This window comes from Solanum verrucosum, unplaced genomic scaffold (assembly GCF_900185275.1).
Source record: "Solanum verrucosum unplaced genomic scaffold, falcon-dt-bn FXZP01000208.1, whole genome shotgun sequence".
Lineage (NCBI taxonomy): Eukaryota > Viridiplantae > Streptophyta > Magnoliopsida > Solanales > Solanaceae > Solanum > Solanum verrucosum.
The window spans coordinates 2,337,229-2,398,695 of NW_026020329.1; the positions used below are offsets into that span (position 1 = coordinate 2,337,229).

Below are 61,467 nucleotides of genomic sequence, written 5' to 3' on the forward strand. Positions count from 1 at the left end.
GTCAGTTTGGTTATTATCTTGGTTTGGTTTGGTTCATTTTTCTGATTTTTTCGGTTGAAAGTAATAAAATTTTTGAGGACATACGTATCTCGATAGATACAAACACCTAGTACATGAACAATCTACCTGACTATTGTTGGTTTAATTAAGTAATTAAGCAATACTAGATTTATTATTACACAAACAAAGTGATTCAATTAAGAGAAAATGTGACTATCTTATGTGAGGTATGAGAATGTAAAGACTAAAGTAAAGGATTTTGATGGACTTGGACTTAGGATTGTAATAGTTGGGCTAAAATTTAAGTGTTGGACTTGAGAAAATTGTAAAGTTAAAGCCTTAAGTTAGTTAAAATTTAACAAAATATTAATATTTTATTTATGAATAATATATAAATAATTATAAAATTTATATAACTAATTTATCGATTCGGTTTGGTTATTTTTGCGGTTGTTTTTTCGTAAAATCAAAACCAAACCAAATAGTATCGATTTTCAAATTTTAAAACCAAACCAAACCAAATATCTGTTTTTTAAATCGATTTGGTTCAAATTGCAATTCAATTTGATTTTTTAACCATAACCATGAACCGTCCTAACTACACCTTATCCTAAGTATAAGCTACATCAATTATTGTTAGGGGTAGATTCAGTATGTTGATGATGAGTTCAGTCGAATAGAATTTTGATTCAAACTCTGAATTTATAGTGAGAAACTCATTGAATATGTATACATTATTAATTTAGAATCCAATAAATTAAAAAAATTAAAATTTCAAACTTATAAACTTTAAATAATGACTCCGTCTTTGTTACTATCTCTGTCCATTTTTAATTGTCATATTTTTCCTTTTTAGAGTCAAACTATTAAAACTTTGATTAACATTTTACGATGTATTTTTTCATCATATTGTTATACAAAAATTTGCAATTTATAGTACTTTTCGTATAGTTTTTTTAATATCTAAATTTTTTGTTTAAAATATTGAATTAATGTACTTTAATTTAACTTTGAACATTAGTCAAATTGACTTTCGAAAAGCGTAACACGATAAATAAAAGTGGGCGGAGGGAGTAGTTGTTTAGTGTGAACATAAGAAAACACGGTTGCATTTGTGAAAACCAACAAATTAGAATAGAGTAACATTGTCTAAATTATATTACATGATTTACAATGTGAATATATTCTTCTGAATAATTTATACAATAGTCAACCTTTTTGTTTTCTCCACTCTCTTTTGCTTTATTTTTTTAAAATTCCAAGTATACAATAAAATTGTATATTTTTCTTTTACTGAATAAGATAATATCTAGTGAGTATATGGTGGAGTATCATAAGAAAATGACAAAAATGATTTCTTTATGTTTTGGGGGTATGTATAAAATAATTCGAAAGTGTTCTTCGAGGGGGGTGGGGGGTGGGGGGCCGGGGCGGATTAAGTGTGAAATCACATTCTAGAGGTATAGTTTTTGTTATTTTTACTGTATTTCTAATGTTTGGTATATGTTTTCTTTTTATGTTCAATTTTTGTTATATTTGGTCCAATATAATTTTTTTGTTGTAAATTGTAATTTTTAAAATTTGATGAGACTTTATTAATATTTATGATTTGATATTTCTTTTCACAATTTTCACCAAATTTAGCATATATAATATATTAAACATTTGACTCTCATTTTTACTAATGTAAAAGATCAAACCATATAGAACACATTTTTCTCTAAAAATAACCTTTTTAAGTTTTATACATAATCAAACGATATCACATAAATTAAACGATATCACATAAATTAGGACGTAAAAAATATTTGTGCCAACGGACTTTGAAGGTATCAAATCACTTCTTGCAAGCTGTCATGAGACAAACAAGCATTGAAGATTTCCACATGATGATATTTAATTCTACATCAATTACTCCGTCTCGTTTTACTTGTCAAATTTTGACTTAATATACATATTAAGAAAATATTTATTGGTATAGTGAATTTATCATTTTACATCTATTAATTGTTACTGTCTCAAATATATTTATTCATTTTCTTCAAAGACATTAACTCAATATTAATAAATTGAGGATATAATAGAAAGACAAAAATTGTACTTCCTTGATTTGTCACAATAATCATCAAACTAATAAGGAAGGTTTACCTGGGAAGAGACTTTGGCTAATTTGACTCTTTTTTATTTACTTTTTGGAAGACTTGACTTTGCCATACTAACCCTCTTGACTATGAGGATTATCCTCCTTTTTTTTAAAAAACAATATTTTAGTTTATTTGAAAATTAGCGTTTGATTATAAAAATTTTAAATTCAATTTGGAAATTAAAAAAATCTTTAAAATTTAATGGTCTACAATAAGATGTAAATTTTTCTTGTTATAAATCATTTTATAAATAGAATGAAAAGTTTTAAAAATTATTTTCAAATATAGAAAAACAACATTTTTTAAAAATTAACTAAAAAGAAAAGAATGTCATGTGAATTAGGACTTATAGAATAATTAATTTGTTGCCAACTATTTAAATTCCCACTCTCTCTAGAATTTATTAGGCAGTTTCCATTTATTGGTAAAACAGATTTGTTAAATTGTTTTATGTTAAAACTTCAAATTTGTCAACTTGAGGGAAATAATTCTTGTCATATGCGTGTGGACAACAGAGAAGTTAAAGTTTTTGTTAATTTCTTTTTATTTTTCATCTGGTGTCTGATATTGTAGTTTAGAATCCAACAAAGTTTATATTTGTACCGCAAAGTCCCATATTAAGGGGTAAAATATGTTCTAATAAAAGCGACTTTCAACCTAAAAGAAATTGAGCCCAAAACCTTTAACTAAGACGAAGAAATATTTATCGTTCCACCACAACTCCGTCGATAGAAGTCAACTAACTAAATGCATAGGAAGTCAAGAACATGGGGGGACCCAAGAAAGAATTCTTCTTCTGACCATTTCATTCTTCTGAGAAAATGAAAAAAAAGTAGTCCTTCATATTTTGTTGTATGTTCAAAATAGCACTTTAATTATTGATTGAGTAATTTTAATCTCTTTCAAATATTTATCAAACTATGATTATTAGATTTAATTGGAACAAGAACAACAAATAAAAAACAAAAACAACAGAAATTTCATTCAACATTTCAAAAACCGCAATATAAAAAAAGTAACAGAAAAAGGTAAAAAATATTCTTAAACTATGTGAATAGAATAAAAATGCACCCAGTTAAATGTTAATAGTTTTAAAAATATCTTTGTTGTCAATGATTTTGACCCTTTACCCTAAAAACAATATCATACAAGAAAATAAATCAATATAATAGAAACTGCACATCAAAAAGTTGCATCAAACTATTGAAATATACTTTAAAATAACATAAATAATAAAAATTGTACTTTCAAATGTGAGATTCACTAAATTTGACAATTAGAATTTGATAAATATCTGTCAAAACAAAAAGTGCTCATTTTTGACAAACTTAAAGAATCAAAATTGATTAAGTAATACTTAAGGGACTATTTTGAACCAACTACCAAACATAAGGGACAATATTTGTCATTTTCTCCCCTCTTCTTTCTGTGTAACTTCCAATCAACAAACATAGTACGATTAACATAGTTTTTTTCATCTTAATTCATTCATAATCTTATATATTTAAGTTTTCTTGGATATTCATTTGTAGTAAAAAGATGGCAGGAGGTGGAGGAGATCAAGAAACAAATTTAGAATTTACACCAACATGGATTGTTGCCTTAGTCTGCACTGTCATAGTTGCTATATCTCTTCTTGTTGAAAGAATTATTCACTATGGTGGCAAGGTAACTCTTAGTTGTATGCATCACAAAATTTTCTTGATTTTTGTTATATGTTGGTTCATTATAGTAATTTACCATTAGTACTTCTGATATGTGTCATGTCTCTTTTCTTGATCATCCAAGTTTAAGAACTAAGACTATCATAAATTGACTAGTTTTACGCTTATTGTCAGATAGCTACACAACTAATAGTTATTATATCATAAAGTTACCTTCTTTGTTGAAGAAAATTTGAATCAAGAATGAAAAGTGATTTTTTGAGATAATAACTATTAGTGGAGAGATCATCTGAGAAATCAAGCTTCTATGTTGCTTAGACTCATCAAAAATGTTGCAGCACCTATTTTTTGGATGATTCGACATGCACCCTTCCATATTTTTGAAGAGTCCGAGCAACATAGATGATATGTATCATGTTTCTTTTCTTGATCAACCAATTCCCCTTAGACAAAGAGTTATTATTATCTGTTGTGGAGTATAACATTTCTAAAGTTCTGCTAAAAGAGCAATCTTTGATGATATGAATAACAATTGTGATTTTTATGACAGTATTTGCTCAAGAAAAACCAAAAGCCACTCTATGAAGCCTTACAAAAGATCAAAGAAGGTAAAAATTCTAACATCTTATTGTGTAATTCTGTTTTTACTTTAAAGATGCCTGATTAGTCCATATTCTGAAAAACATGATGAATTATGCAGAGTTGATGTTGTTGGGATTCATATCACTGTTATTGACAGTGTTGCAAGAGAGAATTCTTAAAATATGTATCCCAAAACACTTGACTAATCACTGGCTCCCTTGTAAAAAGGATGATGATGTCAATGAAACTGTCCACTTTCAGACTAATTTCTTCTCTTTAATTCCGGGAGGAAGGCGCCTTCTTGCTGAATCTGCTAATTCTGGTTATTGTGAGGCGAAGGTATGTCTAAATAAAAGGCAGTCCGGTGGACTAAAGCTCCTGTTGTTCACTTGTTAGACGAAAATTGGATTGTTTTGTGTGAAAGGGATGGGCCACATTGGGATATATTGCATGGGCCATTTAGTTTTACGTTGTATTTCTGCAAGAGGATGTTTTGATCACATAACGACAACTCTCACCGTTGTGCCAAGACTCTCTTCAACTAAGACCATTTTACTTTTCTCTCCGTCACCCGAATTGTCAAAATAGCAAACAAAAGGGGAATATAATTGCCAATCAAGATTCATAAACACAGTTTTAGTCCATATGCTGATGAAACTGTGATGTTTTATTTATCATATGCCCTTGATTGATGTGTCATTTCTATATACTTTCTCTTGTTGGACCTTAACAGGACAAGGCACCATTGTTATCTCTCACAGCATTGCATCATCTCCATACCTTTATCTTTGTGCTGGCTGTTTCACATGTTACTTTCTCAGCTCTTACAATTCTATTTGGAGGTATAAAGGTAAGGCTTTCAGTCATCTTGCTTTAGGTTTCTGAATTCATTATACATCTTAGTTACATCCCCTGTCCCCCCTTCGTTTTTCACTTATACACGATGACCTTGTGTTATCTGTGCAGATACGTCAGTGGAAATCTTGGGAGGATTCTATCCAGAAAGAGGAATATAATCCAGAAGAAGGTATATTGCCTAATGACTGTTGTGTCTCATTAGTATACTTCCCTTTGAACTAAATTGGACACAAAAAGTTTGCATAAGTACAGAGTACTCACAAGTCACGAGTTTAAGTTCTGTGCACCGACAGTAAGTTAAGTTGACCTGAAAAATATAGTAGAACTGATAGTGTATTCATCAGAATGTAATACTTTCAACATAGAGTGATCTCTCTTGTTGTCATCCTAATGAGGATATATTGTATCTGCAGTACTTCGATCGAAAGTAACACATGTTCATGATCATGATTTTATCAAGGGCCGGTTTCTAGGATTTGGTAAAAGATCAACTTTATTAAGTTGGCTGGTAAGCGCGGAGATTCTTCCATCTTAATCATCCTTTAAAGCATATTTTCATTTCTATATACATGTGTTGATGTGTATGTGCCTGTATATATATCCAACGGGTTAAGTTACACAAATAATGAGAGAAGTATTTACATCGTTAGTGTAATATAAGTTAAATTCTTTAGTATATTACCACTTTGGAACATGATCAAATGTGTATTTCTGCAAGTTGCTTATTACACATTTTGCTTCTATACATTGTCAATATTTTAGGCGCGTCTAACATTTTTCTATTTTGCTCGTGATTGTCAGCATTCCTTCGTCAAGCAATTCTTTGGATCTGTCACAAAATTGGACTACACAACCTTGAGGCTTGGCTTCATTATGGTACATTTACATTAATATACTGGTTTTATCTTTTTTATTTCTCCATGAAGCTCAACTCTTGCTGATTTTTCCGCCTTAGACTCATTGCAAGGGGAATCCAAAGTTCAATTTTCACAAGTATATGACACGCGTGCTTGAAGCTGATTTCAAGAAAGTTGTTGGGATTAGGTGAGTTACACAATGGTCACCAAGTGAACAAAATGGAAAGAAAACAATGAAGCATGATGTTACTGTTCAAAGTTTTGAAATATTATCTGTATAACATGATATCCCTTTCTCCTCTTAGAGGTTACTCGTGTGTTTACCTCAACGACCAACATCTCATTTTCTTAATGTAACTTATCGTCAGGTTCAACATTTCTATCCAAGCACGTAACTAGTTCTCTATATAATCAACTTCAGCACTTGAAAAAAAAGACTCTACTTGATGCTTATCAATTATTTTTAGTCGGAGTCAAACGTGCTCTTAGTTCCTTTTGATTTTCAACTTGCTGAACTTTTACTATTGTTTATGCAGCTGGTATCTTTGGGTATTTGTGGTCTTGTTCCTATTGCTTAATGTTCATGGTGAGCTATATCATTTACTGTTTCATCCCCTTTTCTTGATTTAGCATAACTTCATTTGGTTTTGAGCCTAGTTTAAGAGCTTATGTTTCAATTATGACCCCCTCTTTCATTTTCTCCTTCTATCTGTGTTTTGAAGGGGAGCCTTGGAGCAACGTTTAAGTTGTCTCCGTGTGACCTATAAGTCACGGGATAGAGCCGTAGATTGTCTTGTATCACACCCCTTGGGGTGTAGCCCTTCCTCGGACTCTGCTAATATGGAATGCTTTGTGCACCAGGCTGTCCTTTTATACCTGTTTTTTTAATTTCTCACTCACTTTCTATTTGCAGGCTGGCACGCATACTTTTGGATAGCATTCGTTCCCTTTGGTGTAAGTAATCAGTACAATCAAGAACTACTAATCTTTGTCAGTACACCTTTGAGCTATCGAAAATCCTGAAAAAATGGTTATATTATTGTGATTATGCAGCTTTTGCTTGCTGTGGGGACTAAACTAGAGCATGTAATAACTCAACTTGCTGGAGAGGTTGCTGCAAAACACATCGCGGTAGAAGGAGATTTAGTTGTGAAGCCATCAGATGATCATTTCTGGTTTCATAGACCGCGACTAGTCCTTTTCCTCATTCATATCATCCTTTTCCAGAACTCCTTTGAGATTGCATTTTTCTTCTGGATTTGGGTAATCTTTAAAAACATAACATTAAACGCTCAATGTAACAGTTGGTATAAGCTTTTCGATTCACATTTCATTCCATTGCTAATTGAGATTATTGCGTTCTGTTCATTGACAGGCTCAATATCGTTTCAACTCCTGCATCATGGGACAAGTTGGTTATATCATCCCTCGACTTGTCATAGGGTAAGTTCCCCGTCCTTTCTCTTCTAGACGAGGAAAATGCTTACTTGCATCTGGTATTTACACCAAACCAAACAATGTACGTAACCATGAGGGTCACAAACACGTCTTGTGCTCACTTTTCACAGCTATCTAAGTCCAACATGTCTTACCATAAACGCGTCCAGGCCCAATTATGCTGTAGTTGAAAAGAGGTTTAGATTTCACATTTATGTGAATACTAAACATGCTATTACATAATCTAATTGAGTTTTTTTGCAGGGTGTTTGTTCAATTCCTTTGCAGTTATAGTACTCTACCACTATATGCAATTGTCACACAGGTGCATCTTTCTTGTACCAACAAAATACTTATCATTTTGGTTTTATAGATTCATTTACTTATAACTTTCTTTCATTTGATGCATGATGAATGCAGATGGGAAGTTCCTTCAAGAAAGAAATATTCGACGAGTATATACAAGATGGGCTTGTTGTTTGGGCTAAGAAGGCTAGAAGGAGAGCTGTCAATGGCTCCAACCAAGTAGGACATAAAGAGTCCACTTCTCCTATGGCTGTGCAGCTAGCACAAGTAGAAACACAAGTATCTGCTATGGAAGAGGGCAATGGGGGAGAAATTAGGCACGCGACCGACCAACTCAACTCCAAAGTAAATTAAGCCAACAACCAACATTCCTCAGATATCTCAAAGCTGTTAAGACTGTAGAGAAACTTGTAAAAAGTGAGTTATGCAGTACATAACTCAGCAAGAAAAAGAATGGTATAAAATTTTTTTTGGAGCAAACTCAGTTTGTACTAATGTACTAGATATATGTTGATTACTTTTTTGTTTTAATTAATGTGATACAAGTGTAATTTGGAGCCATTCAAAAATTTATATTTTTTAAAAAGATTTTTAAGTTATTAATTATTGTAACTTGTGTACTTTCTACGTAATTTTTACATAATATATATTACTCTTTTTTTCACAATTTATGCTGCACAAGCGGAATTTTCAGAGTCACCAAAAAATAAAATAAAATATTTCTTCTAGATATTTTGTGATTTATAATATTTCTTATGCATTATTCACATAATATATGTTACTCCCTTTATCTTAATTTACGTGGCACAAATAAAAAATCGAGAGTCAACCAAGAAAAAAAATTATTTTATATCTTAAATTGTAATTATTTTGATATATAGTCATTTTCATGTAATTATCAAATATATAACAAATTAAAAAATGAAGTAAGACAAATAAATTAACATAGAGTAATTTTCAAAAGTATTGCTTCTACCACTTATTGATATTTAATACTCAATAATAATTAATTTATCATTCCTAAAATTTTGTTGAAATTTTATGAACAAATTATTTTAATTTTAATATTGTGATTTATTGTCCTTTTTATGTAATTATAAAATATATAACAAATTAAAAAATAAAGTAAGACAAATAAATTAACACAATTTTTTTTCCGAAAGTATTGCTTTTAGCCACTTATTAATATTAAAAATAATAATACTAAAAATTATAATAATAAATTTATCATTTCTAAAATTTTGTTGAAATTTTATGATCAAATTTATTTTTATTTTAATCTTGATAAAAGACGATGTTAAATTCTAAATACATATAAGGAAGAAATAGTGGGGGATGATCGGGGACGTGACACATGAGAGAATTAACTTGGTTGGATTATTGTGTGGTAAAGAGATGACATATGCAAGGGACACTTCGTCCACACTAAAAAAATATACATAGTTGCTATAGTAAGGTCTTCATTCGAATTGAAATTGACTAAAATAGTGTTACCAAAGGTGTGTGCTTATTCCCATTTATAAGATAGTAGTACAAGTAGATGTTACAATGTTTTTTCCCTCTTTTTTTAAAATTCAGTACTATGATTGAATATGGACCAATGTTGTCATAACTTACTGATATCTTTAGTTCCCATATTTTAGAAAAGACTCCTCATCAACTCTCTATCTTTCGAGCCCAGCTCACTGAGCTTAACTCCCTGAAGTAAGAATGTGTTACTGTAACATTGAACAAAAACATAGAGATTAAACCAGAAAACCAATTGTGTATTGTGTGTGTGCATACTGTCTCAGACAATCCTCAAAAAAATAAAAAAAGCCAAAGGTCAAACACAATTTTAAACCTTTAAGCTCCTACTTCCAGACAAATCTGAAATTGGATGAAAAATTAATAAAACCAAATTTAGCTTCAGCATCGACGACATCTGAATCTCACATCTAGGTCCAGCCTCAGCCATAATAGCAAGGGGAGAGGGAGACCGGTGTGCATGCTTCTCCAAGTTCAAGAAAAGTGATTGTATTTTTAAACATTACATAAATTTGTTGAAGGAAGAAAAAAACAACATTTGAACTATAGTATAACAGAAAATCCATCATAAATTAATCCCAGTTCTACAGCAACGCCATCAGAATCCCATCGACACATATAGGAATCCAGCAGCAAAATATGTGGAAGTACAGAAGTAAAGGAATTTATCATTCTTCAGCGGCACTCGCAGCACTTAAGTCCACATTGAGGTCAAGAACCTGAACAAGATAAACAATTGAGTCAACTGAGATAGTTCCTTCAAAGCTCAATATAGTTATTACAAATAATGCCACCTTTTAAATGAAATCTTGCGACCGAAAAGTAGAATAAGCTACAAGTCTTGTTTTCTTTGGCCTCCATTACCACCCAACTTCCCCCCTTTACTCCTGGCAGCAGGAAGAGAGTAGCGGAGGAAACAGCAATTGCCTAGGAAAAGTACCTTTTGATGCAATAACGGTACATCTAGAAAAGTACCTTAGATTCACATGCTAGTAACTATGCTTCATATTATCTATGTGGGCACCGGTACAAGCAACGTATACCTACACCTTTACCACACGAATTGGAGAAGGGCGCAAGAAGACAAACAAAAATATAGAGCTATGACAAATTAATAGCATCAAATATACCTTTGTGAACTAACCCAAGAAAGCACACGTAGATCATGATTGAAAAAAAGAAAAAGAAAGAAATCAACATTTTAGTGCGATTTAACTAATTAAGTTATGTTCTCAAGCCCTTTATTTGTGGAATAAAGGCCCGCAATCATCAAGAAGGGGGATTTAATGTCAATGTTCATCAAGATTTTTGAAGGACACAGATATTCTGCTGAACTTTCCTAACTCAACTAATTCAACTTTAGTCTCTTTCCTTGATTAAAAGAGTACTACAAGCAGAGACTAGAGTTTTTTTTTTTTGATAACCCAAAGGTAAAGGAGTTTTCTGGACAGGACAATATGTCCCTTTTCTGAATTTTCAAAATTAGTGTCCACTTCATGAAAATAGACTTCTATTCTTCATCCCATATACTCCTTCCACAAAGGTTATCCTTTTCAGAGAAATATACAGCAAAACACAGAAAACTAAAATGTATACATCAGAAAAAATGGTTAACCCAAGTTAAATTTTGCAAATAACATTTAAATGTTAGCAAGACATGCTTCTGAGACAGCACATTGCGAAAAGAAAGTTCAGGCAGTAAACGGCAAAATGTCTAAGCCACTTTTCACAAGTAGAATATTTTGGAATTTCGAAGTTTTCGAAGTGTGTTGGCAAAAGAGAAGCTATCTGCAATGACAATTAGATCTGTCCCAGTATTCTCTAAAGTACGTAATGGAAAGACCAAAGTCAGGTAAATAATAACTCAATACCTTTCCAGTTATTTTGGTGTACAAATTGAGCACATCATCTACAGTCGACTCAAAGTGAGTTGTGGCATCATAGCTCTGTTCAAAATAGAGAATACAATAAATTTATGTTAGGTTATCTTTCTGAAGTATGATTTTCAAAGTAAAACTTAAGAGAGACTCACAGTTGAAACAAAACAATTGTCCAAGGTGCACTCATTGACAGGTTCAGATCGGTCATAAGTTTCATAGACGATCTCATCCACTGGTCCTAGAAGACTGACGCCCGGCTTCAGTTCATTCTCTGGGTTATCAGTTTCTGCCTCTGTTGAGACAAATGCAATGAATTTCCCCTTTGGAGCAACATTATGAGTGTAAGAACAGCAGAACAGGTACCTGAAGAACCAAATGTTAGGCATAAGGTATGTAAGAAGACTCTAGTTCTTAATTGTTATGAGTTTTTAAAAAGAACTACTCTGAACTGAGTGATAGTGCTGGATCAAGCCTTTTAAGGAAAACACTCAGTCTTCAGGACCCACTCAAAAATTAATCAACGAGGTTAAAATCTCCAAATAATATATCAGTCCAATTGGCATATACTCCATAAAAAAGTTTACCGACCACCCATTTAAATGACCGAAACACAGCTTGACCTGTCCAAAAACAAATTTTAAGTGCCATAACAACACCCACCAGCCCACAAACAGAAGCAGAGAATAGTGTAAAGAGCTACAAAAAAAAAGGTCCCCATGGCCTTTTCTGCCTACAAGTGAATCTTGATGATAGGGTGCGTATTGAGAAGCATGTACAATACAACCAAAAAACCCAATATAATCCACAGGTGGGAGTGTACAATAACATGAACAAACCAGAAAGACATGAGAGGAAGGGGAAATATTTGAAAATGCGAGACTGCAAAAATTAACTAATTAATGAAATATGAAAAGGCAGTCCACATCCATTTCTTAGGGGGCAAAGGAGATCTGTATATTTTAGCAAATTGTGGAACTAACGATCTTTTACTAATGAATGTAACCACATTGAACCAGGCTTTCACATGAAATATTTTTCAGTACTCAAGTAAAAATCAAGTTTGACTAATATGCCTGTTTAGTAAATGAATGAGCATGTATTGAAGTAAACTTTATTTGCGAATAGTTTGTTATATTTCCAGCTCAGCCCAGAGAATATAAGTAAAGTTTTTCTAAGATACTACAATACTTACATATCTGATTTGCGACCCAACTGCTTCTGAGGTAGGATAATCTGCACAGAGTGAGACTCGCTGGTATTTGGTATTGGGTGGCTCATAATTGCGATAGCTCTTGCAACTTTGCCAACCTTCCTCACCTGCAAATAGCTTATTTTGTGTTTAGTAACTCATCCAGCCACTTATAAACAGGTCAAGTATCCTCATAACAAGTAGTTTGACTACTTCCACTTATAAACAAGTGAAATCTAGATTGCTAGGAAACAGGTATATCATGTATCCATGATCTACCCTTACTTATACTCGAAGATCATGCCGGGTATTATAGATCCAGAAGCCTATTCAAATTATTGGCAACAGAGCAGTTATCTCAACAGGTAGAAAAACATTACCTTGGAGGGCAAGTAGGAAGGATCACATACAACTTTCTTGCACTTTGCAGTTTCCCCTTCTGAAGTAACACCACAGACCTTTCCTTCTTCATCAAACTCTACCTGGGATTTGAAGATAGCATCTTCAGAGGACTTAAAATTACATAAATATTTCCTTTTGCAAAAAGGTACAGAGCGGAAATACCACCTTGCATTCAGGTTTATTCAACATGTAGGTCCCACCATACACAGCACTCAATCGAGCAAATGCCTAAATTAGCAAACAGATGTTAACAGTGACAATTATATTGAATAAAAAGAAGTTGGAAAGTACAAAACATTAGCATGAGGGTAAACAAGAAAATGTAGTGAGGAACTAAAGGCAGTACCTGGGGGAGCTCTCCTAATCCATACAAAGGATAAATATATGGCGATCCTCCTTGGAAACGAGCAAGAGACTCAGCATAGAGCTGTCATATTATAGAGAACAAAAACTTCACATATCCACACAAACCTTAAATAACATTAGCAGGAAATTCAAAAGAAAAATATTGAATTTCACCTTCATTCTCTTCACAGTATCCACTGCTGGTTCATCTAAGTAGCGGTCATCTCTATGCAGTGCCAATGCATGACCAATGAAGTCCACAGTGTTGTCATCAAGACCATATTTTCTGTAAAAATATCACATAACCATTAGCAAGAATATAGAGCATATGAATTAATAATGAATTATCAAATAAAAAAAACTATCTAATAATCCCCACAAGTCGTGTAAAGCAATCACAAACCAACTGTTACCGAACCACAAATTCGCACTTCATAATATAACCTTCCCTGAAAAGCTTAACAGTAGGGATCATCTTCATTGTCCTAATGGGAGACTGATCATGCTGAAAAGTTTATATTTACATACTCAGTGGAAACATTACCCTTCACAAGTTTGTGATCCTTTAAGAAAATTGATTCTCTTTGCTACAAAGAGGGGTAAGAAGTACAAACACAAGTTTATATTTTCTAATACAAAAATCATTTGAGGCAAGCATAGTGCTCAGCAAAGAAGAGAGATTAACTTTGGAGTAAAGAAATGTAACACGACAACAAGCAACATTTCTAGTGCATTTCAATAAATTACTGATGTATTCTTTTCAAGATGCTCTATGACATAGGCACACAAGAAAACTAGACCGGGACTATCTTACATGAAAATGTATTCAAATTATCCTATAGAAACTGAACACTGAATCAAAAGCAAGAGAATCAAGAGCGTACGCAATAAGCTCTCTTGTGGTAACTTTTGTTAGATCCATCCCTTCATGTGTTTTAGGATCACTTTCTTTATAATCTTGAACATAAATAAAGAACTTTCGAGCACGCCGCTTCTCAAAAATGCCCATCAGAGGAGATTTAAGTGCCTCCATGTCAGTTGCTGGCACCTTGTGCACCTATTTCATCAGGTGTCAATATTCCAGGTTAGAACAAAGTTATCCAAAAACCAATTTAACATTCAAAACGACGTAATTGTACCAAACATGTAAAGACCACATACATGAAAAACAACTATACCTTTCCTTTGTTATACACAAAGCTGCCATCAACCGCTTTAAAGGATAAATATTTCGTAACATCAGTATGAATTAGCACCCGCACAAGAGCACCATTTGCCATAATAAACTGCTCCCAAAAAGAAAAGATTTAGAACAACACAAACAATGGAAGATTTGTTTCTGTGAAGCAGATATACAAAGTAAAAGGGGAAAACCTTAGGAATCATGTCAACATTGTAATCTCTACTAGAACCCAGTTCAGCTGGAGGTTTATCACTTCCTTTAAACCTCTTCCAAAGCTGAAACATAATAACTCTATCAGACAAATAGGAGAAACAAATAGCACAAATGAATCATGTCCAAGATTTAAGGAAAATTACCTGGACAAGATTGAGGGAAGTTGATTCTCCTCCATAGTAGTCATTTCTGTCCATGTGCAGAACCTATTTCACATGAAATAAGCATTAAGCAATCACCATACAACTAAAATACATATAAAAAAATAATGTTAAGCTATTTCAAATGATATTTGCTTCCCTTATACCCCCAAAATATTCTTTCCCTTTTTGTTTTTTATTCTAAAATTGAATCGATACATAAACTCAAAGCATTAAAGCCCATAATGACCCAATTTAGTTATATGTCATTGGTTTTACACCGGAAAGCTCGTGCAGATAATCACATCCAAATAAGTATACCTCCAAGTTACACTAGCCTGATAACTCAACTTTAGTACTCATGAACTAGCAAAGCCAAGGTATCTTTTAGAATGATGATGTTATCAAATGTACTCAAATAAATCACTGGTAAATGAAGACAACTAATATACCTTGACAATGAAGATCGATCATTGAAAAAAGGGGTCAAATCAGATGTATATCAATCAAAATTTGCATCAAAATTCTAACATCCAATCCCCATGTAAAGTTGATTATTCTCTTGCATTTTGCTTTTGTAGGTACATAAACTCAAAGCATTAAATCTCATAATGACCCAAGTTAGTTAATACACCATAGGTTCTACGACGAAAAGCTCGTGGACATAATCACATCCAAATAAGTATATCTCCAAGTTACACTCGCCTGATAACTCAAATTTAGTAATGAACTAACTAAGCCAAGGTAGCTTCTTTAGAATGATGGAGTTATCCAATGTACGCAAAGAAATCACCGGCAAATGAAGATCCGTCATTGAAAAAAAGAGAGGGTCAAATCAGATGTATATCAATCAAATTTTGCATCAAAATTCTATCATACCAATTCCCATGTAAAGTTGATTACTCTCTTGCATTTTGGTTTTGCAGATAAATAAACTCAAAGCATTAAATCCATAGTGACCCAATTTAGTTAATACAGCATAGGTTCTCAAACAAAAAACCCGTGCACATAATCACATCCAAATAAGCATATACCTCCAAGTTACACTCCCCTGATAACTCAAATTTAGTAACTCATCAACTAAGTTACGCAAGGTAGCTTTTTTACAATAATGGTGTCATCAAATGTACTCAAAACAAATCACCGGCAAATGAAGATCGATCATTCCAAAAAAAGGGTCATATCAATCAAATTTTGCATCAAAATTTTCAGCGTTATTAGATCAGATCCAATTGAGAAGAAAACAAAATGAAATAAGATCGAACAAAAACAATTACCGATCTGGTGAAAAATTGAATACCTTAAGACCATCAACAGATAGAAGACCGCTAAGAATGCATTCCTTGAGACCTGTGCCAAGCACAATCACATCATATTCTTCATCCATTTTTGGATCAAATCAGAGGAATTGGAAAAAAAAGAAGGTAGAATTGGATGATTAGGGTTCTGTATTGGTCAAGCTAAATATTAGAGAAGTGGGTAAGAGCTTATTATATTATATTCAAAAAGTTTAATAAAGAAAAAGAATGCATGATGATAGATCAAGGAAAATGACTATTTCTCAATTTTTATTTTTATTTTTTGGAGTATTAAACTTTTTTATTTTATTTTAGGGAAAATGCATAAATTCTCCCTTGAACTTGTTCCGAAAAGTCAGTTACACGCTTAAACTATCATAGTGACCTATTACACACATATACTATTCAAAAGTGAATTTTCTTACCCCTAAAACTGACATGGCAAAAAAATAAAACAAAAATAAAAAATAGGCCTGCCAAGTAAAAAAAAAAGTTAGAATCCTCTTTTCCACCCCTACCCCCACCCCCACCCCCACACCTCTTCTTCTTCAAATCCCACCCATTGTCCTCTTCTTTTTCATTCTTTATCTTCATCACACTTCTTTATTTTTTATCACAATCTTAAAGCACAATCTTTTTTTTTTTTCGCAATTAGGTTAATTCCCATAAATTTGTTAGTGAATAATTGTATTTTATCTAGAAAAAAATTGATTGGTTGTTTCTATCTTTTTCATTTTTTTTGACTTTGTTAAAGAATATTTGGTTGTTGGTTGTTAATCAATTTTCCGTTTTGATGGTAATAACAACTTTATGGGTTTGGTGGTGATGGGTGGCGGGTGACAAACATTAAAAGAGGTAATTGAAGGCGGTGAAGAAGAAAAATTCGATATTGATAATGGTGGTGGTGATATTTGGCGTTGGGTGACAAAGAAGAAGAAGAATTGAAGGTGTTGTAGTGGTGGTGAAGTACAAAATCAATAGTGAAGGTGGGGCATGATATGATTTTCCGATGAAATGAGAACTGAAAATGGGTGGGATTAGTGATGAAGATGATATAATTATTAGAGAATTAAAACAATTAATTAGGAATTAGTTTGAGTAAAATATAGTTAACAAAAGAAAAGAAAACAAAAAATTATCATTTATGACATGACACTGACGTAGCGCTGATGTGGCAGTGAGTGTAATAAACCACATAATGTGAGAGTGGTGTTACATGTCTCAGGGTGGTAATAAATTCACTTTTGAGTAGTTAAGGTGTGTAATAGGTCACCATGATAATTTAAGTGTGTAACTGACTTTTCAGGACAAGTTTAGGGGGAATCTATGCCTTTTCCCTTTATTTTACTTTATAATTTTATATAATATGTGAAACTCTTTTGGTATGATCACTATTATATTTATCATTGATTTAGGTTAATTTATTTTGAATTCTGTCTTTCTAATTTCATTTTTCTTGATTTTCATATGTATGTTCTTATCGGTTGTTTTTCTTCTAATCTCTCGCATGTGTTATCTATTGATGAGTTCTCATTCATTTCTTTAATTTTATTCTATCAGTTTTTTTGTGGAGAAAATAGCCAAATGACCCCAACCTAGTATCAAATTCTCAATTACACACTTCCTATTACCCTCTTGAACTATTTTTCAATGAAATAAATAACACCCTAAAATTGAACATCCACATTCATAACTTGCGATGGTGGACACACACATCCAACTGTCAAGTATATATATTGATTTTTTTATATATATTCTTAGTTCCTTCTTTCATCTTTATTTTATTTTATTTTTCTTTTTCTTTTATAACTTGTAAATGATATATATACACAAATTGATCCATCAAATTTTAGATTGCTATAATACTTGCCTCAAATCATTCAATTGTTTTCTTGGCTTTATTAATTTTTGAAAATTTCAAGAAAAAAACTTATTGTTCTCCATCGTGTTCATCAGATTTATGTGAATCTGTGAGTGTGATCAAGTTTGGTGTATGAAATCTACACATACTTGTTAATTGATTTTGAATTTGGTGTGTAGATTTGAGCCAAAAACTAGAAAACTCCATTGACGTACAAAGCTGTCCAAATCAAAAAAGAAATGTGGGTTTCTGGGTTTGAATCTAATCTGAAAATCTTCATTTGCAATTACTAATTTGTAGAGACTAAATTGAATCCTTTATGAGAATCCCATTGTTGAGTTCTTGAGTTTGAAAACATCTAAATCAATTGATTTGAACTAAAAAATTGACGAATGAAAGGCGAAATACAAATCCATGGACAACCATTGTTAAAGAGCTTCGAAGCTCAAGTATGAATTTTTGAATTTGTCGGCGAATTCATCTTTTTCCAGTGATTATTTCCTCGACATTGCCGGCTTGTTCGATGAGTTTCTCTAACAAATATAAATTTTATCATCCATCAAAGATGGGGTTGGCACTGCTGATTCTTCTTCTCCAAAGTGAAAGGGAAAGTAATATCCACCATTAAAACGGTGTCATTTTACTTATAAAAATAAATAAATAATATATAATACTATTTAATTATAACAAAAATATAATAAAAATATTCTTTTTACTTGTTTTTTGCTTCTCACTCTCTCAAAGAGAGTGAATGCACTCTCTATGCCAACTCAATATTTAAGGAATCATTTATTTCATTTTTAAATAGTCCTGGTGAGTGATAGGACACCCGTGAAGTTGGAGTGTGTAGTTGAGATTTCAGTTATAGATTGGAGGGGTTTTAGACCCTTTTTTTTTGTGTGTAAAAGCTTAGTTTGTCTACACCGAAGTTTTGATTATGAATGATCCGAACTCAGCACGAATAATTTGAATATTATAGTAGTGATTTTTTTTCCTTGTGACTTCTTCTTCTTCGTGCGTATGTTCTCTTTTTTTTAAAAGTTAACTTTTTAGATTTTTTCCAGCCAGTCTAGCTAAATTTGTTTTTTCTCCTTCTTTTATTATTATGTGCTAATGGTTCATTTGTTATTATGTGAATATTTAGTAATGTAATCTCGCCAAAGATCTTTCGTATGGCATTTTAATAATTTTAATAAAATGGATTCATTTTCATTAGAGTTTGAAATTGAAAATCTTAAAAGTGTACTCTATTTTTATTTGAAGTTGGTTCTTTATCCTTATTAATTTTTTTTCTTTGATATTATATGTTATTTTCAATATGGTGATGAAATTCATTTTTATAACTTAAGCCTATAACATTTTTTTTAATTTAAAGTTCATCAAAAAAATCATGAGTACTGCAAATATCAACAAAGTAGGAAAATAAATCAGATTTGACATCAATGATTTCAAATTGTAATCTAAATAGTAATATTTTTTCTTGAGTGAATTTTAATTTGTTTTGTCTGTAATCTAGATTTTAGAAAAAAATTTAATTATCTTCTATGAATGTCGTTTATTTCTTTTAATTTTATTTCAAGTGTTTATTTTTTTGCATTTTTCGAATTGATTTGTTCAATGATAAAATTATTTTCTTTCCGTATTTATGATTGTCTACTTCACTTTATTTTTGTCCATTAATACCTATGCTCCTGAACATTGGACAAGTTATGTCATGCAAGACCTTTGAATAAATATGATATTGTAGAAGTGTTTGGATTTGAAAGTTGTCATTAATGCCCTGAGAGATGCACCTATAATTTATTCAAAAGAAATTTGGGTTTTTCAAGAAAATCGAAACATATGAAACTTGCATTTGTTTTAGAGTTTTCACTATTCCATGTAATCCATCTTACTTGTCATGTTTTCTTTGTTTGTTCCTTAAGAAAACATTGACTAAAAGAATGAATTGACTAAATTATTCTTATTTACTCTTTGATTTCAAAATAAACATATGAGTTTGGAAAGTTGTCGGCTACTACGCCGTATAAATTATGTACTAATAGAAAGTATGGCTTGAACATTTTAATGTCTTGAAATTATGTTGCGTTTATTCATAAAAAAAAATCAATATGAAAAATTAGGTTCAAGAGGAAGAAAGTTTCCTTTATACGATACTTTAAACAATCTAAGGATTATGTGTTCATAGGTGAATAAGATAGTGGCATTGTAGCTAAAGTTGAACTACATGATGTTATATTCATAAAGACTAATTTCCTAAGCAGGGTAGATAGGTCGAGACTTATTTCTTTATGAGACTACGTTCCGATAACTTATACTGCAAACGTTCGAATGAATTTGAGTGAGAGTCATTTTAATAATAAATGAATCAATTTTCATTTCCATGTATACACCATTTAAAATGAATCGTGTTGATATTATAGGTTCAATTGTGCGCAACTTATCAACTGATAAATTAGTTATCAATCTCAACCGCAACGAACAAGTCATCCATAAATTCTCCATCGTCAATTTGATATCGAAGAAAAAATGTTTATAGATATTCCACAAGATGATGAAGAGTCAAGAAAAAATAAGGTGTGTTTTGGTTCTCCTCTTTGGACTGGGAAGAAATCTCTATAATTAGGAATTCTTCTAACCCTATAAAGATAAAAGGTTTCTATTCATGCTTGCCCACCCAAGTATTGAGAGAGTTCGGATGTGAATTTGGGATCATTGTCGGAGACCGCATAATTGTTGTCTATCTTGTGGATTCGCTTGAAGGTCTGTCTAACTTGGGGATTCGCTTGAAGGTATCTGCTCATGCTTCAAGAGGTAATTCTTGAATTAAATTTCAACAACTTTATGTGTTCTAGCATAATTGTATATGTTCTAGCATAAACGATTTGGTTATCTATTATTCATGTAAGCAGTATGATTCTGAGTATGCTTCCGCTGTGCATAGAGTTTCCAACAATAACCTATAGATTTTGTGAAGAAAGGCAAAGAGCATAAATATACTTAGCTTTATTGTGTTTATTTCTTTGAGAAGCAGAGGGTCCGTCCTTCTTGATTTTATAATTCTCACTTTTGACCAATATAAATTACTGTTCAATTAAAAAAAATTAGTCATAGCGCTCCCTTTCCTCATCAATTCACTAATAAAATAACTATAATTGAAGTTTTAATAAATATCAGTTAGTAGACACTAAATTACTAATCAATTTATCATCATAGGTTTAAAATACAAATAATATATATTAAATATTTCAATTTAGATTCAGAAATTATATAATAAGGACATATGAATAGTGATTAAGATAATATACCATCCTTGAGTGAAACACGTGGAATTATGACTTCATGATCCCACATTTCATTCACTAATTTAATGCTTGATAAATTGATATTTTAAATAATCAAATAAACTTAGGTCACTTAACTAATTGCAAACTTGTTACTTGTCTTTTTTTAGGATAGATATCATGTTGCTTATTCTCATTTTCTGACTATTAATTCAAGATTTATTATAGGTAAATAGTTACACAAACTTTTCAAGTATTTTGTTACAATAAAATGTCATGATTCAAAATGGGTCATGAGTGACACCCACACTTAATCTTCTAGGTGGGTGAACCAACAAATCCAAACCCCAACTTATATTAGTTATTCAACCTACGAAATACGACAATAATGCGAATACTCAAATCTTATTAAAGTGAGAAATAGGAATCTACTAGAGTTTATTACATATCATTCTCAAAACCTGAAAGTCATCACATCAAGGACACATAATCCCCAAATACTAAGTCTGAGAGAATCAAAGACACCATAATTTATAAGTAAAATAGTTTGTGTCTGAAATCTAAGGACATCATGCCATGACCGAGAGAATCCAACACGAGCTAGAAGGGATAGATCACCATGGAATCTGATGTGCTAGAGACTGGCTAGAGCTGAGGGTGAGCCGAAGTCGTTGGTACCCTTGTTGCACTCCACAAAAGAAAAAGAAAGAAAATACAAGTAGGGATCAGTACAAGGCAACATGTACTGAGTATATATCATCGGTCAACTTAAAATAGAAACTAAAATGCATAAAGTAATAACATGAAATAACCCTTAGCAGGTGGCAAACAACAAACAACATGAATAATTGACAACAATAATGAAACAAGTAGCCAAGTACGAAAATAGTTGGCAATATCAAGAACACACATGAGGACTCAAGCCTCCACACCATTCTCTTTTAGGAAATGGGTTCGTTGAGATTTGAGTATATTGAGTTATTTTCATATGTTTTTCTTTATTGTTACCGTGCAGAACGTGACATTCAATCCAATAATATCGTGTCGGTTCATGGCACCTGATCCAAATATATTGTGTCGGCTCGTGGCACCCGATCCAACGATATGGGTAATTCCTTATTCTTTATCATCACCTTCCACTTCATTAATGATGTTTCCTCAAGTCTTCTTTATCCAAGACATCACTTTGATAGAGCAAGTTCAAGATTATAGATTTCGCGGTCTTGGGATTATAGACCAATCACAACAACATATAGAACTTCACAACATTACTTTATGACTATCAATCACTATTAAGAGTCTCCCTATCACATAGAATAAACCATAACCTACCTCAACCGAATAATCAAAGTCAATCAAGATAATTCACCAAAGTGATGTCCAAGCTATACCTTTCAAGAAAAACTTGCCTCCATGGAGGATGTTCTGCCTGATAAAATATCGATAAGGGGTAGAATAATTATGTTTGTATTTATGGGATAAAGTTTTCCCCCAAAGATCTGAATTTTTTGAGACGAATCTCCAAACGAGGCCTGTGAGGATAACGTTATTCTTAGTTTCAGCACTTTGAAGGCCAAGTCCTCATTATCCTTCAGAGATGTAACCTTTTCCCAAGCCACATAGTGAAGCTTTTTTTATGGGTGGAGGAACCCCAAAGGAAATATCATTGGATTTTATCAATGGCATATCAAATCTTCTTTGGGAGTAGAAAATATTGCATGGTATAGGCCGGAATAGCGTTAAGAGTAGACTTGATCAAAATAATCTGACATGCAGTAGTCATAAAGCTTACTTTCCAACTCGATAAAATTTTCTTCATATTATCAATGACATATTAGAAGTCACAAGCCTTGAGTTTGCGGTTTAAAATGGGGAAACCAACGTATTTTCCAAAGTGAGAGGAATGGGAGATAAGAAGAAGTTGTTTAACTAGATCCCTGATGTTAAAGTCGCAGTTTGAAGAGAATAAGGCCTTGGATTTGGTCGTATTAATTTTTTGACCGGAGAGGGTGCAAAACTTGGCCAGGGAATCGGATATGGTATGGATGGATTTAACAGAGCCTTTAGATATTAGAGTAAGATCATCCGCAAATAATAGATGAGACAATAGGGGGCCATTAGTGGAGAGGTGGACGGGATCCCAGTGAAGGAGGTCAACCTGGTAATTTATGTAAGCTGATAGAAGTTCCATACAAAGGATAAAGATATAAGAAGACATGGGATCACCTTGGCGTATCCCTCTAGATGGTGAAAAATAAGTTGTTTGGTTATTGTTAACCAGAACTGCTATGTTAGAAGATGAGATGCATTCATGAAAAGATTGGTAATATTTGGCGGAAATTTAAAATGTCGTAGAGTTCGATAAACAAAAGACCATTCCAAACGATCAAAGGCCTTTTCAAGGTCGATCTTAAGCATAATTATGCCTTTTTATTTTTGGTCTTATTAAGCTGGTTCATAAGCTCTTGAACAAGGATGGTATTGTCGCAGGCCCTTCGACCCTTAAGAAAACTAGATTGGTAAGGCCCTATAAGGTTAGATAGGTGGGGTTTGATGCGGTTGGCTATTATTTTTGTAATAACCTTATATATGGTATTACAAAGGACAATCAGTCTAAAATTCTTGAGATGGTTAGCATTTTCAAAATTTTGAATCAGGCATATGAGAGTATTATTCATGTTTTAGGGGATGGTATGAGTGGTGAAAATTTCATGACATCAAGCGATAACAGATTCCCCTACAGTTTTCCACTGAGATTGGAAAAAATGGGGGTGACGTCGATTCGGACCCGGAGCTTTAAAGGGCTTGAGTGCGTGGGTGATTTCATAATCTTGAAGGGGTCGATCAAGATCAGAAAGGTCCAGTTTGTGGAAGCTGGGTATGGCAGGTAGAATTTGATCCTAATTAGTGGCAGAAATGGAGGTAGTAAAGCAATTTTTGAAGTAGGCATAAGTATGATCCACAAATTTTCCGGGATCAGTAATCCATGTGTCGTTGTAATCCTTAAAAAAAAACAATTCTATTTCTCCTCCTTCTATTTACTACCGAGAGATGAAAGACTTTCGTATTTGCATCTCCGTCTTTGAGCTAGTTTATACGAGATCTAAGTTTCCAATATTTGTCCTTGAGTTTGAGGATGTTGTTGTATTCAAATCTAAGATTAAAGTCGAGGTTTTGAAGAAAAGAACTATGGGGGAAGGCGGCAAAATTTTGTATGCCTTCTAATCTAGCAAGAATTTTTCTTTTCTTTTGAAAAATGTCTCTAAAGGTTTCCTTGCTCCAGTCCGTAGCAGTAGAGGTAAAGATAGGGAGAGCTTTCTAGAAGGATCTATTCTCCCAGCTATTCTTAACTAAGTTATTGAATTGAGGATGGTCAAACAAAAATTTTCTAGGCGAAAGGGTTTGTTTCTCCTATGAGCAACAATAGTGTTAATGGTAATACGAAGGGGGTTATGGTCTGAATGAGTTTTGGGTAAGTGTGTAATCTGAGTATCGGGACAAAGATCTAACCAACAATTATATCCAAAGACCCTATCCAGACGTTCTAGAATGAGGGAGGACTTTTTCTTTCTCTTATGGTTAGACCAAGTGTAACGAGCACCTTTGAACCCTAGGTCAATGAGGTTGCAATAGTTGATACAAGACCAAAAATTAGAGCTTTTAGTGGTACTAAAGGAGCGACCCCCCCACTTATCCTTTTGGGAATGAATTTCATTAAAATCGCCAGCTATAAGCCAAGGCCCAGCGTAGGGATTGACAATATCTTTTAGGTTATTCCAAAGATTCATACGCTTAGAGTAGAGTGTGCTAGCATAGATAATAGAGAAATAACAAGGTAGATTTAAAGGATATACCTGGATCATGGCATGCAGCTGGAGGGTTGGTTTTTCCTGGTGACAGTGATAATACTAGTGTGCCAAAGAAGAACGATACCACCTGATCTACCATGAGCTGGAGTTTCCCTATAACACCCCGTATGCTAGAACAACCAAAATGCAGATTTTCAGAAGTTTCAGGTGGCATCGACGGGCACCACCCATGGACCGTAGGATGACCCACGGTCCGTCCTGGTGGTCCGTGGTTCACCACCTGCAACCCCCTCCCAGAAAAGGTCCAGAATACTGTCTAAGGGTCGACCCACGGACTATAGGTCAGACCACGGGTTGTGGTCCTGGTCCGTGGATCAGACCTCTCAGATGTCAGTCCCAGAACCCCGTCGACGATCGCCCGAACGGACCGTCGGTGACCCCGACCGTTTTTAAGTCATGGGTCATTTGGTCTTTTTCCTATGCGTTGGACCCCTGAACTACGTCGTTTAACCCCTAAACTCTGTGGTTTTGGTCAATTTTAGCCTAGTAAACTAATTAGAACCTAACCTAATTAATTATTCACCAAAATCAAGAGAAACTTAGAGCAAAATAGAAGAGAAAGTCGAGCAACCCTAGTTCAAGAACAGAACGAGTTTTCATTAGTTCCAGCCCCGAAATCGAAAGATTTCTCCATGGAATTCATCACCAGGTATGTGGGATTTCACTAGTGGGTTCCTTTCGCCCATTAGGTCCCTAGAATTCAGTCAAATTCTTGATTCCCTTAATATTATCTAAACCTAGGGTTTCTTGAATGTTAGAAATTGTTGGGTTTTAGCTGTTAGAATGATCTAAAGCATATTATCATATTGTTGCTTAGTTCCTTGTATGATATTCAGAACCCTAGCTATGTAGTTCTTTTAGTTCATGAATTACACATGCTAGGTCAATTTTTTCAAATATACATGCTTCAGTTTATGAATGTCACATTATCAGTTATAATTGTTGCATTCTCAGAGTTTGCATGTCACTAATTGAGTTATCCAATACTTCAGCATTTCAGTCATAATATTGCTTATATACATTCTAATTGGGAGTAGGCTTAGACCGAGTGGACTAGGGTTCAGCGTACCCGAATAGTTCCAAAACTACGTGCCCCCGTAGGATTATAAGTCCTATATGTGGGCATTACATTTTAGTAATCGTCCCAGTCATGCCTCTATACCTCTGGCATAGTATATTGGGTCCTCTCGATGGGGCGTATGCATTCGATTCCATATTTGGCTCATGTGGTTTTATGTCGGTCATTAGTAGCTCCCGTAGTCAGATTCTATTGCACTAACCATGTTATCAATTACACCCAGATTTCAGTCTCAGCATGTTATAAACTTGGTCATTGAATTCAGTTAGTTCATGTTCAGTACCTTCAGTATAGTATCATGCTTATCTCATGTCATTGCTCAGTTATATGTTTTGTTCAGTTATGTATTTTATTTAGCTTTATTCTGTTCTGCATGCTCAATACCCTTCAAGTACTAACGTATACTCTGCGCTACATCTTTTCATGATGTAGGTTAAGGTCCTCAGCTTCCAGATCACGCATAGATCAGTTCCCGATCTTCAGCTCAGCGACATCAGTAGTGCGTCCTCATTTTCCAAGGGTGACAGACATGTTCCTTTTCTATTTTCAGTCTCTAGTTTCAGTTTTGCTAGATTTAGCTGGGGCTTGTCCCAGCACTTCTAGTCATTTTGAGGCTTATTTCAAACATAGTTAGATTCATCTTTAGTATTTGAGTTTGACCTTTCAGGTGTTGTTAAACTCAAAGTTTTTATATATTAGATAGCTTATGGGTATTCCCCATCATTTCAGTTTATTTCATGATTTAGCTTTTGTACAGTGTTTTCTTACTTCAATTTATTTAGTATGCTTATGATATGCCATCAGGGTTAACTTGGGGTCACTCGTGATCCTAGGTCTCGTGTCTGCGTCCTTGGGTAGCTTCGGGAACTACAAATTGGTATCATAGCCACTAGGTTAAGAATCCTAGGATGACTGAAAAGCCGCACTAAGTAGAGTCCTTTTCATGGGTGTGAAGTGCACCATATCTAATAAGAGGGAGGCTACGAAGTGTTTTAGGAAGAGTTCACTTTCTTGTTATTCTTATCGTGCGTAGGGTATGATCTAATTCCTCATTTATAACTCGATGTTATGCGCTTTCAGATTGTGCCTCCTCGTAGAGCTTTTGGAAGGAATGCGAATGCCCGCAACGCTAACAGAACTTCTCCAGTCCCAGATCAGGAAGTTTCGAATGCAAAGTTCCAAAATGCCATTCAGATTTTGGCTTAGAGTGTGACCAACCAGAACAACCAGCAGGTTCCAGTTCTTGCAAATACTAGTGATGGATCAACGACATCCAGGGTTTGTGATTTTGCTAAGATGAATCCGTATGAGTTCTTAGGATCGTAGATTGGTGAGGATCCCTAAAACTTCATAGATGAGGTCAAGAAGATTTTTGGAGTGATGCAAGTGAATGGTAATGATAGGGTAGAGTTGGCATCCTACCAGTTTAAGGATGTAGCTGACATCTGGTATACTCAATGGAAATAGAACAGGGGAGTATTTTAGGCACCAGAACCTACCCAACTTGTCCAAAGTGTGGTAAGAACCATCCGGATGAGTGTCTTGCAGGAAAGGAATGATGTTTTGGGTGTGGTCAGTCTGGTAGGTTGAGAGAATGTCCTTCTGCTAAACAGGGTCAGGGAGGCAATAATGGTAGGGCTGAGTCTACAACTTCAGCACCACCAGCAGGTGGCCCGATTCAGCAGGGTAACTCATTTAGTACAAGTGGCGGACAATGCCAAAACAGGTTGTATGCTCTCCAGGCTCGCCAGGATCAGGAAGATTCTCCTGATGTAGTCACTGATACGTTACGAGTCTTTAACTTAGATGTTTATGCTTTGTTAGACCCAGAGGGCTACTCACTCCTTTGTAACTCCTTATATAGCAGTCAACTTCAATGTTAGTCTAGAAACTCTTTCAGAACCCTTCTCAGTCTCTACTCCAGTAGGTGACCCAATTATAGCTAGACGGGTATAAATAAATTACCTTGTCACAGTCTCCAGAAAGTCACCTCAACAGATCTTGTAAAGTTATAAATGGTAGAGTTTGATGTTATTCTAGGCATAGATTGGTTACATTCCTGTTATGCCTCAGTTGGTTATAGAACTAGGATCGTTCGTTTCCAGTTTCCAGACGAACCAATCTTAGAATAGAAGGTTAGTAGCTTAGTGCCTATGGGTCAATTCATTTCTTACATTAAGACCATAAAGATGATCTCTAAGGGTTGTCTCTATCATCTAGTTCGAGTTAAGGATTCAAGCTCCAAAACCCCAACTTTTGAGTCAGTTCCAGTAGTTAACGAGTTCCTAGAAGATCTTCCTGGAGTTCCTCCCGAAAGGAAAATTGACTTTGGAATTGATCTACTTCCAGATACCCATCCTATTTTTATTCCTCGTTACAAAATGGCTCCAACTGAGCTTAAAGAATTGAAAGAGTGGTTGAAAGACCTTTTAGATAAGGGCCTCATCAGACCCAATATATCCCCATGGGGTGCACCAATGTTGTTCGTGAAAAAAAAAGATGGTTCTCTCATGATGTGCATTGATTATAGATAGTTGAACAAGGTCACAATCAAGAATAAATATCCTATCCCTAGGATTGATGACTTGTTTGACCAACTTCAAGTTGCTAGTCATTTCTCAAAGATAGACCTCAGATCTGGTTACCATCAACTCAGAGTCAGAGATAGTGACATTCCGAAGACAACCTTCATAACTCGATATGGTCATTATAAATTTGTAGTTATGTCATTTGGACTAACCAATGCTCCTGCAGCTTTCATGGTTTTGATGAATAGAGTGTCCAAGCAATATTTGGACTTGTTCGTTATTGTCTTTATTGATGATATACTTATTTACTCTAGGAATGAGGAAGAACATACGACTCATTTGAGGGTTGTCTTGCAAACTCTCAAAGATTGCCAATTATTCTTAGCAAATGTTAGTTTTGGTTGCAGTCTGTTGCTTTTCTTGGTCATATTGTGTCTAGTGAAGGGATTCGAGTGGATTCTCAGAAAATAGAAGTAGTGAAACAATGGCCCAGACCTACCTCTCCTATAGATATTAGAAGCTTCTTAGGTTTGGTAGGTTATTGCAGAAGGTTCGTGGAAGGATTTTCATCCATAGCTTCTCCATTGACTAAGTTAAATCAGAAAAAGGCCAAGTTTCATTGGCAAATAATTGTGAGAAGAGCTTCGCAGAACTAAAAACTAGGTTGACTACAACTCCTATTTTGACTCTACCAGAGGGTTCATACGGTTATGTTATCTATTGTGGTGCATCCAAAGTTGGCCTAGGTTGTGTGTTGATGCAACGAGGTAAGGTTATAAGATATGCTTTTAGGCAGCTTAAGATGCATAAGAAGAATTATCCGCTCATGACCTTGAGCCTGCAGCAGTGGTGTTTGCACTTAAGATTTGGAGACATTACTTGTATGGTGTTCACATAGATGTGTTCACATACTATAAGATCTTTCATTATGTGTTCACCAAAAAGAGTTGAATCTTCGCTAGAGGAGATGGCTTGAGTTCCTCAAAGATTATGATATGAGTGTGCTTTATCTCCCTGGTAAGGCCAATGTAGTAGCAGATGCTCTTAGTAGACTATCTATGGGTAGTGTAACACATGTTGAGGAACAAATAAATGAACTAGCAAAAGATGTTCACGAGCTTGCTCACTTGGGAGTTCGCCTTATGAGCATATCAGATGGTGGTGTAAAAGTTTAGAATGGGTCAGAAACTTCATTGGTAGCGGAAGTTAAAGAGAAGCAAGACAGTGATCCGATATTGCTTCAATTAAAGGGTGCAATCCATCAGCAGAGAGTTGAGGTTTTCTCCCAAGGGGAGATAGTGTGCTTCACCATCAGGGTCGATTATGTGTTCATAAGGTGGGTGAGTTGAGACAACAGGTTCATGCAGAAGCCCATAAATCCAGGTATTCTATTCATCCATGCACCACTAAGATGTATCGTGATCAACTAGAAGTCTTTTGGTGGAATGGTATGAAAAGGGATATAGTGGATTTTGTGGCTAAGTGCCCTAATTGTCAGTAGGTGAAGGTAGAACATCAGAAACCATGAGGTATGACTCAAGAAATTAACATTCCTATATGGAAGTGGGAAGTGATCAACATGGACTTCATAACAGGTTTACCTCGTACTCGCAGACAACATGACTCCATTTGGGTGATAGTTGACAGAGTTACTAAGTTTGCACACTTTTTGGCTGTTAAGATGACAGATTCGGTGCAGGACTACGCCAAGCTTTACATTAATGAGATAGTTAGGTTGCATGGGGTTCCTTTTTCTATAATCTCATATAGAGGTCCTCAATTTACCTCTCATTTCTGGAAGTCATTTCAAAAAGGTCTTGGTACTCAGGTTAATCTTAGCACAACATTTCATCCACAGATGGGTGGTCAGGCAGAGCGTACCATTCAGACCTTAGAGGACATATTGAGAGCTTGCGTGATTGATTTCAAGGGTAGTTGGGATGATCACCTTCCTTTTATAGAGTTCGCCAACAATAATAGCTATCATTCTAGTATTTAGATGACCCCTTATGAGGCATTGTATGGGCGTAAATGTAGATCTTCAGTTGGTTGGTTTGAAGTAGGTGAAGAAGCCTTGATAGGGCCAGATTCGTCTCATGATGTCATGGAAAAAGTTCAGCTCGTTAAAGATAGACTTAAGACAGGCCAGAGTCACCAGAAATCCTATGCAGATGTAAGGAGAAGGGGCTTAGAGTTCCAAGTTGATGATTGGGTTTTTCTGAAACTGTTACCTATGAAGGGGGTGATGAGATTTGGCAAGAAAAAGAAGCTCAGTCCTAGATATGTAGGCCCTTACAAGATCTTGAAAAGAGTTGGTAAAGTGGCTTATGAGTTAGAGTTGCCAGCAAAACTAGCAACAGTACATCCGATCTTTCACATTTCCTTGTTGAAGAAGTGTGTGGGTGATCTAGTATCTATAGTACATTTAGAAAGTGTGGCTGTGAAGGATAGTGATGATGTGCCAATTGAGATGCTTGATCGTCAAGTACGAAGGTTGAGAAACAAAGAAGTCGCTTCAGTTAAGGTTTGTGTAGGAGTCAGTTCGTAGAGGGAGATACTTGAGAAGAACAAGCAGCCATGAAGACCAAGTATCCTCATCTCTTTCCAACCGATTCCATTCCAACTTGAGGTAATAGTTTCTCTTCAGTTTTTCAATCATTCATGCACAGTTTTAGTCTTAGCATCATGTTCCTTTAGTTATACTTGCCTTTTCAGCATATTTGCAAGTTCTTGGAACTTAGTTAAGTCAGAAATCAGTTTCCAGTAATTAGTGGTAGGGTTTGCAGCTCTTTCCCTCCCTATCCAACTAGTTTAGACTTCATTCGAGGATGAATGTTCCTAATGGGGAGAAAATATAACACCCCGTATGCTAGAACTACCAAAATGCAGATTTTCAGAAGTTGCAGGTGGCACCAACGGGCACCACCCACAGACCGTAGGGTGACCCACGGTCTGTCCTAGTGCTCTGTGGTTCCCCACCTGTAATCCCCTCCTAGAAAGGTCCGGAAAACTGTCTAAGGTTCGACCCACGGCTGAACCCACGAACCGTGGTCCTGGTCTATGGATCAGACCCCTCGGATATTAGTCCCAGAATCCCGTCGACGGTCACCAGGATGTACCGTCGGTCCATCCATGCACCGTCAGTGACCCCGATAATTTTTAAGTCAGGGGTTGTTTGGTCTTTTCCCTATGCGTTGGACCCCTAAACTACGTCGTTTAACCCCTAAACTACGTGGTTTTGGTCAGTTTTAGCCGAGTAAACTAATTAGGACCTAACCTAATCAATTATTCACCAAAATCAAGCAAAACTTAGAGCAAAATGGAGGAGAAAGTCGACCGGCCCTAGTTCAAGAACACAACGAGTTTTCATTAGTTCCATCCCCAAAATCGAAATATTTCTCCATGGAATTCGTCGCCAAGTATGTGGAATTTCACTAGTGGGTTCCTTTCACCCATTAGGTCCCTAGAATTCAGTCAGATTCTTAATTCCCTTAATATTATCTAGACTTAGGGTTTCTTGAATGTTAGAAATTGTTGGGTTTTAGTTGTTAGAATGATCCAAATCAGATAATCATATTGTTGCTTAGTTCCTTGTATGATATTCTGAACCCTAGATATGCAGTTCTTTTAGTTCATAAATTACATTTGCTAGGTCAGTTTTTTCAAATATACATGCTTCAGTTTACGAATGTCACATTATCAGTTATAATTGTTGCATTCTCAGAGTTTGCATGTCAGTAATTGAGTTATCCAGTACTTCATCATTTCAGTCATGATATTGCTTATATACATTCTAATTGGGAGTAGGCTTAGACCGAGTAGACTAGGGTTCAACGTACCTAAATAGTCCCAAAACTACGTGCCCCTGTAGGATTATAAGTCCCCTCTTTGGCCATTACATTTTAGTGATTACGCGAGTCATGCCTCTATACCTTTGGCAGGGTATATGTGGTCCTCTCGATGGGGCGTATACACTGGACTCCACATTTAGCTCATGTGGTTTTATGTCGGTCATTAGTAGCTCTTACAGTCAGACTCTATTGCACTGACCATGTTATCAGTTACAGTCAGATTTCAGTCTCAACATGTTATAAACTTGGTCATTGCATTCAGTTAGTTCATATTTAGTACCTTCAGTATATTATCATGCTTATCTCATGACATTGCTCAGTTATATGCTTTGTTTAGTTATGTATTTTATTCACCTTTATTCTATCTTGTATGTTTAGTACCCTTCAAGTACAGACATATACTCTGCGCTACATCTTCTCGTGATGTAGGTTCAGGTCCTCAGCTTCCAGATCATGCATAGATTGGTTCCCGATCTTCAACTCAGCAACATCAGTGGTGAGTCCTTATTCTCCGAGGACGACATACATGTTCCTTTTGTATTCAGTTTTAGTTTTAGTTTTGCTAGATTTAGTTGGGGCATGTCCCAGCACTTCTAGTCAGTAAGAGGCTTATTTCAGACATAGTTATATTCAGCTTTAGTATTTGAGTTTGACCTTTCAGTTGTTGTTAAACTCTTAGTTTTTATATATTCAGTTAGCTTATGGGTATCCCCCATCATTTCAGTTTATCTCATGATTTAGCTTCCACACAATATTTTCTTACTTCAGTTTATTTAGTATGCGTATGATATGCCAGCAGGGTTAGCTTGGGGTCAATCATGATCCTAGGTCCTGTGTCTGCGTCCTCGGGGTAGCTTCGGGGAGCGACATCCCCAAAAGTCATCAAAGCCAAATTCATTAAGCATGCCTTGGTGATTTTCCATTTTGGTTTCAAGGAGGGCAACCATGCAAGGATTATTGATTTGGATAAGGTCTTTAAAATTTCTTTTAAAGTTATCATTGTTAACACCACGAGTATTCCACACGATTATGCTAGTGGGCTGATTCATGGGAGAGTAGAAGAGTGAAGGTATCTCAGGGCAGCCCGTCGTGAGGGTCAGATTAGGGTTCATAGTTGGTGTTAATACTACCACATATTTGGCCAGAGCCATTTTTATTGCTCGCCGGAGGTCGAAGGAGAATTTCACTAGTGCCGGGAGACAAATCTGAATGTATTTTTTGTCCTCTCCCTCGGGGAAGATCATAAGAGACACATTTTTTAAGTTTGAAATTTATGTGAACGAGGTGTTTCTTCTCATTGGAGGAACCCTTACCTCTCCTTGGTCTTGGGGACTTGGAGGGTTCATTGCTCCTAGGGTTGGGGTCACTAGTGGAGTGTGCTAATGCATAGGAATTTATTACCAGGGAAATAGTCTGGGGTTGCTGCGGATTAGCTCTAGAGGGGTAAAAAATGGGGTTTAATCAAGATTGGTCATGTTGGGGAAATGACTGAAGTGGTGTCGAAGGTTCCATAATATCTGCATCGTCTGGATAAATGATGGAGTGACCGGTGGTGCTAGGGGATCCAGAATATTCGCCGCCCACATTTTGTTTATAAAAAATTCCATTGCTATTTTCATTCTTTATAAGATCAGTTGAGCAAGGAAATTCTAGTTCTGTAGAATAACTAGAGTCTCTAATCCGTTGATTTCCATGGAGAAGATGGTTGCATGGCCTTGCAGGCTTATCTCGACCCATGACTGTGGGAGGTGAAAGGGATGGAATGTTGAGTCGAAAACAATAGAGGGTGTTGCGAATTTAGAAAGGAGAGGGAGGGGGGTTGTTCATGTTCATGTTCAAGTTCATGGTGGGCCTGAGAGGAGGAGGACGAGCTAGAGAAATAAGATGAATTTTCTGCTGAATGGGAATTGATGGTCTGAACATTGTTAGAAAAGGAAGTAATATACGTAGAGGAGGAGGGGTGTGATTGGAGTGTTAATAGGATGATACGTGAGGGAGGTGATTGGTTGTTTCTTGCAAATAGGATTTAGGGGAATATTTTGCTGGGCAAATTTCCATGGCCACTTGTCCATCAGAGTTCACCAAGTGTAAATGTTGGAAATTACTTAGGGAAGTAGGTAGCATTTCGAATGCTGTCTTAGAGATTTTTTGGTTGTTTGAAAAAATTATGGGCCCAATGGGAGATGAGAGTCTGTTGAGGTTTCTAAGGAGGGATGACACGTGGTGAGTGTCAGACAATTGAAGAAGAGTTTGCAGGGGAGGACACGGGTTCTCGTTAATGCCATTAATGGGGTGTAAGGTTTAAGAAAGCATGTCAGAGACGTTCGAGGAAGCAGATATGTTGTTATCATTTAGAGTGTCTAGAAGATTAAATTTATTAGAGCATTGCGGAGATATGACATTAATGGAGATAATAATTTTTCTAGGAGTTTTCTTTGTGGAGTTATGTAATGATGCCTCGACTAATGCCCCTTTCACATAAGGGTGAGAAGATAGATAAGTAGTAATTCAATCTTTAGGTTTATTTAACCGTTGATAAGAGTTGGGAGACTTACCTGGATCTGCTGCAAAAACTTTACATTTATACCTGATGAACTTGGGGTAGCTTGGCTAGATTTGTCTATCGTATTCTTTCTCCCTGGTTTATAAGACTTCCTACTTGGGAACCTTACTATTTGCCATTCTGTTTGCTCTGTGGTTTTACCAGATACATTCTGCAAACTTAGTGACGTGGATTTTGGTTGTGTAGTGGTCGAGTGGTATAGGAAGGAATTTTGTGTATGGCCTAGCCTTCAACAATTTGTACATAAAAATCCATCCCCTTCATGAACGATTGGTTGTTTGTGTTATCCAATTTGTATACAACTTATCACCGGTTCCTCTAAAGGAACTTGATACATAGCCGGGCATATCTACCTCGTAGTGTGGAACTGATGCACGCATCGATTTTCAGTAGATTGCCGATGGAATTTACAATTCTTTTAAGTAATAGCCTATCGTAGAATTCAGTTGGTAATTGGGGGAGACGCACCCATACAGTTGAGTATGTGAGGATGGATTTCTTGGGTACAAAGTTCGGCTCCCATCGTTGGAGGGAAAGGTAGTGGCCATGAATAAACCACGGGCCTCCTTTGATAGCTTGATTCATGTTTTCTTCCTTTTGAAATTTGACAATATCATAGTCCAGTCCCAGATAGATTAGCGGGAAGTTTTCTGATGGCTTTTATAGTGATTGTATTTTTTGTTTGAGGTTTTGATGAGAGATGTGCCGCCTAAGGAGTTTAATAATGAGGGAGTATTTCCAAGGTGCGTGTAGCCATTTGTGTTCCTCCCTCGAAAGTATGATAGTTCTAACACCATTGGCTATCTCCTGGAGATCAATATGATATGTGAGAACCAGTTCTTCGGAAGGTGAAGCACACTCATCCATGTTTAAATCAGCCATATATTAATTAGCTAACAATTTAGACTTAAAGCTTTCTGTAGTAGAAGCTACTTTACTTGAGGAATCTGGGGGGTTTTTGGAGGTATCTGGGTATCAATAGGTGGTTGAGGGAGTTCATCAAAGAAAGTATCCATTTGTATGAGTAAAAACTTTTATGTAATAAGTATTTGCAAGTTATTTTATGTAAAAGGTACTTGCGCACATTCATAATCTAATTATAAAAAAATGTTAATGTATCAAAACTTGAATCATAATGTGATAATTAAAATAATTTAAAAGGTCTAACTCATTATTTTTCAAAATCAGTTATTCGTTGCGAAAACCAATTGCAACACTATCTATAATTAATTTGCACCATGTAACTAACAATGTGCCTCGTTCCAACTTCAATCACTTTACAACCCACCATTATCATCTTTCAATAATTAGTAAATAGGGAGGAACTAAACTTTATCAATAACTAACCAATGGAAATCACCTTGCCCCTACCAATTTACACGAAAATTAAATACTATTGAGTGATTCAAACATATCCAACATTAAGCTAACCTTCTTAATACAAACATACAATTAATATACCTTCTACCTATAATTCACTTTAGAGGAGGCGTAGTTACCTAATATGTGGTGTTCTCCTCTTGTAGTCGTCTGCGAAGATAAGTTTCAGCCTTTTTTTTTTCTTTTTCTAAACTAATTATGTATTAAAAGTGATAAATTTCACTAATTTATCTCAATATATATGGGTCAAGTGATATAGGATATTAAATAATTTTAGACATGACTCATTATTATCAACTAATAAATTATTTTGAATACATCAATTAAAAGACCTTAGTTACACGAATAGTTCAAAATTCCTATTTAAAATTTTTGGGAAGGTTCTTTTATGAAAGAAATAGGTCTAGTGTTCAAAACAACCTAACGGGTCGTTAAATCAGATACCAATTTACTCATCGTTCGTCCTCGAACGGTCAAAAGAAAGCAAAGGTAAGAAAGGATACATGACTTGACAAAAAGATGTGGATATCTTTTGTGCATATCATCCTCAGTCTCCCCAGTGAACTCCTCAACCGGACTATTTTTCCATTGGACCATCACAAAAGCAATCTCATTTGACCTCAACTTGCAGACCTCTCTATCTAGAATAGCTACAGATTCTCAGTATGCAAGATCGAATCCCAACAAATAATGTAGTTCCCATCACTATGATATTTCTTCACATACACACATGAAATATCGGGTGTACTCCGGACAACCCTGGAGGCAAAGACAATTCATAGGTTATCTCTCCCACACTCTTAAGAACTTCAAACGAACAAATATACCTTGGACTAAGCTTACCTTGCTTACCAAATCTCGTCACACCCTTCATGGGTGAAACTTTCAGCAACACTTGTTCTCCTTCCATAAACTCCAAGTCCCTGACTTTCCGGTCTGCATACTTATTTTGTCTGCTCTAAGCTGCTAGAAGCTTCTCCTGAATGAATTGCACCTTATCTAATGGTTTCCTCAAAAGATTAGTACCCCAAGGTCTCACCTCAAATACATCAAACCAAATAATGGGAATCCTATATCTCCTCCCATACAATGCCTCAAACCATGCCATATCTATACTCGAATGATAATTATTGTTGTACGAAATTTTTTCCAAGGATAATAATTGATCCCAATGACCATCAAAATCTATCACGGATGCACGAAGCATATCCTCCAGCACTTGAACTATTCTCTCAGACTGCCCATCAGTCTGAGGGTGAAATACCATACTAAGATCCAATCTAGTACCTAACTCAGCCTACAAGGTCCTCCAAAAGTTACTAGTAATTAAATTGCGTACCTCTTTATGATCTGATGGAAATCAAAACTCCATCCAATCGAACAATCGAACAGATATATAGTTTGGCTAACTTCTCTAGATTAAAGTAAAGGCTTGTTGATTAATACATAAGAAGGTTTATGACCCCAGTAGTAGTGGGCATAAATGACTGATTAGGATGAGGCGAGAATACTTGTTGGCCTAAACCTCTAGAATGCGAACCACTTAAATTATCCCCATTTATGGGTTTCTTCGTCAATGCTTTGACCTACCCCGCATGTCGAACTCACTCTACCTTCTTCACAAAGTCTGTCACCTCATTGTCCCTTAAGGTGTGAGGCACATACTTCTCCAAAAATAAGGAATGAAATTGTGCCTAAGTCAATGAAGGCAAGATCGACGAACAATATTCCACATAAGCTCTCCACCACTGCTTTGCCTCACCTTGAAGATAAAAAGTCAAAAACTCAATCCCATATTGTTGCATAATGCCCAACTTGTGAAGTCTCTCGTAGCAATCCAAGATGAACTTGTATGCATCCTCTCTCTCGAAACCATGAAGCATTGGGCTTACACTTCAAGAACTTAGTCAATATATCATGATTTGTACCAGTCATCACAGGATCGAGAAATGGATGGAACAGAGCGCTAGCTCTCTCATCCCCATCCACCTTAGGAATGGTGGCAACACCAATCTAAATAATCAGAACCTGAGTAGTCTGAGTAATGGGAGTGGCTCAAGTACCTACCAACCTATTCAGAAAAGCAAGTACCTACTGAAAGTCCCCATATTCATAAAGAAAAGACATGTTATCCAGTTTCCATCCTCACTTCAGGCTCGACCTCATCATCGATATCGATTTTAACCTCTTCCTCAATCGAGTACTGGGGTGGGGTCGCTTCTCTTGGTGCCTCCACATTCTGAGCTCCACCTTTGATGAGTGTTGCTCTTCCTCTACCCTTTCCTCTTCCCCTTCCTTTTCCTCTACCTCTATCATGCCCTCTAATTGTGGGCTTAGTCAGTAGCTCTGCTACTGGAGCTACCACTCTCACCCCATTGTGTCTAGTATAAATCATCTGCAGACAAAAGAGTGAAAGAGGTTAGATACCAATTTGGATCGCCAGATACTATATGGAATCAAGTTATATCACGAAGGAAGAATGAAAGAGAATTTTCTAAAGTCATGTAGCCTCTTGCAAAAAAGTACAAACGTCTCTATACCATTCCGCATGACTCTACTAGACTCATTTTATTATGACAAGATCAACAAACCTAAGGCTTTGATACCATGTTTGTCACAATCCAGATCATCGTGAGTGACACCCACACTAAACAAACCTAGTGGAAGAAACAAGAACTAACCCGAACAAACCCAACAATATCAAAATGACTAAAATTCATCATAAATAAGGAGAATAGTTTCATTGGCTAGAAAATTGATTCCCTATAAACTCAACCCAATAGATGAAATATCTAAATATGGAAAATAAATTTCTAATATCTGAAAACCACCATACCAAAACTCTAAACAGTCAAATTAGGATGCAATCCCGAAACTAAACGTAAATTAAAGTTGGTAATCTATGTCCGAACAAATAAAAAATAAGTGTAGAAGAATCAATGGAATCCTGAAAGACAAAGCTTATCGTTGGACTCGTAATCAAGTGTCTTTTAACTGAGGTCTTGGATGAGCCGCTAGAAGATTGTTGTACTTAAACAGAAAAGAAACAAGTGTTGTATCAGTACACAAACCATCGTATACTGATAGGATAACGCGAAAAGTCTAATATACACATATATGCAGTTCACTACCAAGTAGTAACATAGAGCAATACATAATATATCAATACTTACCAACTACACATAGACTATCTGTCACAACTCACATGACATGAAACAACAATACATGAACCAACCAATGCATAAAACATGTTTCACATGATCATAATGCAAATATTGATCCTATCATGGAGCCTTAAGCACATACCTGATCCTTTCACAAAATTCAAACCAAACGTGGTATCCAAATCAACTATATATAATCATATTACGCTTGGTATCCGAGCCAACCACTAATATCATGTAAGAGCATGGTACCTAAGCTAACCAACAAGCACATCAAGAATGCATAATCACGTAGCACCACAAGAATGTATAATCACATATCACAATGGACAAGACCACTCAAACCCATAAGTTACAATCACAAGTTCATTTCATATGCTTCCCTATCATGCATTGCACAAATGAAACTACAAATTAGTATACATGCATACACACATAATCGGAAACATAAAACCATCACCTACCTCGAAAAAGCCTCTTGGGAACTCAAAATAGCCCAATATTTCCTCTTGTGAAGTGTCTTGGCTTGTTCTTGGTCTAAAATAAGCAATACAAATAAAAATCAATCACTAATGGCTTATTAATTTATCCGGATCATGAACAAATCTAAACCCCAGCCAAAAAATTATCTTCTTTCCCAACTTAAGGCTCTTTTCCACCATGAAATCATGCTGAAACTTTTCCTCCAATGTAACAACCTAGTTTCTAAGACTTAATGAATAGTTTACATATTGGGGAATCAAATTCTTACTTTTATTAGTGAATTTTGTGGGAAAAATGGTGTAGACTATCCAAAATCTCCTATCTGTTTCAAGAACTCAATTTGCATAAAATAGGGTTTTGGGAAGATTCTACATAAAATCCCGATTCTCTCGCTATAGAGACCCATGTTTCGTTATAACGATGTCGCTACAATGACAACTAGCCTCGCTATAGAAGTCTACACCCTCCGCTATAGTGCTTTCCGCTATAGCGAGGTTGGCGAAAGTTCTGCAACCCAAACTTTGAAAAAAGGCTCTTTCTACAACACAACTTTTCTTGACGTTTCGACTCATACTTTTCACGCCAAGTTTAATTTTAGGAGTTCTACTTACCCAATTTCGATTCTAAAAGACCTTATGAATTCCTTAATGTCTTGGCTACAAGTATAAATCAGTCAAACCTTCACAAAAGATCCCACCCTTCTCCGGATGGTCTTAGACCTCACCTAGCTCAAATTTCATATGAGGCTAACTTAGTCAACCCAAGAATTTTAAGTTACTATCTAGACAGCTTTCTGACCCAAATTCTTTCCCTATGGACTTACTCATAAAGACTAGGTCAGTTCGTTATAGTCGACATTATCGATGCCTTTAATCCCACAATTATACTCTAAAGTCCAGTTAAAATATCATAATTGTCATAAACGAAAAAATTGACATATCTTGTTCATTTGGACACAATAAATCTCATATTTATTTCTTGGGCTATAGCATTATTAATGCTCAAAATATGTATACCATGTGTGTTCTATCATACATAACACTTCACTTTATTTCTCTTTTGAATGTGAAATTTGCCTAAAATTTCATATGATCACTTCTTCATATACTTGCTAGCCAGAAGTTTATTAGTCCTTCTCTTTGACCCTGCTTCATTAACTTGTCCTTCATTATGTGTGTCACAATCTTTTTGTGTTGCATCCCACATTTACACTGCAATTTGTAATAATATCTTATTATGTGATGTATTCTTACATTACAAAACAAATTTGTGATGTAGTTTCAAAGAGTTTGAAAGGTGTGCACCACTTATCCCCGTAAATATGACTTTATCCACAAGTGGAATCCTCCACAGAGAAGACAATACGTACCAGTTACTAAAGGTTGAATATCCAATGTTTTATTAATTTTTATATCAAGATGTCATGTCAAGAAAAGTAATAAAATATTAGACTAAAAATAAAAATTTAAAACTTGAATAGAAAAAAAGTAAAAGTCTAATATAGATTAAAAAACTTTAATTTTTAAGAACTCAACTACAACGTCAACATTTGGTGGGCCCACTGCTCATGCAAGTGTGTGATCGACAAATTATAGAATAACAAATAGAGTATCATTCTCACTGACTTGTGACTAATTATTAACTAAAACTATAATGACTTATTTATTCGAGCGATTCTAATAAGTGATTATGACAAACTAATACTATAACGACACTATATTGAACACTTTGATGTGAGTCTACATTTAATATCACATGGTGTTTTGATGATTGACATATATTGTACAAGAGATCATCTATGTACAAAGAAGACGGATAAAAGTATAAAAGAATCAGGTCCTTAGCATATTTTCAAAAGTAACTTATGAAGTTGACAACACCGCAGAAAAACTGCTGAGAGAACATATTAATTGCTTCAGACAAAATTGGAGACTGTTTTTGTTGATGCAAGAAGAAGATATTTTAACACATAAAAGAAAATCTTGAAAAATTGTTATTAGACTTAGTCCAATTATATAAAGTACTAGAGTTCAAGACATGTAAAGTTGTCACCATTGAATAAAATAAATTAAGCTTGAATTTAGGAAAAGATTGTCTGACTTCAAACCTCGTCAAACAATAATAGAATTCTTGAAAAGTTTTGAACCAATTCTTGGTTGAATATGAGAAACATAAACAACTATTTTACTCGTTTATAAGCACTACTTTGGTGTTTTATACATTGACAATCCACAAATAGAAACTATAAATTTAAAGCGAAGTCTACACGAGAGAGACGTGAAGTAGATAGATTAACTGCTAGAACAAAGTGCATGCTCATGTTAAGTTCTATAATTATTGTTTTAAGTTGTTTTAGTTAGATTCTTTTGGTTCCAAAATAGGATCTTGATTATATTCTTTAATGAATTGTAGTAAGTGTTGTTTTGTATTGCAAAAAAAGCTCATTGACTCAGTGAAATTGTCACGACCCATGGATACCCCCTAGATGTAACAAGGCGTATAAGACCCCGAGAGGACTCATACAAGACACATAACATATCATAACATAACATAAAGTAATAGAAAAGTTGTGAGAATTTAAAATGTTTCAATACAATCAATGTCTTTTTATAAAAACGAGTAGAAGTCTAATAACATTGTCTCAGACCATTTAAACAACATGAGTCAACATGAATAAAGTCTTGGGTCATCACATACAATAGTCCAAGACATAAAGAAAAACATAAGGGAAAGTGGTGCTCACATCCTCGAACACAATGATGACTCACCAAAACTTCACTTCCTTAATCAACAACGAAGCTAGCAACGAGTGTGAGAATCAAAGTTGCCGGACCCTACATTTGATAAGAATGTTGGCAAGAGTATGTGTTAGTACAATCAAGTACTAAATATGATGACTAGCATAAACAAAAACATAATCATTAGTCAATATAAGACATAAAGCATAAGCATAATCAAGATATAATAATCATCATAAAGAAAGAGGAATACACCCTTAAGTAACCTCACTTATCCTTAGCTAAGACTTAGATCATCCGCCTTCAGTCAAGCTTACATCATGGAAGGCATATCTATCAACAATCCAAGTCAATCAACTTTATGTCATAATCACATTAGTCATACTTACTTTTAAAGACATGGGAATTCACCTCAATTCCTAGTTCATAAAGGTTAATGGGTATTCGTCTCTTGCATTACTTACTTTTAGATCGCGGGTATTCGCCTACACAATCTCATCATATGATGCAGGTACTCGCATCCACATCATTTCATAAGGAGCATGGGTACTCACCTCCATGTCCATTCATCCTCGTGAGAACGTAGGGACTCACCTCTTATTCAATTCAAAGGAGTATGGGAAATCACCTCATGTCCTTACATATAGAGGTCAAGGGTAATCGCCTCTAGCCTCTTCTTTCATTAAGAATTTTAGTCTAGATTCATTTTAGGTGAGCAATCCTTTCAACCTAGAATCATTCATGAGAGTAAACCTTTAACATTCGTTCAATCATGCTTACCAATTCATTATAGGAAGTATCCCTTCCACATCATAACATCAATCAATCAATAATTCATAGTCTAGGTTTTACTCTCAAAGCACTATATCTCATGATCATCATTCATGCTTTACTCTCAAGCAATTAACATCATATTCATCATATATGCTTCAATCTAAAGCAATTCTAGTCATAAATCATCAATCCTATAAGGAGATATCTAACCCATAGAGTTTCCCTCACATGACATCGAACCCAACATATCAATTCAACCCTAAAATTATAGGATAGGCATGGGTACATGTAATTTCATCCTAAATACATGCAATTCTTCAATTCAATCATAAACAATCATAATCCACTCAATTGGATCAACATTTATCATAACCCACAATAATGGAAGGAGCCCTAACTAGAATTGGTGACATTTTTCTTCAAATTGTGGAATTCTAGGGGACTCCATGGGAGGAAGGATCCCATGGATGAAAAGCCATCATACCTTAGTCACAAATCCCACAAAATCTTGAAGATTGGGAGACTTGATCTTGACCTAGCCTCAATCTTCTTCTTCTTCTTCCAACTTTTAGAGAGAGATTATTTGAGAAGAGTTTTGGGGATTCTTTTGGGATTTGAGAGAATGACTTAATTAAGTGAGTTTAGGGGTCTAAATAGGTGGTCTAGGTTTAGACAAAACGACACCACATTGATTTAATTAAAACTGAAAAAGACCCTTAAGTCCCTAAAATAACTGTCCAGGCTTAACTCATGAGACCACGACCGACGGACCGTGGATGGACCTACGGTCCATCCTGGCAGTCATCGTTTGTGGTAATAGACTTTTGGCCAAACGACGGGAGGCTGCTCCACGGGGAATCGATGGACCTACGGTCCATGGGTCCCATCGTCGCCCTGACCTGGGGGTTTTGCTGAGGCGCCTAACCACGGACCTTCCTACGGTCCGTGGTTAGCCACAGTTGGTCAGCACCTACAGTTTCGCAAAAGCTGTTATTTGCCTCATTTCAAATCTGGGATGTTACATTATCCCCCCTTGGGATCATTCGTCCTCGAATGAGGTTCTAAGTACATCTCTAAACGAAAAGACTCAAGACTAGCAGTCGATCATGCATGCAACTCATCTAAATGCACACCACTAAAGAGGAAACATCAACTCCAATCTCAACTTACTCAATGCACCATAAGGGAGTAGGAACTACATCTAACAATCCAATATGCAATATATTTTCAGATTTTTTACACTCTAGGAGGAACTACCTTCTCCAAACTCGAAAGCAATGCTCAATACAATCTATTGGAGTCTAAATGCAATTAATACACAAAGCACATATTCAAGGGGGAAATCTCCACTCCAAGTCAAGGCATGTTCTTTAACTTAGTCTATAAGCACTCATACTCAATATTCAACAACATGAGGAAAATAATACACATAAGTCATTTCTTTCAAAACTTAGGCTATTTCATGAACATGCAAATTTCAGGAAATCATGGAACAAATAAAGCACACATGACTTCAAACAAAAGCAAATCAAGAGGAACTTATTACCTCAAGCTAAAATAGGAGGAAAAAAATGAGGATATCGGGACATCAAATCGGCCTCGGCCTCCCAAGTAGAACCCTCAACTAGATGGTTTCTCCACAACACCTTTACGAAGGCAACTTCTTTGTTCCTCAATTTCTTAACTTGCCGATCTAGAATTTCAACCAGAATTTCTCCATAAGAAAGGTTCTCTTTCACTTCCAACCCTTCTAGGGGAACTATAGATGTCGGATGTCCAACACACTTTTTCAACATAGAGACATGGAAAACCAGATACATCGATGCCAACTCATTTGGCAAATCAAGCTCATATGCAACCTTACTAACACGCCTCAAAATTTGATATGGGCCTACAAAACGGGGACTAAGTTTCCCTTTCTTCCCAAACCTCATTACACCCTTCATGGGTGAGATTTTCAAGTAAACACAATCAAGCACATCAAATTCAAGGTCTCTCCTTCTAACATCCGCACAAGACCTTTGTCGACTTTGGGCCGTTCTTAACCTCTCATTTATGAGTCGAACTTTCTCAATAGCCTCATGAACTAACTCGGGCCCTATCAAAGCAACCTCACCCACCTCAAACCAACGTATAGGAGATCTACACCTCCTACCATAAAGGGCCTCAAATAGAGACATACCAATACTAGAATGGTAGCTATTATTATAGGCAAACTTAATCAATGGCAAATGGTCATCCCAATTACCCTTAAAATCAACACCCAAACCCTCAACATGTCTTCTAACATTTGAATTGTCCATTCCGCTTGCCCATTGGTTTGGGAGTGAAAAGTCATACTAAGCTTAAATTTGGTGCCAAGACCCTTTTGGAAAGACTTCCAAAACTGTGAAGTAAACTGAGTACCTCTATTAGAGATAATGGACAAGGGCACTCCATGCAATCTCACATTGTCACTCAAATATAACTTAGCATAGTCTTCTGCTGAATAAGAAACCTTGACGGGAATAAAATGGGCTAACTTTGTCATTCGGTCAACTATAACAAAAATTGAATCATATTGTCGCCGAGTTCGTGGCAACCCTACTATGAAGTCAATATTCACATCTTCTCACTTCCAAGTAGGAATACTAATGCCTTGGGATAAACCTCCCGGTTTCTGATGCTCAACCTTTACTTGTTGGTAATTTGGACACTTGGCCAAAAAACCCGCAATATCCTTCTTCATCCCATTCCACCAATAGATCTCCCGTAAATCACGGTACATCTTGGTGGCTCCTGGATGAATAGAATATCAAGAACTATGGGCTTCGGCTAAAATTTGTTCCTTCAAGTCATCAACATTTGGAACACATAACCGACCTTGTTATCTAAAGACACCATCTTCCTCTTGGGAGAAAGCCTCAACGAACTTTCTAAGTATTGCCTCTTTCAACTCTACCAAAGTCGGATCAAGACATTATTTTGCCTTAACATCCACCACAAAAGACGATTTTGACCCTTTATGAACTATGACACCACCCTTGGCAGAATCTACCAACCGAACACCCAATTGGGTCAATCTATGGACATCTCGGGCCAACTCTTTTCTATCATCATCAACATGTGCAACACTACCCATGGACAATCTACTTAGGGCATCCACCACCACATTAGCTTTATTAGGGTGATAGAGAACACTTATATCATAATCATTCAATAATTCAAGCCACCTTCTTTGGCAAAGATTTAGTTATTTTTAGGTAAACACATATTGCAAACTTTTATGGTCAGTGAAAACATCAACATGGACCCCATACAAATAATGCCTCCAAATCTTAAGGCAAATATCACCACCACTAAATCAAGATCGTGGGTAGGATAGTTCTTCTCATGAACCTTTAGTTGCCTGAAAGCATATGCAATAACCTTACCATTCTGCATAGGCACACAACTCAACCCCACTCTAGAGGTGTCACAATATACCACAAAGTCATCTGTACCCCAGTAAGGTCAACACCAGAGCGGAAGTAAGTCTATCTTTTAACTCTTGGAAACTTTTCTCACAAGCTTCCGACCACATAAACTTGGCCTTCTTTTGAGTCAAAGCCGTCAAAGAAGAACCAATGGAGGAAATCCTCTCAACAAACTATTTATAATAACTGGCCAAACCCAAGAAGCTTTTAATGTCTGTCGGTGATAGAGGTCTAGGCCAACTCTTGACCGCATCAGTCTTAATAGGATCTACCTCAACATCGTTCCTTGAAACTATATGGCCAAGAAAGGCTATAGACCTTAACCAAAATTCACATTTTCTAAGCTTTGCGTAAAGTTGTTGGTTCTTGATAACTTGCAATACAATCCTCAAATGATCAATATGCTCATTCTGATTTCTCGAATAGATCAAAATATCATCAATAAATACAATCATGAACATGTTGAGGTATTGTCTAAATACCATATTCATCAAGTCCATGAAGGTCGTCGAAGCATTGGTCAAGCCAAATGACATCACCAAAAATTCATAATGGTCGTATCAGGTTCTAAAAGCCGTCTTTGGAGCGTCTTCCTCTTTCACCCTTAATTGGTGATAACCCAATCGGAGATCAATTTTAGAGAAATAACTTGCCCCCAGAAGTTGATCAAATAAATCATCTATTCTCGAAAGAGGATAATTGTTCTTAATGGTCACTTTGTTCAATTGTCTATAATCAATACACATGCGAAGAGAACCATCCTTCTTCTCAACAAACAACACCGGAGCATCTCATGGACAGATACTGGGTCGGATGAAAGCCTTATCCAACAATTCCCTCAATTGGTCCTTCAACTTCTTAATAAATGTTCTAACCCATATTCACAAAATCACACTCTAAGAATTGGGATTTTAGCCACACATGTAAAAGAGATAAAGAAGTATACCAATCTCTGTTTTCATCAATGGGTATGCAAGATTAAGTCTTAAAACAGGAAAAAAGTGAATAATCCAAGAGACCAAAGTCCAATTTCTTGAAGATGAAACCTTTGAAAGCTCTCAGTTCTTCAAAACCCTCTCAAAAACTTAGAGAGAATATCTCCCAAAACTCTGTCTAAAACATAATAATCTAAAAACTAGGTAAAAACAAGGTAAAACTCCCTTAAGAATAAAAACTGAGCTAGTATTTATAGTTTTCCAAAAATGTGCTCCGAAGGATCTTTCGGCGATGTTAGTGACAATCGCCGATGCATTCAGTGATCCGCCCGTTGGTCTACTTTGTCGCCTTTCATTAGTTGCCTTCAGCATCTTTGTGTCCTGGATAATTGGGCGATGTAGCACTGCTTCGCGGAGTCATTCGGAGATACGCCGACTACTCTTTTTCACCACCAGTTTTCTCCTTTCTTTCAAGGCTCAGCACACTGGAACAAAAGGTGAATATGCAATCTGTTGGCAATTCATCGAATGGGTTTGGCGATTCGTCGAATGGGTTCGGCGATTCGCGGATCTTCGTTTCTTCGTTCTTTCGGCTTCTTTTTACTGTTTTTTGCTAAGTACTGTTCATGCTTTACCTCAAACTTCAAATACCTAAAACTTAAAGGTTTTCATCAGATATCATGATAAAATATTAATTTGAGGACACAATTTCTATTAAAATATAGCCCTAAATTAGTCCAATTTTTGGACTCATCGACACCCCTAATTTAAACGTTTGCTTATCCTCAAGCAAACTCAAGTTCAGTCATTCAAAAAGGGTGTCTCGAACAGTGCAAAACAAGACTCGATCATGAATGCACACAACAAGACTCAATTTACTTGTGCAAAGATCAATTGTGCATTCAAAGATTCAAGTAGTGACTCACCAATATCAAAGAATCTCATGCTCACAATACTTGCCCTAATGCAAGTTCAGGATCAACTAGAGTGTTCGAATGCCCTCACAGATAAAATGATTCCATGTTCGCACATAATGATTTAATCATTTAAAGTTCAGGAATCATATGCAACGCTCACACTCATAAAGATGAGAACAATGCATGCTTTCACCCATAGGTTTGCCTGTATTTTTCAATCAACATTTGTTTCAGCTTTCTCAAGATCAAAAAGGTCTTTTCAAGGCTTGTAATGGAGTTGAGTGCCAAGGTATGGTCATTTAGGCTTAGTGACTTTTATCCTCACGAGATGCGGTATTCACAACACTTCCTTCCCTTTTCCTTCGTCATTTTCTATAGTGCTCATAAGTCATCCTCTTATTCATTATCCCATAGTGTGTTGGAAACCCCCTTTCTTTTGCACTTTATTCTGCAAATTCTTTTTTTTTCTTTTTTTCTTTTTGTTTTTTTATATGGAGGGGTTCCATTTTTCTCAACACCATGAGTTATCGGAGACTTCTCTTGCACTTCTTGACTTTTCCCCTTTCTTCTCATCACACCCCCAACTTAGGCTTTTGGCCTAAGTTGGCTATTTATTAAACCACAAATCAAGAGAATTATAGGTAGTGGATTAAGAAAGGTCTAGTTTTCATCAAGTTTCTTTCGAAGAAGGGTAAGGCTCAAGTGGTGTTCACAAGCAGTTCACACACTCACAAGGTAGGTCACAAAACAGGTTTATGTCAATTGGTTCACACTCTTAGAAGTTACCTAAGATCATATCAAGAGATAGCATCACTTAGTTGATTGGACCAACGGGGCAAATTCTAGGATCTATCATGCATGATTCAAAGTAAGCTCATCACACTAGGCATTGACACTACAGTCAAACAAGACTCCACACTTTCGCTAGTGTGCAATGATCATCACAAGAGAATCAATTTGATAAATGGCTAATTACAACGAGATGCAAAGAGTTCACATATTTTCTATGCAACTTCATTTGGCCTTATCATAGCCGCACATTCATGTTCGTTCGATTATAAGCACTATTCAAGTCATCGATATTGATCGAAACCGAGACTTAAATTTTACAAATGAACAGCCACTTTCAACACACGAGAGGTGGCAAAAAATTTTGAACGGGTTAAAATAATTTTGTAATAAAATAAATAAAATGAGCCATAAGCTCAATCATCCACACAAACAGATAAAACACAATTTTAAAGCAGAACAACCCAAATATATACACAAATCACAACTATCAACACAAAAGATGTGGGCCTCACCCCACCACAAAAAATATATATATTTGTCCTCAAATGCAACTAGAAGTATCCAAAAGTGAAAATATAATAAGACAGAGAGAGGTAAAGAAAGGTCATGTCTATGTAGTCTCTCTCTCTTTCGGGGTCTCAGTGGCTAGTGTAGCAGTCTATACTTGGGCATTAGTGCCCGGAGTAGTCTCAAACAGAATGGCAATGCCAGATCCACTAGGAGTTGTTGTGGACGTCTCAGTCGGGAATGTCTGGATCACCGGCTGCACAGCTGTATCTATAAGATCCTGCAAGTCTTTGAATATGCTCTCATGTGTCTCCTTAGCATGTACCGATATCAACTCCTCGTCAGTCTCTACATCTGACTCTGCATGTGTTATGACATTCCCCTGTACATCTCTGGTGGTAGCCAGAGGAATCCTCGAGGTCTCAGGAGTATCCCTGTCCTCAACAGTCTCTAATAGTGAAGGTAAGTCAGTAGACTTAAGATAGTCTACGTCCTTTCTCAAACTTGCAATCTCAGATTTTAAAGTCGTCACCTCAGAGGCCTCCCCCTGTCTGCTCTCACAATATCAGCTTTTAAACTTGCTAGTATGGCCCTGTCGATCATCTCCGGAACAGACCTCTCCAATCGGGTAGCTATCACATCAGCTGAATAGGCCAACTTCCCCATCTTCAGGATCGTGGCTTGAGTGATCCTGGCAGGCTAGGAGGATGAGGAAGCACCTGGAGCCTGTGAGGAAGAAGAAGAAGAAGGAGCGGGTATACCTAAGGGATCAGAGGTCGGAGTAGGCGAAGGTGCCTTTGTTGGTAATGAGTCAACATAGACCTCTGGAGAAGTGTCTGTTGAAGCTGCTCTCCTCCTGTCAACCTCCTCTCGTATGAAATCGACCTCAATACGCCTGATATTGGTGGAGAAAGACGGGGTGACATCCCTCATAGTGTCACGAGGTACTCCAACCCATCAAATCATCCAGGGACTGAACAATCGGCAAGCCCTCGTAAGGGAGTGCAGAGTGCAGCGGTCTACCTAATACAATATTAATATGCTCGCTGTGACACTGCGCTTCCTTGCCTCTGACCATGACCTACTTCACTGGTCGAAACTCACTTGCCTTGTTCTTGTTCTTAGGCACCAACTCCCCATAAGCAGTGTAAAAATCTCTTACCCAAAAAGGAATGTACGGGCCTCGGGGCAGTATGAACTGCTCGAATCCATGGTATCGGAGAGTTTCAAGCACATCAGGATGCTTGCCTTCCAGACCCTCCATGGATAGTAACTTCTCCTCTATAATGGTCTGTAAACCATCACCTTTTAATCTGTTTAACAGCCTTGATGGAGGAACTATAAGAAGTGCAGGAGTTATTGATGGTGCCTGGTGTCACGCCCCAAACTCAAAGGGCGCAACTGACTCCTAAAGCCAAAACTCAGGCCCGAGCCGACCCTGCTGAACCATTTGCTATTAGCGCATGGCAGTCACATGCAATTAAGAAAACAAACAAGTATATCTCGACTTAAAACTAAGCCCTCGGCCGGCAAGGCCCCTGTCAACAGATCTACAAAAGAACCAGCTACTCCTAAGAGTTCATATAAAGAAATATCCAACTAGCACAGAAGTCCTGATTGGGCCGTCGAGGCCACCATGATATCTATACCAAAACTAAAAATAGGTAAATATCAGTACAATACATCAAACAGCTCACAAGCTTCAGCAAACCAACAACATAGGCCAGCATGGCCATAACGTAGCTATAAACCCCACACACTAGTCTGCAAGCCTCTAAGAGTAGTAAAGATTGGTGGGACAGGGCCCCAGCCTACCCATGAGAATATATACAACAAAAGTTAACAAACCTCCCAACTCTGGCAGCTCCGGAGGAAAGGGGCTGACCAACCGGATAAAAGTCAATCCTGCTGATAAGGAGGTCTACTCGGTCGTCTGTCAGGACCTGCATGCATGAATGCAGCGCCCCAAGGCAATGGGGCGTCAGTACAAAATAATGTACAGAGTATGAAAGGCAATAGACTATGATGAGGTATCCTGATATACTGGAATAATCTGATAAATAAATTAAGGATAAGATAATTGTACTGACCTGCTTCTAAATCTAAATTTATCAAAAATAATAAAACAACAACCTAACCAAGCCCCCATAAGCTCGGTAGGTACAAACAGCACACAAGACCACCTACTCAGGCCCCCATAAGCCCGGAAGGTGCCAATCAGCCTGTATACCCCTATCGGTAGTCTCCTAGCCCCGCAGGCAGTCACATAGCCCTCTTAGGCATCAACATAGCTTATAGACATCTCATAGCCCTCTTAGGCAACAACATGGCCATGTAGGGAATACATAACCTTCTTAGGCTTCAATATATATCCCTGTAGGCAACTCATAACCCTTCTAGGCATTAATATAGCCCCGTAGGCAACTCATAACCCTTCTAGGCATCAATATAGCCCTGTAGGCAACTCATAGCCCTTTTAGGCATCCATACAGCCCTGTAGGCAGAACATAACCCTGCTAGGCATAGATCACATTCCTGCAGTTAACAACAATAGCCCAAAGGCAACAATAACAATCCAACAGCTAAAAGTGAGCAATTTAGTTATAGGCAACTTATACAATTAGCCTCTAAGTCGTGTCCAACATACGAATGTTACTACTGAATAAGAATCCCGATAAGAGAGGATTATACGCACTGGAGCAACCAACAATCAACAATGATGGCTACAACTATAACAACGATAACATCTTAATTACATTGCTCCTAAGCTTTAAGGAACATGCCATAGGAAGAGAATAGCCTTAACATACCTTTTTCGCTAAATTCACGTCGCCTAAAGACTTTAACTCGTAACTCCCTCGATACTACAACAAGGTAGAACCGTAATCAACACATAAAATAAAAGATACCATGACAATACAATAAAAGATATGTGTTTCCGTCGCAAATTGCTATTTGGTGCTTATAAAAGCTAGAGTCGATGAAAGAAGGGTCTTACCTCGATCTTAGCTTCGTAATTCACCTCAAAACCTTTAAATATATTCAAACCCCTGCTGTCCCAACATTAAAATGTGATATGCTACGCAATCGATAAAATAAATTATACCACGATGATGAGCCCAACGCGTAGAACAACTTTCGTCAAGAACTTACGTCGAGAAAATCGATATTTTACTTGATCCTAAAAATGGGTTTCTATGTTTTCTCTGTATAATTAGCTTTAAAATGAAGAAAAAACGCGAAGAAGAAGATATATACACTTTCCACCGACCTAGGGCCCCACCTCACGCGCCTGCTTGCGCAGTCCCACGAAAATGTGAATATCTCTCTATTCTGAAGTCGTATTAATAAACGGTTTGATGCGTTGGAAACTAGACTCGTAGACCTTCGATTCAATAGTTTGTGGGACCCATAACTCTTTATAGATTGGGAGAAAACCTCCAAGACATTTGACCCAAATTTCAGAGAAATCTTTAAGAAGGAAATTACGATAACTTCCGCCAACTTTTATTTTGCCACTTACCTAACTTGAGATGCAACACCTGAACACTTAAAATAGGACATACCACATCATTCTTAATTTATTACTCACCCTCCTTGTTTTTCCACGAATATACGAGTTAATTTAGACGTTTTGAAAAGTCGGGGTGTTACACCTGGGCTGGCACTGAGTCTGTAGTCGGAGGAGTGGCAGTTGAGGGAGTACTGGTGGTTGTGGGCTAAGATCTAGTCCGGAGCGCATCCATGCGGTTAATTAGAGGTTGTTTATCCTCTAGTTCATCAAAATCTGGCTCAATAGCTACTCCTTTTCTAGCTATATGTTTCTTTTTCTTGCCTTTGTCTCCCGGTTGGAGGTCATTCCCTCTCCACTTTGGAAGGTTTGATCCTCCTTCATTTATTGTAATGCCCTTTGCCTTTTTCTGGGGTGGTTCGGTTAGATTGGTGCATACCATATCTGAAATTCATCGAGAGAAATTAAGAAAAGAAAACCAAACTCTAGCACAACAAATCTTATTGCAGATAAACTCGTTGATCCAGTCGGCGAGTCACCGAACCGCTTTGGCGAGCTAAGTCTGGCTCGCCGATGAGGTTGGCTAAACAATTAAGGCAAGTCGGCAATAGGGAAGTCCTTTAAGTGAATCTCTGACAACTTTCGGCGCGCATGGGTTTGTCCGCCGAAGGTTATAGTGCGTTAGGGGGTCATAATAGCATACAAAGGGTGATCAAGAGTACTTTCGGTGACCCATGACTTCTCACCGAAAGTTACACACTCAAACGTCTAATTTGACATGATATTAAGGGCGAGAAGTAGACATTGGGCGAATAGCCGAATAATTCGGCGAGCTCTACCCAGCTTGCCAAATTACCCAACATGCCCATTTTCAATCCATCTTCTCGAATTCAATCCCGCAAACCCCGAAAGCAAAAATCAAAGCATACACTAACGAAATTCAAACAAGACCCGTACTACCCATCACCTTGGGATACTTATATTTCTCCCAGATTTGCCGCATTTGGCCATTTGATGATATTTAATCTTAAGAATGGCGTCACCCGCTCTATCATTGAGCAAATTTTTGACATTTAACACACGCGTGGGCTACTAATACTTCACCTAGTGAATCTAACAACACGTAATCACGACCCCACTCATTTAAAAGCATAAATATTACGGGCAATTGACAATCAAACATTATGGGCAAGATTTTCAACTTAAAACAGGCATTTAAGCATTCTAATTCTATCAGACAAGCCCAACACACATCAATACGATACGATCATTGCAAAAGAGTTCAAAATTTTCAACAATAAACTCGGGGTTTTAAGACTTACCTTTAATGCCGATTAAATTGCGATTGAAAAGCTAGGCGACAAAGTATTCCAACTCCGAACACAACTCAACAAACTAAAATGCTAGAAAATCGCTAAAATAAAGAAGATACTACCTTAGTGTAAGTTTAGGAGATTCAAGAGTGAGTAAAAATGAAAATTTTCAAATTTTGAGTCTCTTGGCCATTATAAACCATCCAGTCCGCGCTCATTCGGCGAGGTTAGTCGCACTCGCCGATCCATTTGGTGACTCACCGAGTAGTCACTTGCCCGCCGACTACTAAAATCTTTCAGCTTCTTGGGGGTCAAGACGACGATTTACATCCAGGTCGGCGACACGCCAAACTGCTTCATAAGTCCGTCGAGTTTTACAGGCTCTGACTTAACCTTGAATTGAGCCAAACGGCGGGTCAAGTCAGACTCGCCGACCTCTTCGGCGATCCGCCGACTAACCATTTTCTCGCCAATCTGTATTTTTCACCACTTTCCTCATTTAAACCTGCACCACTAGCACACCATTATTTATAAAAGCAAATTAAAACATTTAAAACCTTGGGTTTCTGATATACCGTGAGTTTACGATATTTCTAATACATTTCACTTACAAGTTGTGTATGTCTAGGGCCTCTTTGTATTGGTTTTTATGTGTTTTTATCATATTTTGCTGGAAAGCTGTTCAGGTGTGGAAGTAATGAGATAGCTAAAAGAAATGCAGAAAATGACATCTACGGAGGTGATCTACAGACTATAGGTCCATTGACGCTTTGTAGATGGTGGGCGTAGATCAGCAGGCAAGCCATGGAAGGCAAATCAGGGAAATCTGACCAAGTGTGGAACCACGGTGACCATTGACGGTCCATAGATTGATCTACAGACCGTACTGTTGATCCGTAGATTGATACTGTGAGGGTTCCGGTACCTGATTTTGGAAGATTCTAAGTATGGAGCAACGGAGGGATTGACGGACTGTAGATTGATCTATGATCCGTATTGCAGTTCCGTCGTTTGCTTTAGAGAAGCTGATTTTTGGAAGCTAAAATATTTTCTAAGTCCTGGCTGACAGAAGGGACTCACGGACCGTAGATCCATTGATGGTCCATAAGTCAGTCTCGTGGAATGAAGACGCGTGCCTGAACAAACTTTCCTTATTTTGTTTCCCTTTTAATTTAGGAATTGTTTTCTATAAATAGGGTATGTAAACCTTGATTTTGGATTGTTGGAGATTATTACTTTTATTCTAGTTCTTGACTTGGGAGATTAACTTGCAACTTTAGCAATTCTTAATTTCCTAAGTTCGTTTTAAAGATTTTGGTGTTGCAATTCAAGTTGAATTTATGGGTTTATTATTCTTCTTACGTAAGTTCATAATTCTTTCATCTAAAACAATGAATTGTGTTCATATGATTATGGATAACTAAATCCCACAACTAGGGTTGTGGGAACCATGAGCGATTAACAAAGTATGAATAGTAAATAATCAATTCTTGAATAGTGTTTTGCATGCATTGATAATTCTTTCGTTTAGAAGTCTTTTTAAGGAGTGCACGTATTAGAACTCGCCTTGTTGCTACTTGCCGGACCAATGAGGTAATCAACAAGAAAATAATTATCAACATAGATTTAGTGTGATATTATCTAATAGGCTAGTGTCGATTGGTGCAAAGTAATAACTAAACCAAACATCGATTATGATGTCTACTATGAGGTAAAGGTAAGAGTTAGTAAATTATACGCACGTAGCCGGACCAAGGTGCGGGGTGAAATTATCTAGATGTCAGACCAAGGATTTAGAGATACCTAACTTATCACTTTACATATAGTACACTAGGAAATGATTGATATTACTAAGATTACTGCGTTATGAGCTTGTGGGGAACACATATACCCTAGTTATTTCTCTCATCTTGATAACAACCAAAATTGACTTTTGATTATTGATTACTTATTGAATTCTTACAATTTGTTTCACAACCCCCCCCCCCCTTCCTTAATTACTTGTTTCTGGAAGTAATTTGACCAAACGAATAAACTTGTTGGTTAAAGTTAACTCTAGACCATTTTTCCCGTGGGATCGACCCCAACCTACAAGTTGGGTTCTTTACTTGATAACGATCGCTTATGCTTCTTTATGGATGTGTAATTTGAGCGTATCAAATTTTGGCGCTGCTGCCGTGGTGGGTCGCCACACCACGGTTGGGTATCCGAAAGGCCACATTAAATTTTGTGGCCAAGTTCTTCTGGTTGTTGGTGCGTAACAGGGTGTCGCCTACAAAAGCTGACAACCAACTCACATGGGACAGAGCAGTCATAGTTGCAGGAGTAGAGATTGACTTTACCCGCATGCTGCTGGCAGAGATTCACGAGAGGGCATTCAAGACCTCCACTACTTACTCTTTTCCATGTTTGATTTTCCAATTGTGCAGGGACTCTGGACTACCGATTTGGCATTGTGACAGGTTAATCCACCCTACAGGAACTTTGGATATAGGCCTCATTCGAGATAAGGCAAATGTAGCGGCACCTCGCAAAGATCCCCAGATTGAGGTACCTCCCTTGGGTGCAGATCTTGCAGACACTGTGGGGCAGGCATAGGGCGGTAACCCCATCATGCCAGATCACATCAATATTGTCCCGACCTCCTCTTCCTAGGCTGCTAGTACGGCTCCTAGCTCATCCCGGTCCACACCACCATTAGGAACTGTTGTTGTCCCGTTGGCTAGAGTATAGAAATTAGAGGCTCAGATGGCCACACTGCTGCATCATATCCAGTCTTGGATGCAAAAGTCGCTAGTTGAATCCGAGGTCAAAATGGAGCGAAGGATGGAGGGCATGATGGACCGAAAGATCCAAGCCGTTAATAAACATCTCGATGCCTTTGAATTGAGAGTCCTTGAGTGACCAGCCCCGACCATGGATCTATTCTCTTTTCAGTCTGAGTTAGCCAGTCTCCGGGCCGACGTTAATGTCATTCTTGCCACCCCTACAGTTGAGACTCAGGCTGCACCTACTACGTTGGCTGATGATATGGTGATGAATGCTTTATTCAGTGGGACCGCCGATGAGGGGCCTGAGCCTACACATACAAAAGGCAAGAGGCACTGTTCTAGTCGCACTGAGGAGGAAAAAGCCCAAAGAGACAGTGTAGGCAGGAGAAAGAGACTAGGAAGGCTTCGATTTTAGATAAAGAGTTACGCCAACAGAGGGTGCGTGAGAGTATTGCAGGGGCATCGAGTTCTTCCCTAGTTGTAGAGGTCCCACCTGTCGTGAGGGATGTTGTGAGCACCACTGATGGTGCGGTTGGAGTGACCGAGAGTACTACTGAGGGTGTTATGATGATTGATGTGTGCACTACTAAGAGTGACCCAAGTATGGTTCCAGTGGGCTCCGGGAAACTGGACCCACTCGTTTGTTGATGATTCATCGGCGCTATGTGCCACAGGTTTGCTTCACCCAATCCATTATCTTTTACTGTATTTGTATGCATTTGGGACAATTGCATCTATTTTTGTTGGGGGTGGGGTAAATGGATTGTGAGTGATAGGGTGAATTCTGAGTAACCCAACTCATAAATCCTCTCTTGGGGTTTTCTTGCATGTGTTCTTTTTCCCCAATAGACTGTTTAATTTCTGTTGCACCGGCATGTGTTAGGATCGTATGTATAGAAGCAAGAAAAAGAATGAAGCATAATGGCTTATAAAAACAATTGACACCCGTCCAAATTTTGTTATGTGTGCTAGAATTTGTAGGCTAAGATAAGTGGAATGTGTTAGCTCTGAGTATGACATGAAAATGAATCAACTTGATGGCATGACTTAAGCTGAAAACTAGGTAATCTGATAATTTGATAATGAAACTATGTGCCAAGAGTGTGTGAGAATAGTTGATTGTTCAAGCAGTTTTTGTGCACAACTAGAACTTGTCAGGTTAGTCCTGCTAGGACAATTCACTCTAGAGGCTAGGAGATGATCATAGGCCCTTGTTCTGATAAGTCCACAAATTGCCTAAATGAAAGACCCAACCAAATGAAATAAATGCTCCATTTGATCCAAATGATTTGAGCCTAAAATTAGACCATTTCTTTCTAAACCCCGAACTCACCTTCCCATAATCTAATATGTTGGCCCTGGGCCCTCTTTGGACATGTGCACCTCGACTTAGGCCAAAAGCCTAAGTTGAGGGTGGCTAATGTAAAACGTAACTTCAATCTTGGCCCTGACACGATATCGGGTATTGTGCACCTCAACCAATGGAAAATCCATAAGTTGAGGGTGGCTATGAAAGCGGAAACCGAAAGAAAAATAGGTATGAAAAGAGTTTGATGTTAAAAGAAAAAAGAGGAATGGTTTTGACTTGTTGAAAGCTAAAGAAAAAGAATAAAATGCAAGAAAGAGATAAGAGTGAAAAATAAAAAGATCTACAAAGTCTAAATTCACATCCATGGTTGAAGAAAATCAAGGGAAAGAAGGAAAAATTGTAGGATGACAAAAATAGGGCAGAAAGAGGTTGAAAGCCTAGTGTAATGTCAAGGAGGGCAGAAAGTCGCTAAGAAGTACCCATATGTACCACACCTGACCTTGAGCCTACGTTACAAGCCAAGAAAGTCCTATAGTTATCCTAAAGTCTAGTTTGGAGAGTCTAAGCAGTGAAAATAAGGGCAAGCCTATGGTACTGAGAACTAACTGTACTTGAAGTTATTTCTGAGTGTGAGTGTTGAATGAATCCTTGTACTCAAAGTCATAGTCGTTGTGTGAAACAAAAGGGATTTTGTTTGAAGTAAGGGCACTAGTTGCATTGTCGAAAAGTTGGTACTTTGGTGACAGTAAAACAGTGTATGTTGTGTGTTAGTTGGTCAATCGTTGTCATGGTTTGATCCACATGAATTATCTTGTCAAGTATAAGAGAACAAATTTTGCACCCAGAAAGTGAATGGGATAGAGAGCCATGTGATTGCTTGTGCTTAAAATGTGTGTTTCTATACAAATGTCATTTAGAGTCTTAGTGCGTCGCTTGAGGACAAACAACGAATTTAAGTTGAGGGTGTTGATATACCGTGAGTTTACGGTATTTATAATACATTTCACTTACAAGTTGTGTGTGTCTAGGGCCTTTTTGTATTGGTTTTTTATGTGTTTTCATCATATTTTGCAGGAAAGATGTTCAAGCGCAGAAGTAAAGAGACATCTACGGAGGTGATATACGGACCGTAGGTCCATTGATGCTCCGTAGATGGTGGTCGTAGATCAGCAGGCAAGGCATGAAAGGCAAATCAGGAAAATCTGACCAAGTGTGGAACCACGGTGACCATTGACGGTCCGTAGATTAATCTACGGACCGTACCATTGATCTGTAGATTGATATTGCGAGGGTTCCAGTACCTAATTTTTGAAGATTCTAAGTATGGAGCTACGGAGAGAGATGTACTGCAGTTCCGTCATTTGTTTCAGAGAAGATAATTTTTGGAAGCTGAAATATTTTCTAAGTCCTGGCTGACGGAAGGGACTCACGAACCGTAGATCCATTAACGGTCCGTGAGTCAGTCTCGTGGAATGAAGACGCGTGCCTGAACAAACTTTCCTTATTTTGTTTCCCTTTCAATTTAGGACTTGTTTTCTATAAATAGGCTATGTAAACCTCGTTTTTGGATTGTTGGAGATTATTACTTTTATTCTAGTTCTTGACTTGGGAGATTAACTTGCAACTTTAGCAATTCTTAATTTCCTAAGTTCGTTTTGAAGATTTTGGTGTTGCAATTCAAGTTGAATTTCTAGGTTTTTTATTCTTCTTACGTAAGTTCATAATTCTTTCATCTAAAACAATAAATTGTGTTCATATGATTATGGGTAACTAAACCCACAACTAGGGTTGTGGGAACCATGAGCGATTAACAAAGTATGAATAGTAAATAAGCAATTCTTGAATAGTGTTTTGCATGCATTGATAATTCTTTCGTTTAGAAATCTTTTTAACGAGTGCACGTATTAGAACTCGCCTTGTTGCTACTTGCCGGACCAAGGAGGTAATCAACAAGAAAAGAATTATCAACATAGATTTAGTGTGATACTATCTAATAGGCTAGTGTTGATTGGTGCGAAGTAATAACTAAGCCAAACATCGATTATGATGTCTAATATAAGGTAAAGGTAAGGGTTAGTAAATCATACACATGTAGCCGGACCAAGGTGCGGGGTGAAATTCTCTAGATGTCGGACCAAGGATTTAGAGATACTTAACTTATCACTTTGCATGTAGTACACTAGGAAAGGATTGCTATTACTAGGAATACTACGTTATGACCTTGTGGGGAACACGTATACCCTAGTTATTTCTGTCATCTTGATAACAACCAAAATTGACTTTTGATTACTGATTACTTATTGAACTCTTATAATTTGTTTCACAAAAAAAACCCCTTTAATTACTTGTTTCTAAAAGT

At 36.7% G+C, this 61,467-nt stretch overlaps 2 protein-coding genes and 1 pseudogene across 2 annotated transcripts; 1 reads left to right on the forward strand and 2 right to left on the reverse strand.

The window, feature by feature from the left end:
- The first annotated feature begins 3,538 nt into the window (after positions 1 to 3,538).
- On the forward strand, positions 3,539 to 8,449 carry LOC125836081 (MLO-like protein 1). The gene is made up of 14 exons (XM_049515164.1): positions 3,539 to 3,812; positions 4,359 to 4,416; positions 4,509 to 4,729; positions 5,124 to 5,240; positions 5,357 to 5,417; positions 5,662 to 5,756; positions 6,050 to 6,124; positions 6,204 to 6,292; positions 6,642 to 6,691; positions 7,019 to 7,059; positions 7,159 to 7,368; positions 7,481 to 7,548; positions 7,807 to 7,867; positions 7,963 to 8,449. Exons 1-14 carry the CDS (start codon positions 3,684 to 3,686, stop codon positions 8,200 to 8,202), a joined length of 1,515 nt encoding a protein of 504 aa, XP_049371121.1. The 5' UTR covers positions 3,539 to 3,683; the 3' UTR covers positions 8,203 to 8,449.
- A 1,224-nt stretch (positions 8,450 to 9,673) lies between these two features.
- Positions 9,674 to 16,281, reverse strand: LOC125836082 (guanosine nucleotide diphosphate dissociation inhibitor 2). Its single transcript, XM_049515165.1, has 13 exons — positions 16,028 to 16,281; positions 14,731 to 14,793; positions 14,566 to 14,649; positions 14,370 to 14,477; positions 14,076 to 14,248; positions 13,366 to 13,477; positions 13,193 to 13,273; positions 13,012 to 13,074; positions 12,825 to 12,926; positions 12,448 to 12,572; positions 11,408 to 11,618; positions 11,247 to 11,321; positions 9,674 to 10,094 (listed from the first exon to the last, which is right to left on the reverse strand). The coding sequence occupies exons 1-13, from the start codon at positions 16,112 to 16,114 to the stop codon at positions 10,044 to 10,046; spliced, it is 1,335 nt and encodes a 444-aa protein (XP_049371122.1). The 5' UTR covers positions 16,115 to 16,281; the 3' UTR covers positions 9,674 to 10,043.
- A 7,606-nt stretch (positions 16,282 to 23,887) lies between these two features.
- LOC125836050 (uncharacterized) lies at positions 23,888 to 34,250 on the reverse strand (annotated as a pseudogene).
- Between the last annotated feature and the right edge of the window lie 27,217 nt (positions 34,251 to 61,467).

Bases quoted from the DNA above. Each gene is read 5' to 3' on its own strand.
- LOC125836081 (XM_049515164.1), top strand. From the start codon at position 3,684: ATGGCAGGAGGTGGAGGAGATCAAGAAACAAATTTAGAATTTACACCA. The intron at 5,757-6,049 runs GTAAGCGCGGAG...CGTGATTGTCAG, and splicing joins CAACTTTATTAAGTTGGCTG to CATTCCTTCGTCAAGCAATT. The intron at 7,868-7,962 runs GTGCATCTTTCT...TGATGAATGCAG, and splicing joins TATATGCAATTGTCACACAG to ATGGGAAGTTCCTTCAAGAA.
- LOC125836082 (XM_049515165.1), bottom strand. From the start codon at position 16,114: ATGGATGAAGAATATGATGTGATTGTGCTTGGCACAGGTCTCAAGGAA. The intron at 14,249-14,369 runs GTATAGTTGTTT...CTGATGAAATAG, and splicing joins TTGTGTATAACAAAGGAAAG to GTGCACAAGGTGCCAGCAAC. The intron at 10,095-11,246 runs GTATTGAGTTAT...TATCTTGTTCAG, and splicing joins ACACCAAAATAACTGGAAAG to GTTCTTGACCTCAATGTGGA.